Source organism: Sceloporus occidentalis, unplaced genomic scaffold (assembly GCF_023333645.1).
Source record: "Sceloporus occidentalis isolate IW3139 unplaced genomic scaffold, rSceOcc1.0.p SCAF_40, whole genome shotgun sequence".
NCBI lineage: Eukaryota > Metazoa > Chordata > Lepidosauria > Squamata > Phrynosomatidae > Sceloporus > Sceloporus occidentalis.
Genome location: NW_028317020.1, coordinates 231,376 through 303,464, shown reverse-complemented (window position 1 = coordinate 303,464; position 72,089 = coordinate 231,376). Strand labels below are relative to the sequence as shown.

Genomic DNA, 72,089 nt, shown 5'->3' with positions numbered 1-72,089 from the left:
ATAAAGTTAAAAAACAAACAAACAATGTTATAATCTAAGTCCCGGACGGCACCCCTGTTGCCATGGCGCCCTGTGCGGCCGCACAGGTCGCACACCCCTAAGGCCGGCCCTGACCCAACCCCATCTCCTACGACAAGTTAAATTCTAAAGCCATTGGCTGTAACATGCGTTTGGTCTTCAATACTACACACTGAAATATGAAATGAGGTGGTTGGGTATCTTGGCCAGATTTGTCCTGCCATCTTCACTTTCAAGGCATCGTGCAAGCACCAGTTCTTTCCAATAGTGGTTGCAGCAGGGTATTTTGTGTTGCCAGTTGATGCCACATTCCAAGATAGCTTCTGGGGGATTTGAAAATATTTTCAATTAAAGAGAGCTGACATAGTCCTATGATTGCCCATGACAGCTGCAACCCATCTTGAGAAAAGGGTTTGATATGAGCAGATTTTGCCCAGCCTCGATTTCTAGCAGAAAAATAATAAAGTTGCCCAATCGTGGCTGTGCTAAGGTATATAATAGATAAAGTAAGAGACCTGTGGAAGATACATCATGTACGTCCAGTGCTATAAGTGAGTTGTGCTATACTGTGAAATAAGCTTGCACAGAAAGTACCATTACAAATATTGTGTTAATTTGCAGGGACGTGATATATATATATATATATATATATATATATAATATATATAGTATTAATTGACATTTTCTCCATTTGTCTCTGCTCCCTACTCAGAATGTAAATGAGCTCAATCAGTGGCTTTCTGCCCTGAGAAAGGTCAGTCTCAGTAACCAGCGCCTACTGCCAACCTACCACCCCGGGGCTTATCGAAATGCACACTGGACATGCTGTCTGCAGCACGACCGTACAGGTAAAACATACCTAAATATAAGAGTCCTGTGCGTCATCAAATTTGGTTCTCCCCTTTATAATTTAATTTGTCTCCCTCAGTGCGTGGCTGCAGTCGGACACACTTGGCAGTGACTCTGGGTGACTGGAGTGACCCCCTGGATCCAGATGCTGAGGCACAAGTGCTTTATCGTCACTTGCTAATGGCAAAGGACATGCTCAGGTCTGCATTAGTTCCTCTGTCCATGTCATTATCCAGACACCTGCTCCTCCATGTGTGGGCTCTCCTGCATCTGAGATTCTGGCTGATGTGTTTCCCGTGTTATTAAGTTCACAAACTTCATTTAAAGTGGACACATCACTCTAAAACAAACTGGAGTTCCGTTTGTATAGATGCTTCTACATTTGATAGATCTCAAGAATCTTTCTTTTTTTCCATTTGCCCCTGATTTTATGCTCCTGAGATTGTATGTATCATTGCTCACAACCACCCAGCAATACCTTAAAAAAAAAAACACACTATCAAACCCCATCCTTATTCTTTTTCGTATTACCTCTCCATTTGTCTTATGCCGCCAATCACACGCACATTACATATCAGCCTTTTTTTTTTTAACACTATGAATAGTGAGACATTAGAAGGTCCTCTATAATGCCGACCACTCTAAGCCATTCATAATGGCCTTAAATTAGTCATGCACCATAGGCAGTAGCCTAGTTTCTACTCAGGCCCTGTTAATATGTTGCTCAAAAATTATGTAGCTTCTGCATCCAATAAACAACCACCAATGAGCCTAGCTTTTCTGGTTGTAACATGTTCACGTTAAAGGTGAAGTCTTATGGAAAAAATGTTCTTCTATTCCAGCATAAAATAGAGTACTGTATACAGAAATACATTGCATTAGGTTGGCATTGACAAAAAATGCTTTTTATCTCGTTTTACTCCAATATTTCCTTTATTGGCAGACCTGGAGGCCATCATTGTTGTCTGTCATGACTTTTTCTGCTGAAACACCACATTTAAGTTGATTCTTTATGACAAAGCTAAGTATGTTCCTCCATAGACCTTCATTAGTCAGAGCGTCAGGCCGGGTGATTAAAACTGAGCCATGCTGATGAGTACTACTAGGCAGTATGATAAGGAGTTATTGTGTTTGTCTAATAGATTGGGCTGATAGAACACATACAAATGGCTGATATGCAGCAGCCTAAAAACATTACATTATGCAGAAACTAAAACTTCAAGAATGACTTATCAACATGTAACATACTATTTGAGAAATTATGTTCTGTGTGGGGAGCACTGATCTAACATTTTGTTATAGGACTAAATACCTTGAAGGTACAGAGAGTGCAACTTCTGTGAAGCAAGATGCCAGAGGCCACAGTGAGAAGACACGTGAAGGTTTGATAATAGGACTAATACATGAACTAGTTTTATCTGGGAATGTTTCATTTATGATCTAACCATGTCATCTTTTTGTGGTTCTCAGGTGCCATAGTCTCATCCCAAGCAAGGCGTCTACTGTCTGCCATTGAGGAACTAGAAAGGGCTCATCAAGCATTTGAAAAGAGAGAGAGGGAAGAGAATCCTAACCACAGCCACTGCATCTAGTTACCTATGGGGCAGCTTCATCCTGTGCTTTAAACATTACCACTGTAGGGACTTGGAAATGTATTCCACTTCATTTTTGTATGGTTCTTCAGCATAAATTAAATAAAAAAGAAATGTAAGAAATGTCAGCTTCTAATATTACTCTTCATTATCTGCCTTTCAGTGGAAGCTCTTTTGCTAATTTATCCATAGTCTTTTTACATCAGAAAACAAATTAGTCAGCAGTTTGTCTTCTGCAATCTCTCCAGTGGGTCTGGCTGAGGCTTGTTTTAAATCCCCCTCATTAATCACTCACTGTCCTGCATTTTAACCTTTGCCAAGCTCAGAGGTAATTCTTGTCCTAGAGGTAATTCTACCCCATAATACACCTTAAGCCTGGTGTTTTCATATTGCTCCTTGGGAACACAAAATTAACTGCGCTTCAGCGATCATGTAGGTGAATGAATGCTTCATCAGCGATCCTTCTGGACAAGACCTGCAATGAGTCTGCACCATCGGAATTACCTTTGAGGTGCCTACAGGTACACGTCCTAGATGTATAGTTCTGTTTTGCTGTAGCCATTCTGATTTAAAAAAAAATCTTATGAGGTCCTAATTCAAAAATGCATGCCATGAATTACCTTTTGTTACACTTATTGAAAAGGCTATGTTTTCTGTGAACTTGCTTCTATAGCATGTTGGCACTGGCAGATAGTAACAGGTTCCATCCTGAACTTGCTTCTATAGCATGGAGGCACTGGCAGATAGTAACAGGTTCCATCCTGAACTTGCTGCTATAGCATGCAGGCACTGGCAGGTAGTAACAGGTTCCATCCTGAACTTGCTTCTATAGCATGGAGGCACTGGCAGGTAGTAACAGGTTCCATCCTGAACTTGCTTCTATAGCATGGAGGCACTGGCAGGTAGTAACAGGTTCCATCCTGAACTTGCTTCTCTAGCATGCAGGCACTGGCAGGTAGTAACAGGATCCATCCTGAACTTGCTTCTATAGCATGCAGGCACTGGCAGGTAGTAACAGGTTCCATCCTGAACTTGCTTCTATAGCATGGAGGCACTGGCAGGTAGTAACAGGTTCCATCCTGAACTTGCTTCTCTAGCATGCAGGCACTGGCAGGTAGTAACAGGTTCCATCCTGAACTTGCTTCTCTAGCATGCAGGCACTGGCAGGTAGTAACAGGATCCATTCTGAACTTGCTTCTATAGCATGCAGGCACTGGCAGGTAGTAACAGGTTCCATCCTGAACTTGCTTCTATAGCATGCAGGCACTGGCAGGTAGTAACAGGTTCCATCCTGAACTTGCTTCTGTAGCATGCTAGCACTGGCAGGTAGTAACAGGATCCATCCTGAACTTGCTTCTATAGCATGCAGGTAGTAACAGGTTCCATCTGCTAGGAAGTGGCATTGCTATGTGAAATTATTGTTTACCTTAAAAGACATAAGTGAAGGAAATATTTGTTTTACTTACACCCACTACCATTTTAAATAAGAAATTAACAAAAGTGGAAGGCAGCTTGTACAAGGCTGTTCCCTTTAATGTTGTTTCTCTTAAACAGAGGTACAGCTACATGCAATGCATGTTTCATGTCAATAACTGGACCAATCTCAGGGTGAATTGACAGACACCTGGGTAGCATTTTATTTGGAACCAGTTCCTTTGTTTTCTATTGACATTTAGATATGTCTGTGTCCATATTTTTCCGTTTTAATGTTAAATTAGCTTCTTGAATACAGGTGACTTATTTCAGGATATGTTTATCTTTTGACAAGTACTGGTTCCAGGAGGACCTACAATAACCATTTGGTTACCACCATTAGAGAGTCCATATTTGTGATGGACTATAGAAAAGTTAATATTTGAAGCATCTCAGTACTGGCATATGTTCAGTACAGGGTATGTTCTTATGGCATTGTCAGTTGCTTGACAGTTGCTTTACTGCCAAACTAGGGACACAAATTCTTGGAAACAAATTAATAAGAGGATATAGGTAATTACTACAAATTGAAGTCGTTTTTACAAAAAGGTTAAGCAACAACCATTATAGGGTCCAAACATGTTTTTTTCATAAAGTATATATGGACGAAGGTAAACATGAGCTTTCTGATAAAAGGAGAATGGACCGATTTAGGTGTGCTGCCTTATTCTTATTAGCTGACCAGACAGTTTGAGCTTTATGACAAAACCATACCAGGTACAACCAGGCAAGGTCTATGAGCTTTGAAGTAACTGATACTGCTTTCCAGGTATCTAGATGTCATATGTTGCTTACCACAGTCATATGCCTCATCGAAAGAATAGTGAGTGCCACTCTCATAACTGTTTAGGGATATTTTGACATATTACACAAAGATATGCTGCTTGCTGATTTCCATATGGATTTATTCACAAACGCAAGAACATGCTGAGCAAGGATTTCGGGACAAGGGTGTAGGTTGCTCCATACATTCCATGGGTACCCAGTGATGACAATGTCATCTGCGTTGTAGTCCTAATTTGCAGATAAGGGATTAGCTTTTCCCATTAAAAGACAAAAAAAACCAATCTCTGTTCTTTTGCAATCTGTGTGACCTCCTATTACTCATTCATACAAGGTGCCCTACACTGCCGCTCTGAACCACCATGGACATGCATTTCCTTAAGAACTAGACAAGGCAAAATTCTCCCTTGCTTCATTGATACCGGTAGAAACAAATCAGATTTTGCAGCAAGGTCTATAGGACATCTGTTTTCCAGTTGACCAGCAGCACATTTTTATCTGTTTGTTTGACAAGTTAATAGTTGGTATACATAGAATTTTTGGGGGGCTGTGGAACTATTTCCAGAAATACACGTAAAGTATAATTATAAAAATCATAATTTGGTTGTAATGTCTATAGTATGTGCTGGTAGCATGTGCGCATGTATACTATTTTGGGGAGATCATACATCAAACTCAAATAAGTCAATCTAGTACATAGGACCGGTTGCTGTTAGGGTACTTGTACTTGTCAGAATAGGAAGCCATAAGAGGTGCTGCTATAACTCAGTGGAACAGAGTGGGCATATAATTCCTTTGAAAAGAAGAGCTGTCTTGGGGTATAACGGGGTGCAGAAAGTGTTAATGTGTTTAAAGTCATGTGTGCACCATGTGTCTACAACGTGAGTGAAAGCCTGTGATGTATTTTACACTCCATCCTGTGTGCTGTGTCTGTCTCTGAGCTGTGTGCGTGTCTCGGCACCATGAGTTCATGGATGACTGCCTGTCCCTGAATGATTCTATCTGTTGTGAGCAATGTTGGTGTGTGTGGCTGTCTGTGGGTGCTGTGAATTCATGTGTGTATGTTGCCTGACTGTGAGTGCTTTGGGTTGTGTTCATGTCTATCCATGGGTTATGCATGTTTGAGAGCTATGAGTTGTGCCTGTCTCTGTTGAGTGCATGGCTGTGAGTCTTAGAGTGCTACAGTTTCTATACTTTTGAGTGTCTGTCTCTGATTGTTCAAGTTGTGAGAGTGCCTCTTTGTGAATCTTCTGTGCTGTTTGTCTCTGAGTAGTGTGTCTCTGTGATTGTGTTCTTGTGCAAGTGCCTGTAATCTGAATGTTGTGTTATTGTCTGAGTGCTATGGCTAGTGTGTCTGTGAGTTGTGCAAGGGCTGTGTGTTTTGTGAGTTCCTGTCAGCCTGAAAATGCTGTGTACTTATACATCATATAAATAAACATGGCTTTGGATGGATGGATTTATTTTACAGTGTACCAATTGCAATTACAAAAGTGTTGTATTCAATAGCCGTCTGTTAGTCCAGATGGAAGGAGTTTGACTTCTCTGATATATAATGCTTCAGCACAGGCATAATATTTGACCAGGTATCGCTTGAGGGTCCAGGAATTCCCCAGAATGACTTCTATGCACTAATAGTTAAGGGGATTCCTGGTAAACGTAACATAGTATGATGTCTATTGCCCAAGTCTTGGGTGGTACTCTAATGTATCAGTATTATTAAGAATCTCAGGGTCATGTCTTTTTCAGACTTCCCACGTAGAGGTGCAAAGTGAGTTTGGTTGAAAACATACTATTGTGTAACACTAGCGGTGGATAATTCTGAGCACTGTTATACAGAATAGGGGTCGGTGTAAACATTTCATCCACACCAGTGAACATCTAACACTGGAGACTTTCTCCTATAACAAGAACTTTGTTAGCCCTGCATAATGCATAGTTATCAGTCTGAGTTCTATGTTTTTGTTAAAAGTATGCATGCACCAGAAGCACATCAGGGAATGGTCTTCATAATACTTAGATTATGTGGTGAGAGGTTTTATCTTGCCTCAACTCATCTGTAAATTGAAGTTTACATCAAAATGAGGTTCTGGTGCAGTTTCCATAGTAACCTGTGGAACAGTCCAGTTGTTTGCTATGGTGATAGAGTGGATCATGGATGGTGTATGTCAGCCATTAGTTCATGTATAAGAAGAGTAGGATTCTGTTATAAAAGTAGCACATGCATTGTCTTCCATTGTTACAAGCCCAAGCCTTCTACGCAGGACAGATAAACCTAAAGTTTTGGTTTACAATGATTAAGAAAACAAGTGTATTAGGAGGGAGTTTTATAAGGTACAGAAGGAGGTTTGGTGAGGGTATTGTAATGATGTAAGGTATGTTATAGTAGTTAGGGGAGAAGATATCTGAGTAGATAGGGACCAGTAAGGGTGGAGTTGCAGAACAAGCTATAGAAGCATTAAGGAGTGGCACTTATTATTATCCATTTAGTGTTTAAGTGATATGTTGAACAGCCACAGTGAGCGTTGTAGGACAGCTAAAGCAAGACCTTATAAGTAGTAAAAGCATATAACATTTTTATACAAAATTTCCAATGTGATCTTCCTTAGGTTTTTCATTTTCCTGCTTTGTTGCTCAGAACCCCCCCCATGCATTTGCTGCAATGTGTGAAGGGTGGCTCACGTAGCTAGAGCAGCAGCGCAGAGGATACACCAATATCGCCGACACTATTCTCAGAACACACAAATTCCATCACACACTTGGTCATGTAGAGGACATGGTGGAGTTGGATCACCTGTGTCCATGCTTTGAAATGTGTGGGGGAGAGAGGGAGCAGGGACTGGTACAGTTTACTAGTGTAATGGGGACCAGTAGTGAGACTGCATTATGTCTCCTACCAGAAGTGTCAACATTCTGTTATTGAATATGTCACAGCTTTCCCAAAATAAAGGTTATTTTCAGTTACATCAGTTACCTTATAACATTTTGTTACAGTTCGCCTTCACGAACATGAATTGGGTAAATGCCACTAGTTGCATTCCATCTGTTTTGGGTGGCATAACGCTTTACAAATTTTCTGCAGTACACCCTGCCCCGTATCTTCCAACCCTTAGAGTAAAGCGTTCAGGCTTCTTTGGGCCTCTTACACTGTCCTTCAACTACTTCTCTGCTGTAACTTCAATCACATGTGTGCCCTTTAATTAACAGGCAATGTGACAGGCCCATCCTGTGTTTGAAAAAGTAAACCTCTATAAAAGCAGAAGGTTAACAGCCGGTAGCAAAAAGCCTTCGCAGGGTGTAATGTTTCTTGTCTTTCCAGCATTGGAATAGTCTTTGATCAATAGGGCAGTGCCCGCTCTTCACTTACTCCCTGCAGGGTTAGCTCAGCAAGCACATTGTCTAGATAGTTGTGATCTGGGTAACCATGGCCAGTAAGGTTAGATCCAAATTCAGTCTTGTGGTGGATTTCATTCCACACCACTGTATTGGACTCTCCTGTTGTACTAGATGTGCCAATGGCAAATATCAAACGTCTGTCCCATGCTGCCACAAGTAATCGCAGGACCTGCAAGAAAGAAAAAAAAAAAACACTTGAGAAGACTCAGACCGAAAGATGTACAAAGAAAAGACGTATACATGTATTTTTCCATGTAGTGTTACTATTTTAGAAGTATATTGTATAGTTCATCTACTTAGAAAAGAATAGTAATGAACAATATTTTCAAACCGGTAACAATGGTGACAGTGAATTAGTTGAGTGTCTAGCTCACTAGAAAAACTTTGGTATAACATTTTGCCAATTTTTCCAGTCATCGAATCCTACAAAACACTGTACTCAAGAGGCCCTGCGAACGCTATATATGAGGTCATCAGTTTTGTCACAGCACAACATTCTACCGTTCCATGTAGTGTACAACCAAATTCTAGGTGTTATACACCAGTGCATTTAACATTCTGACCACCTCCCTTGTGTCCACAGTGATAAAAATGTAGTTGGCCAAAATTATCATCAATGTCTATCTTAATTCAAGAATCTGTACAATACACATTTATTATTTGTTGATCTGTAAAAAAAATCACAGAATAGCAATTTTCTTAAATATGATTTATGTGAGGTGTTGGTTTTCTGTTGTGGCTGTTAGCCAGCTGCTGTCCCATTTTAAGATGCTCTATGTGGTTGAAATCTTCTCAGTATACTATATTAACTATAGGAATGGTTTTCTCTTACCTTCCTCCCTTTTTCGTTATCTGGTAAGTAGCAGTGCCGTGGGAATCCTCTAGCTGTAAACTTCCTCCCAGGGTTGGGATGCTCGGGCCCCTGGTAAGAAAAATATATTTATTAGCACACCAAAGTGAACTTGCCCGACATGCTACTCACAGAAATAAGACACATACACAGTGGTTCATACCTGCATGCCGCTGGGAATATCATATACAATGCGGATGGTCTTACACTCAGGATACCCAGGCAGGGAATGAGGGATCACATGGAATTCCATTTTCCCAGGGGGCTGTGTGCCTGTTTTCTCTCCATAAATTGCTTTACATGTAGGACACTGTAAGCTGCCATCCTGTCAAAGGAGAACATATGTACCGAACAATTCTAGTGGTGTGAAACTAATCAAACAACGACGTGCTTATACTGTGAGATATCAAACAGCCTTTAGCAATTTTATTGAATGAAAATTACCTAGAACATCTGCTTTTATGGCAATACGTGTGATGGTCTTTATATCTGCTTTATAGATAAGGGGCTATTTTACTTCAGGAAAGCTGAGGAGGCTGGCAAATAGTGGCAACCCCTCTAAAGGGTTTTCTTCTTCTCATGCCACCCATCTACTGCTACTAAAAACCATAAACATACACCGTAGGAAATAACATAATTGATTAGCATAATCATGCAAATCCAAGCATCACTGGCCCAGTGCTATATGTTTAAGGTGGTCTCGCTGACACTAATATAACGGTGTATTCGTTTTACGAACTTTTGAAAACAGAACCTGGAAAAGGGGCAGATTTCATTAAGGGTCACGCTTTGAGGTAAAACCTTGATCATATTCACTTTTTGTGAATAATCATATCGGATATTCTACAAGACTTATCGTGAGTTAATTTTTAGTTCAACCCATCCCTTTGTAAACAGTCCCCTTTGTGTGGCTGTGATCATTAAGACTGGAGTTTGAGTCGGTATAAACAATACAAATAGTATTCAGAAACCATCCCAAGCTGCTAGACAACAGTGTAATGGTTATTGTACAACAATCAGACCTGAGCCATTGAGGATATGTTATGTACGCAATACATTTAGTACATGGTTTTGTTCTTTCACGGTCAAATTTGAATATCCTCCACATATTGGGTTTATACAGACATATGGTCACCAAGTGGACCACCTCTCTTAAAAGATACTTTAATTTTTCTTCTTAAGGTACATTATATTCTTTTCTTCTATGCAAATATTTATATCTTTAACTGCTTACCTTATTGCCATTATTGTACATGGCCACCAAACACAATACGTGGTACATATGGGTACACTTTCCCAGTTTCCCCACTAGGTCGGCACGGACTCCTCTGTGGCTTAGAACCCCTTCATAGCCCGATGCAGTGACCAGACGCTCCATGCAGATGGTACAGTCCTAACGACAGCAGATAATGACACATTTTAATGGCTACCAAGACATAAATCCTTTCTATCCCCTAAAGTCATACAATTTGGGTGCCAGAGCTAAAAAAGTAACACGCAATGAATGTATGAATGGTTCCAGGTTTGGCTTAGAAGTGGAAATATGGATGTATTTCTGACCTGTCTTTACCCAGATCTGTTTCCCATATGATGCTTGAGATGTAAAGAGCTGTTAATGCCATGACCATTTGCTGTTTTTGGTCTGTTAAATGTGGTATGCAATTTACATTAAAAACCTGAATGAACAGTGATTTTACAAAATAATGTATGCATGATGTTCTATGTGAAGAGCTATGTGACTCCTGTGACGCTACTGCGTGGAATATATAGGAGTGTTGGCTGTGCAGCCATTGCTATATGTGATTTGTTGACAGGTCATGTACATGTAACAATGGCTTCCACCTTCATTCCCATTTAACTTCCTGAATCCACCCAACTGGTCCATTCCCAAGTTCATCGATTCACTCACCTCATCTGGAGGTGATTTAATTTTTTGTATGTACCGCCGTACAACCTCTTCTGGGTTCTTATCTGCGAAATAAAAAGGGACATACTACTTCATTTGAGCACTGGCAGACCCCTAACACGGATTCCCAACTCTTTTAAATAGATCTCCATTTAATTGTCCCTGCATTGCACCACGCTGATAATCCTTAGCATTATACTAGACAATGAGGAATAGCAATTAGTTCTAACCCCCTCTATGTTTATCTGGCTAAAGCTGCAGTGTATTCCATCTGTATTGCTCATCTCAACATTAACGTATTGACAAGTGTTCTTGTAACCCCACACAACAGCCAAGGGATAGCTCTACATACTCTTCTTCAAGTGCTTCTTCTTGGTCTTCCGACAGATACCACTAATGCCGCTGACAGGTTTGATGTCCTCTTTACTCACAGGAGGTGGGTGCAGGATGGGTTTGGGTGCTCTGGTAAGGCAGACAGGCAGCCCAGCAGCACACATCAAAATACCTGTCATTCCTGAGGAGAAAAAAGGATGGGATGCACTATGTTTCCATAAGTCAATGGGATCACTGTACTCATTCAACTCATATTTAATTGTTTCACTGCACCAATCCATTTCAGGGGCAGTTGACCTTATTACAAACCCTGGCTAGCCATACTTCACTGAACTGCTGTCACGAACCTTATAAGGGATAATTAGCATTCACTTTGCTCATAATTCATCTATGTTTATTTTACAGTACATAGTAATATATATATATATATATATATATATATATATATATATTATACGTTATGGAAGAAATGCAAAAAAAATTACTTAGTTTACTATATCTACTGATGCTTCCTTAAAGGATGCTTACACATTATACATATTAATGCATATATATAAAAGCATATGTTTTAGCAGATGGGATTTGTTTGAAAAAAATGTTGCCAATTCTATTATTCCTAAAGTTTGCAAAAACCACACCTTTTGATTTAACGATACCTATATAAAACTTACAAAATAATGTAAAATAAAGGCATATGTTGATGAAGATGATAAACACATTGCAATTCAGTGGGACCAGCCTTAAGGTTTCCAGCACCCTAAGTGAAGTAGACACCTTCTTCATGCTTAGAATCTAGGACACCTTATCACTTTAATTTCTGTTAGTGCTAACATGGGGTGTACTTGAGTGGCGAGCTGTCCAGCTGTCCATGGACCTACCTCTAGAAAGGTCTCCTCTACCACAGAGAGGACCAAGCCTGTGCTGGCAGACTCCAATAGTAAAAAATCTATCATTTAAAATGCCTGCTTGAGGAAGGTTTACATTGAAACTAGAACATGTTGCATTTAGTTGTTATTTATTTTGAGTGTTCTATGGTGTTCCTGGCTGGGACCATAATACCTTCAGAAGTGTAAGTCAGTTTGTTTGCTTATTCCTTTTTTATGTCTATGCAATTTATTCCTATATGATTGTGCAGTTTCCTGCCATTAATTTCCTGTCTATATATTTGTTGTTTTTACTTTTTTTAGTATAATAAAAGATTTTTACAGTAATCCCAAATTATGTCTTGTAATTTCTTATTTTTTTTTAAATCAAAGTGCTGTCCACTTTTTCATAGACTTTAATAGTGTAAATATCTCCAGTAGAAGGGAGATACCTGATCTCTCCGGCCAGTCAATTAAGCAGCGGTCCACCCCAACAGGGCAATCTGCCCCACTAATGTAGCATAGAACCTGCTGTACTTTGGCCAGGCCAGAATATGCCGGTGTTTATAACCATGTAAGGTTTTTGTATTCAGAGCTCACTGCTCACTTAATTTACTCTACTCAGAAATAATACTACTGCATTTTTAAAGTGCTGCTACAAGGGAAAAAGAAGGGTGATATATTCCGATATTAATATCCTCCACACTAACAAGCTTACCAGTGTTCTTCTTAACATCTTATGTTAATAGTGAATTGTAGCTTGATTTTATTTGCACAAAACCTGGGAGGTTTGCAGAACCCCGACTAAAACTAAACCAATAGTTGTTAATAAGCAGTTATAAAACAATCTTTAATACAAAGGTGGCCTGTGATACAACAAAGAAATGGGTGCCACTGACCTGCCAAGGCTGGATGTACTGGGCCTGTCCCATTGAGGTTCTTTACGGGAAGTGCTGGGACCCTGAAGGAAAAATATAGTGAGTAAACATCACATAATATCCATGCAGAAATGAACTTATATAATTTAAACTAATGAGAAAAAAAAAGTAGTCTACATTGTTCTTTTCCATAATTAGGCCATAAAGAAAGGGGTCTATGTCATCAACTATATGGACAAAAGTATTAGGACACCTGACCATTACACCAAGAGGGACTTTGATGACATTGCATTCTAAATACAAAGACATTAATATGTATTAGTTCCCCCCTGTTAAAGCTTCCATTCTTCTGGGAAAACAATAAGATTTCCACAAGATTTTGGAGTGTTTCTGTGGTGTTTGATGGGGTGGAGGTCAGGCCTCTGTGTGGGTCAGTCAAGTTCTTCCACATCAAACTCACCCAACCATGTGTTTATGGATCTTGCTTTGAGCACTGAGGCACAGTCATGCTGGAATAGAAAAGGGCCTTCCCCAAACTGCTCCAACAAAGTTGGAAGCATAGCATTGTCCAAAATGTCTTGGTATACTGAAGGGGAAATACCAAGACATTTTGAACAATGCTATGCTTTCAACTTTGTGAGAACAGTTTGGGGTAGGCCCTTTTCCATTCCACCATGATTGTGCCTCACTGCACAAAGCAAGGTCCCTAACATCATCAGTGCCCAATCTCACAAATGTTCTACTAGATGAATGGGCAAAAATTCCTACAGAAACAATCTTGTGAAAAGCCTTCGAAGAGTGGAAGCTGTTGTAGCTACAAAAGGAGGACCAACTTGATATTAATGTCTATGTATTTAAGATCACATTGGTATTTTTGTCCATATAGTGTAACTTCAATTAACTTGTCTCAGTACATAATGTGGCCAGTGCTATAATGTAAGCTGTATCCAGAGCTGTCTTTAACATGGGGGAAAAGAACACTTGGCAGCTGTCCTCTGGGCCCCCAAACTGCAGCCATAGTCCTGATATGGAGGTCTATGCTGCTACCTAATGCTTCCTCCCTTGAGTGCTGCATACCACCTGCAGTTGGATATGATGTCATATTCCAGCACCAGTAGCAGGCAGACCAGTTACTGGAGATATCCCATCATGTACATGTGTCATAACTTCTGTACAACATGAACAATATTATGATACCACAATTGTGTGCACTTAATATCAATCATTTCATTCAATTAATCAAAATCAAACTATTGTAATAAATAAAGGATCCTTATCTGGACAACTAGTTCAACCAGTAAAAACATCCTGTCTGTCAGATTAGCTCTTACCTCCCAGGCATAGTTATTGTCATCCTTCCTGATCTGCACGTATATATCTGTATACGGGTTATGTGTGTATGGCAGCAAGCAGGTAGATCTGCTTCTTAGGGATTTGCAAGTGATGAATTTATACCTGTTTGTGAACCCCTCGCCCCCTCGTTGTGACATCACACACTGCGTAAAGGGAGCTTCCGAACAAAAACACCACCTGCTCGACCCATTGATAAACGTGGATTATGGAAGATTAAAGGCTGAAGGCTGGATCCAAGACACGTAAGGAAACAAACAGCTATTTATATACTATTACATAAAGACAAATAAGGAAGCTGGCACTGCAGGTCAGAAGTCACTTGACCCCACAGAGTGTTCAGCACTGTTTAATGGTTTCAATGAATTTATCTATCCATCATCAACTTTTTCCGCACCACCTTTTAACCCACTGAGACTCTCCTGTGATTTCGGAAGAAATCCAAATTGCAACAAAAATGTATTAAATGTCGATACTAGTTAATTCTAACTTTTTAAAGGGGCCGCCATTACACTCACACTTAAATTGAATATTATAGTTGAGAAGTCCCTTTAATTTCTGTTGTGTCCCTTTTGCGAATACATGTGGGGATTCTCACAGAGTACTTTAACCTGTATTCTCTTTCAGTGGGTCTATCAGGGACAAGAATCATAAAAAAATGTCATTATACTTTTTTAACCAATAGTTTAGTATATCTTTATTTCATCACAATTTTTGGTCACAATATTGCAACATTAAAATGTATTTTACTTAAGCAAACTGTTGTAAGGGATTTTTAACTGAAAGTCTTCACAGAACATTAGTGCAAATAGTGGGGCTATGAAAGCAGATCTAAGTGGCAATAAATCGAAATGTAGTATTTCACTAAAAATGCACACCCGCTGAGCTACATGCTCTGTATCGTCCCTGAGCATTACCGCGAAGGCTCTGTACATGGAGTTATCACCCCCAAGAACTTCAATAAAGCCAACAGGATGGCTAAAGTGTTAGAGGAATGATCAATGCTTCCTAATCCATAAGAAGGAAATGGATGGAAAAAAATAAATGCTTGGCAGAAATATATAAAATAAGAACAGGAAGCACAGATCCTGCCAGTATCAATGCCAGGTCCATAGAGAGATACAGGGTCACTACTGAAGATAAAGGAGATCTAACCCAACTAGTATAATATAATATAACACAACACCAATTTTGTGATGCTAAGGAATTGAGCATTTTGAATTTCCCACATGATTGGCTTGTATTATTTATAATATCAGAATACAGCTAGCATAGTGTTGTTAGATTGGTCGTATTGTGCGGCATAGGGTTACAGTATGAATGTAGGGAATTGTGTGTACTACATAATCTGTGTAGAGATTATGTGATTTATATATTGGGCTCCCAGACTGGCACACACATCCGCGAGATCTCGTCTCCCAATTCATCCCTGTGTTGTCCCCATGGGCACACAATGTAGACATATAGCTCTGGGATCTGGCAGGCGTCTCACTTTACTGCCCTCGTTAACCATTTCAGCGCATGGCCATGTGTGGCTAAGCCCCTGACGCTGAGTGGGTTAGATGTAATTGGACCTTACAGAAACCTGTACAGATTGTGTCTTGTATTATGTTTAGACATCAGAACACGCTGCAACCTCCCAAGCAGATATAGTTTACGTTATACAGTTCTGTAGAATGACACTAAAGGGAGGGACCTTTGTGGCTGCGGCATGAGTGTAGGGTCTGTTGCTATGAGCAGCACCTGGGCTCTGTTACCATGGCAACAAGCAGCAACCCTTCAACACTGCAGCATCCACTTATGTACTTATTGTGCGTGTATACCTGGCAGATCACATCAACTGACTGACCACATCGCATACATTTAAATAAATACATATATAGAAATGTAACTATTGTTTGATACATAACAATAGCCATGCCGCTTCTTACACAAATGCAAAGAATATTCATTATGGCAGACCTCCCTGCGACCGGAACGAGGAATTAAGATAAGAAGGTTTATAAACTAAGGATTGATACTCAGAATACCTTGAGTATCAATGAGCAAACTGTTATTATCAGTGGAAATGATGCAGTACTCATATGAGGCAATAAGCTGATTACATTTTCAGAATCTACTCAGAGGGCATTTTTTTAGAGACAGATGGAGGTGTGAATACAGATGGCAAAAGAAAATTCAATAAGGGTAATACCTAGTTGTTTATTTGCACATTGACGCTGGAGTTTTAATTAGTAAACTGCAAACTGGGTCAAATAACCTGGATATTATTACTAAGTTAATAAATGGGAGGTAATCTTACGAAAGTAACTTAAATCACAAAGATATCTGAACAGTTAAATTAAATTTTAGTGCCTCATCTTCTTGAAAAATGGGATCAGTTTCAGAAATATGTTGAGAAAACCATCCAGTTTCTCGATGGAATATGGGGCTACATGGCATGACATCATAACTCATGCAAGAGTTGTGTAGGGAGAATGTGATTAGGTTTGTACCAATGGACAACTGAGCCACAGAATGCCTCTTACATTATAGCTAAACCATAATTCAGCATTAAATCTTTATTTAACACTATTTGAAATGACCATGTTAATGTTACTAAAACTATTTTAACTTTGACTTTGAAAGCCAAGGGCAGAAGCAAAACTCTCCAGCAACCCAAAGCCTCTGCAATTCAATTTTTTAGGACTTAGACTAAAAGAAGATCAATTTTTTCTTGTATATACAAATTAGTGTATATTCCATGGAGGGTACTGGTTCTTAATAACCTTTGAAATGTTGTAAAGAACAAAGAAGAAGCCTGTCTCTGAAAATCAAGAGAAACATGTAAATTTCCTGTTGTTTTTCCACACCATTATTTCTTTATTACATATTCCCCAAGCTGTGTAGAAAATGTATAATACTGGGCCAAATATAAGCCACTTTTTTACGTGTATTTGGAAATCAGAAAATCTCACTAAATTCTAGTTTCTCAGTCGTTTGGTGACTATAGGCATTTTGGAGGCACATATAGTACAGTGTACACTCACCCTGGTGGTATAGAGGCTCTGCTGCTGCTTCCACTAGTTCTTGGCACTCCTGGCCTGTTGAGATTATTCTGTCCTGGGTACGGAGCCGTGCCTGGAACACTCTGACTACGGGAAAATCCAGAGCCATTTCTGATACTTATGGTAGAACGCCCTCCTTCCCCAACCCTGCCCCACCCTGCTGCTCCACCACTGAATGTATTGCTCTGCCTTAACCCTGCTTGGTGTAATAGTGGAGGAGGTGGCAGGGCAGGTGGTGGACCAGGTGGAACCTTAACTTTCTGGGATGCCAAGATAGCATTTGAAGCTGCTCTAGTACTGTTGACCAGAAGGCACTGAGGGCAAGAGCATGGTAAACCTGAGCCTGATCCCACAGGCCAGGATTGGGATTTGGGTATAGAACCCATGGTAAGAGGGTATGCCAGGTCCATGCGTCTCCTCAGCCGACGTTTGCGGTGCGTTTGACGGTTGACCTGGCACATGCTTTGGAAATGCACCAGATAGCAAAAACCAAGAGTAGTAAGGTCCAGCCAAGGATGCTGTTTCTCATAAGCATTCTGGATAGCAATGCAGATCTCTGTATCATAAGGAGTCCAAGAACCTGCATCATTTTCCCACTCCCAAACAATGCCTTTCCCAGGGGCAGAGGATGGCTCGAAGAAACTGCGTCTTACTGGGCGGACAGTCCCTGACGGAGGAAGAGAAAAGTGAGAGACTACAGTCGATTAAATTTGTAATTCACTTACAGATAAGTCAATGATACACAAATATCAAGAATTTTGGCTATTCTGAAATGGGGAAAATACCCATTACACCCTTGTCAATATCCAATACTATGGTGTGGTGGCAACTCTTCTGCACAGTGTTATATGTTATCATGCAACGTGCATTCAGATGAACAGATTCAGAATGCTGTAAGGAGATAACTACTCAGATACTGTTATAAGCAAATATATACTTGTAAGGAAATATGTGCTTTTATTTTGTTGCATTTACTGTATATTACTCCCTACTACTTACTACTGCCATTTAATGATGTGACCTATATCTGCCTCTTCTATAATTGCAGCATGATTTCATGGCGGTCATTTATGAATACATACATATTCCTGAGGCTTTAGGATTCTCCTTAACTATTAAAGGATCTTTAAATTGCTTTTGGCTGAATTATAAGATGAGGAGAAGGGAGAGAACGGTGCAGACTGCCGCCAGTAAAGCACCCCATTTGACCCACATGTCCTACTCCCACGGCCATCATACTCTCTGCTGCAAACTATACCCTAGTACACCTGAGGAGCTGGGTAAGAATACATTTGAAGCTGTGTTGATTAGGTATAGACCTCCATGTCGTAGTTACAATGAAGTTACAATGAAGTACGCACCAGGAAGGTGGGCCAATAGGACATCCTGTCCCTGGTTTTGCGGAAGAGGATCTTGCTCCATTCAAACCTGACACTCTAGATGCAGGTCTGGATCAGTATACAGTGTATATACATTGCTTGTAAGGAAATACATGCTTTTATTTTGTTGCATTCATGCTATGCCCTACTACTTGTCTGCCATTTAATGATGTGACCTATATCTGCCTCCCCTATAATAATTACAGCATGAGTTTATTGGGGTCATATATGTAAGCCAAATCTGGTGCCGAGAGCTAAATATAAGAAATCTGGAACATTCCATTGGTTTACAGACCATAAAACAATTTGCAAAGAAACAATAAGTTGATATCAAATCTGATATCTAGATTGACCTAAACAATATTGCAATATAAGTTAGGCTGTGCATAAAGCTAAAGTAGAATAATAAAAAATGTCATGATTGTGTCCCTTAAGAAATATTTTTTAAATATCATTTTGTAACTGGAAAACAATACCGTTATATGCTTTGATGTAGTTGTGCAACTGATGAAGCATTTAGAATAATTTAATTTAAAAACAGAGTGGTGTCTGTCAGTGGTGTCTAAATGAAGACATATGTTTTTTACCTCTACCTGTGAACAAACAAAGGGATTGGATAAATTATGGTTAATGGATGAAAGATAATCTGACAAGAATTTTTTTTCACTAATTTCTTCTCTATTGAGAGTAATATGTTGGATATTTACCATGCCCAACTAACTATGTGCAACATAGTGATACTGATTAATGTTGATGTCAGTCTCTGCAAGTGCATGGAGAAGAATCTATACAATAACAACCACTCAACCAGAAGTTTTCCTTGCCGTGGCACAGATCTTTCTTTCCCTGCTCCCTTGTGTGGCGATGAGAATTATTGAATATGTGTCCTAATTGACCACTGCAATATGTCAGAGAACACAGGAAAGAGCTGTTCCACTGGAAGTCTATATTCCTGCAGCTTTACTGGACAACCATTACGACGAGTACAGTGGGTGATTTCCATGAATTCTTCATGGAATGGTGACAGTATTGCTTTGTCTGTTACTGTCCATTTATACATCAGAACACAAACTTAAACTTGCACATTTCAGGACAAGGTTCGAAAACAGGGAAGCTCAGGAAGGTGCGTTATATTAGACAGGATCCGAGGGCACGTTCACAAAACCAATGGAACGTAGTACGACATCGGAACTGAGTGGCCAGGCACGGTGACAGTGCGGTTACAACTAGAGCTCCCTGTATGCAACTGTCACACCTACAACGCTTATTTTTGTCTCTGGTTAGCACGTTCAGATACTGATTTTGATGCAAACAAGTAGATATACCAACCCTAACCATTCCGAAGACTTAGCAACACAAAAACGTAACGCACATAATATTAACTTTTACCCCTAATTCAAGTTGTGCTTTTTTACTGGTATAGAGTTGTATTATGTGACCCACAGAAAGAGAGAAAGCTAATTTGGTAAAGATGATACCTTTGTTGACACATGATTATATTATTATCATACTTGGGAACTCTCCCTGTTTCGCCCAGAGACTACTAGAGAAGCGCAGCCCCAATCTTCGGTGGATACCCAAATCCTCTGGGTCCCGGGAGAGGGATCCTGACAAGCCTCACTCCCCGTCCACTTCCCCTTAAAATGGGGGTACTTCCCGCGACATCAGCAGGCAACGTCCTACAAGGGTAAGCTACAGGTAGCTGGAGCCCACACGTTCCCAGGTATGATTATTATAATATACCATATAATATGCCTGAAGAAGATACCTAGATAGTTTTGAAAGCTTGCAATCCATTATAGTCAATAAAGGTATCAACGTTACTGAGTATTGAAAACAGAACATGGTACAAACTCAATTAAATCTCCTCAGCTTTGTGTCTAAATCAATTATATGTATTACGCTCAGAATGTACCAGTGCATAGCAGGACAAATTGCATTTCCAGCTTTCACAAGCACATATGATGCATCTCCATTACCTACTTTACCCTGCGTACGATTTATCAGTCGTTGAATCTATAGACATACAATCAAATGTAGCTATTAATGGACCGTTATTGTACAACTGGTCGGGTGACATCAATAAGCCATGTTCCTCTCTTACCATGGTTTCTTACCATGTAATAATTCTCTAGTAAGGGCCTGATTTCTGGAATCTGGAATTCTGGAATTACTCTTAATACCTCATGGAAATACCAACAAAACTCCGGAAGCTAATCGCATGTAGGCATATATCCCTACGAGAAATTATATATGTATATAGAGAAGCGCAAGGACTCTTAACCCACTATTTGCCAAGAACCAGTAACAAATGTCTCTATATTGTGTTATTCTCAAAAGCACGTTATTATGAAAGGAAGTCCTGGAAAACGCCAGCATCCATAACCCTGCCGCTCTTCCTCTCCCCACAGACTGCCTCCCTCTCCTCCGTGTCTGCAGGTCTGCGGCCACACAAACAATCAGATAATTAATAATCCAGTTAGGAGCTATGTGTGCTGTGTACAAGATGGATCTATCCCCAAGGGCCAGCTGGGTTTAAGCAGTCCCTGGGCAGGAAAGTCTTCATCAACAGGCTGTTGCAGCTGCATTGTATTACTGTGTACCGCTGCATCTTATATAGGCATTCCTGGGATGTCTTAATGCAGTAGATGCTGTTGCCTGCTGAATCCCTGATCATTGAGCGGTTTTATATGAAATATATATATATATATATATATATATATATATATATATAGTGAAGAACTACATAAGCAGCATAGCTGTGCTTGCTTCTTTGATTAATGTTAAAAGCTGCAATAAAAAAAAATAGTGGCATTAAGTGGTATCCCTGCTGAACGTGGTTGATATGTGTGTATATATACATTTCTCAAACTGTGATTATAAGCCCCAAAACCATATTTAAATAGTCATGTAAAATGTTATTTCTCACATCTGTTCCTTTTAATTAAAAATTGAAGTCCCTGCAGCCTCAGTTTGTCCTGCCAATCTATCAGGCTAGTGTGCCAATGGCACGGAAGGATCATAGCTGGTTTCAATCGTGAACCCAGCCAGTAGGGGAGAACGCATTGGGAGGATGCACACAGAGAGCCAACAGGGCTGCCTCCAGTTACAAAGCTGCTGCTGCTGCTGGGATAGCGAATGAGCAGCTTTACGGATCCTTGGAGAAAATTTTGGGCAGTGCTTCCCCTTTAAATAGAAATTTTTACAACATGTTGCTGCATTCAACTCATAGAAACAAAATGTTCTGAAGGGAAGGGGAATAAACAACAATAAACACTCTGTACTGAATATGCGGCCTAAAGTGACAGCCTCACTAAAGAAGAATGAAGATTATTAAAGTACTTTAATCTGCAGTCTTTAAACGGTTAAAATAAGTAAATAACAGCATGTACCTTAAGGAGATGCTGCAGCTCCGCTCCAGAGCTGCAGCTTACCTCCCCCTCCATGTTCTGGAGATTCTTGCCACTTCTTGGTTGCATCTACACTGAAGCTGAGTGAGGGTAACTAAACCGCATGTCAGGAGATGTGTTCGGCCAAACATGCCAAACAATAGCATGCGTAGGGAGTGGGGCATGAAAGGGACATATGCATTTGAAGAGATTCCACAGAATCCCACCATGCATTTGCAATAAGGACACCATGTAAATTTGAAGGGACCTCTCAACTATCATAGGCATTAAAGTTCACAGGAAGAGACAGAGGTACTTTGGCTGCAGACACATGGGCTATGTATTAGGCTTCAAAAAATAAAAAAATTCGACTACAATTGAAAACAGTCTATTCAACTAGAAAGTAAAGGACTGCAAGTAAAGGAAATCAAAAGACTGAATTAAAAGGTCAACTAAATTACCTTCCAATAAACTCACTTCGCAAAGCTTACCTTCTCGCTGAGTGGACAGAGCCGGTTGCCAACAGTGTCCATAATGCGCTGAAGGATGCTCACTGGTGGAAATGAGTATCTGACACCTCATTATGTACACTGCTGGTACCTGTATTTTTTTTAATTAAACCTCTTTACATATTTAGAACATTTCAACATGTTTAAGAATTACAGTGCTTATATTTAAAAAAGTAGGCATTAGTCTATGCAATTTTCAACTGCTAAAATATATGAAGCATATACCCCCTGGTTTAAAACACTGGAGTAACAGTTCCAAGGCAGGTCTGAGCAGAAATAGCTTCTGATGGTCACTGACTAAGTGTTTGGGTTCTTTGGGACCAAAATACCCCTGTCCCTCTTCCCTGTCCCTGAGGACACAGGCAGGCTGTTGGAGGGCAGAAATGGCATGGGCAGGCTGTTTGGGGCAAAAATGGCACAGACAAGCTGCTTGGGAGGCAAAGATAGCACAAACAAGTTGCTTGGGGGAACAGATAGCACATACATGCTGTTTAGGGGCAAAGATGCACTGTGGGACATGTTGCTTGTGAAGTCTTTTCCCCAGGTACTAATTTGGGCTTTTTAACACTTTTGGTTCCAGGGATTTTGTTACCATAAAGGAGCAATGTAACATTATTTTAAAAACAATGATTTAAAGCTATTTAGATGGCAAATAGTGTGACTCAAATAGGTGCATATAAGGGGTATGGCATGTGGGCACAAGGGCTTGGCCAAGTGATAAAATATATGGGACTGGTGTCCAAATATAAATAGGGCTGCTTTTCATTCCCATTCTGGCCCTGTTTCTATGACATGGGTGTTTATCAAGACTGATTGATGTGTGCTCAATCAAAGTACTAGCACCTTACGTTGGCATACATTCATGAGGCAGTTGATGCTTAGCATTGTTCTAGTTTATATTCCCCTTAGGCCACTTAACATGTTGTGAGGTATGCCTAATGATAAACGCTAATTTATGAAGACCAGCCAATGTCAATAAGCTGGGTGATACAGTGTTGGAAATGGGTGCGTTTCTGTGATTGTCTCAGTCCCGCTGGATCTGGTTCACTTGACTCGACTGATATATACACTTATTAATGACTGTTATTTAAAGAACTAATAGAGCAAATGCTCTAGGGCCCCAATGTGATGAACCTACATATCATAATCTCAATGAGGCTCCAAGGTGGACTGATTTTAAAGAACTGTACCAGGGCCTGGAAGTCCCTTAACAAAATCACGAGTAACATTGATTTGTGGTGCTGTAGGTAAGTACTTGGGATACACATCTTTTATGATTATTTAATGAACTAATGTGTGACACCCCTTCCTGTTCTTCTATTTTATACATAAGTTAGTTTCTTAAGTCAATGTTCTAAACTACATATAGCAGTACATGTCGATTGAATTTAAGCAAGACGAATATTCCTTCCATGGTTGCAAATATATCTGCCAACCTGGCTACCCCATCACTCATGCAGTCTTGAAAAAATGTTTTACTCAACCAATTAAAAAATATACGCGGACAAACCAAATAAAAATGGGGAATTTTTTTTTTTACATTTCAAAATAAATTAAATTGCTGCTTTACGTAAAACCTGGAATCCCTTTCTGTAAATCGGTGACCTAAGCAAGAAAGATCTGTTCATTCTGGTTAGATTCCAGTTTGCCATGAATGGTCCTGGTAATCTGCCTGAATTCATACTAGTTGCTTCATTCTTACAACTCCTTTACATTGCTTTCTGAAACCATACAGGAAGCATTTATGAGAACTCTGTGCATACTGCATGAAATGTTAAGTGAATGTAAGTCATACATTCATACGCCCATATCCCCCCATTACCTGTGTCTTGGCGATACTGGTGCATGGTTTGCAGATCGATGACATAAGGTGTAAGCTGTGTGTCAATCTGGCCTAAAGCTACTCGTCCCCGGCCATCCTCTCTTAAGGCATTTTCAATATGATGACAGACAGTAGCTGTGTATGGTCTCCAGCGCCCATGCTCATTCAACCACTCCCAGACTACAACACGAAGTGGAGCCCCTTGACCTCCAAAATTCTGTCCGCTGACTGGTAATAGAGTGCCTGGGCGCGACATGGTAAGAGGAATGTAGTTAAGGTATTCACCCAAATCTTGAATGCTAATATCAGCCTGGCATGGAAAACAGATGACACAAAGTTAATGGAGGACAGTCCATGCAGAGCTTCGGGTGGGGAGTATGAATGGGCAACTCCACAGAAGCATTAAATCTGATGGAAAAATGAGGAGGTCAAGGGGAAACTTCAACCTTTAATGAAAAATAGTATCAGAGCCGCTCCCGTTCTTTGAGTGATATCATAACAGGATGCTAAATTGAGTTGTTCACAGTGGGGTATTCTCTTCTCTGGCAAGTATCAAGTCAAATTACATGCTGGTATACAAAGGGCCCAGCTAACGTCAATAGTTGGGCCCATCAGGGTGTACAAGAATGATTCATGGAGGTTGGTCTGCTTTATCTTCTGTGCAAGGAATATTAGTTGGAGCAGCACAAAGAATGAAAAGGGACAATGCTTCTGGCAATCAAAGACACTGGTCCTGAACTATCAGCTCTCAAGGCAAACCATCAGTCTTAGGACACTGGACCTGAAGATGTTCTCTCCTGTAAAAGACATTAGATAAGCACATTCATTCGGATTCATCAAACCTGCTGTTCTGAAATTTGTTGCTACATTTATTTGTGTCGCTACTGTGTATTCTGTTAGTTCTTAACAAAATAAACACAATGGAAATTGTCCAGGTCTGCTAAGATGTATGAAAACACAAAAAGAGCTGCAATTCTATAGTATACCATCTTCCTCTCCTTAAATCAACTAAAGGGTTAAAATCAGCTATGTGCCTACACCGAAATCTACAGAACCCCCAAATACATAAATATAGCTTCACCCACACATGCAGAACTGGATTTAGCTTGTCGTCTACCGAAGGCCATGCATTCAGTCTTGTATACTCACAATTAGAGGATTTTGTGCAACAGTATGGCAATGATGAGCTTATTATGACCACTACAGTTATATGGATACCATTTTATGCATGCAGATATGGGACTATATATGCAGATTACATATAAAACATGATAGATGGATAAATAGATAGATAGATAGATAGATAGATAGATAGATAGATAGATAGATAGATAGATAGATAGATACCGGTAGATAGATAGACAGATTAGATAGATAGTGAATAGATAGGTAGATAGATAATGGATAGATAGATAGATAGATAGATAGATAGATAGATAGATAGATAGATAATGGATGGATAGATAGATAGATAGATAGATAGACAGATAGATGGAGAGAGAGATAGATAGAGAGATAGATAGATACATAGATAGATAATGGATGATAGATAGATAGATAGATAGATAGATAGATAGATAATGGATGATAGATAGATAGATAGATAGATAGATAGATAGATAGATAGATAGATAATGGATGGATAGATAGATAGATAGATAGATAGATAGATAGATAGATAGATAGATAGATAGACAGATAGATGGATAGATAAATGGATAGGCAGACTCACAGTTCTTTGCCCCATGCATATTTGGCAGCAACATTTCTGCATTTTGGGGTCTAATCACCCTGTGTGCTCTCCCAGTGGCTGAGCACAGCGTCCTCTGGTATTTCCCAATGGATGGAGGGGGTATCTTGGTGTCTTCCAGTGGATGGAGGGGGTATCTTGGTGTCTTCCAGTGGATGGAGGGGGTATCTTGGTGTCTTCCAATGGACGGAGGGGTATCTTGGTGTCTCCCAATGGACGGAGGGGTATCTTGGTGTCTCCCAGTGGATGGAGGGGGTATCTTGGTGTCTCCCAATAGATGGAGGGGGTATCTTGGTGTCTCACAGTGGATAATGGGGGTTTCTTGGTGTCTCCCTGTGGATGGAGGGGGTAGGTATCTTAGAGTCTCCCAGTGGATGGAGGGGGTATCTTGGAGTCTCCCAGTGGATGGAGGGGGTATCTTGGAGTCTGCCAGTGGATGGAGGGGGTTATCTTGGTGTTTCCCACTGGATGCTGGGCAAGTGTGTCCTAGTGGTCCCTAGCCTGGTTTCTCCGGCTGGGTGGGAGTCCTGTACCTCCCAGCATACTGGAGGTTTGAGGCTCCTAGGGGAATGTTGCTTGCGGTTTCCAGGTGGATGGGTGATCAGTATGCTGATGGGGGAGGGGGCTTTATGTCCCCGGTGGTCGGTATAATCCTGTACAAGGCTATTTCATGGAGATTTCGCAAATTCTGGGGCGTACACAGTTAATGGGGTGCAATTTTCGAATGAGCGCAGCTGCAGAGATTGCTTTGCTTAGGGGTATGAGAATCAGGAAATTACCGAGATCTCCTTGTCTCCCAGTTTTGGTGACTATAACTGTCATTTCCTCTCCGTCTCATGTCTTCCCCAGTGACAGCCTGTCTCATTCCTGCTCTCTCTCTCCCATCTCCAGCATCACGAATGCCTCTTCTCACTCTCTCTGCCCTCTCGCCAGTGGCAGTCTCTGCACTCCCGGTGCCCCGGTCTCCCCCATCCAGCCCTCTGTCATTGCCCCTGCTTCTCGGTGTCTCCGAGCAGTGCAGCCTCTGCAGTCACTCCAGGGACATATTACCGGTGTGTGTGAGGGAGGGAGACTGAAATCTGCCCATATTATATATAAGTATATACCCATATGTGCATTACATATAAATATATACCCATATGTGTATTATATATAAATAAATACCCATATGTGAATTATATATAAATATATACCCATATGTGCATTACATATAAATATATACCTGCATGTACATTTTATATAAATATATACCTATATGTGCATTATATATAAACATATAGCTATGTGTGCATTACATATAAATATATACCCATATGTGCATTACATATAAATATATACCTATATGTGCATTACATATAAATATATACCTATATGTGCATTATATATATATATATATATATATATGTAATGCTCATATATATATATATATTTATATATATATACCTATATGAGCATTACATATAAATATATACCCATGTGTGCATTACATATAAATGTATACCTAAATGTGCATTATATATAAATATATACCTAAATGTGCATTATATATAAAAATATACCTATATGTGCATTATATATAAATATTTACCCATATGTGCATTATATATAAATATATATACCTATATGTGCATTACATATAAATATATTCTCATATGTGCACTATACAAAGCCTTAGTGCGGTTTCAATTTGCATTAACCAATTGCCAGAGCAAAGCTGCCCTCCAATGCACTACTCATCCTCACAGCACTGAAAGGGTCTACACGTTCACCATGCACCACTTGAGTTCAATGAGACCCAGATCTAATAAGACAGACACAGAAATAGACTTGATAATCAGATAATACTCACATTCTTTGCGCCTCTGATATCTGCTGGTTAATAAGCTGTTCTTTGGCTCATAAGTGCAAACACACACACACACGTGATATTAATGTATACCCCCACATACATTAACATGAAGACCCGCAGTGGTGTCTGCATTATCTCAATGGATGTAACAGCAATTAAAACACGGCTGCAGAGGAAAAATGCATAGAACATGACTGCGATTTGATCTCACACCTGTCTGGAACCCAAGGGGTTAAGTATGCACCTGTCCATCATCCTGCTCACCCTTTTGTAAATGCATATTTTTATTAATCTTATTCCTGATACTATGTAATCCATACGTGCGTGTTCTGTTCTATGTAACAAGTGTTTTATGTTATTATATATTATATATTATTATATAGGTATAGAGCTGTGATTCAGAAATACACTAATTATGATGCAATCCTGCCCACAGCAAATGCTGGAAGTGATCTGCCTCTATTGTCCATGACCTGTGCTCTAGAATCAGGGGAGGGGCATGTATTTGTCATGTATATTGTACAGGAGGGAGAGGGCTAGTTGGGCTATTAGTGCTTAATAGAATGGAGAGGGGGGTGTAGAGTCCATTAGAATCAGAAAGCATGAACAGATGTATTTATAATGCTGGTATTTCAATATATATTTAATTATATATATATTACATATATATCATAATTTATATAGGAACAAAATTTGGATTTTGTATTCCGCAGACTTGTTTTTAGCGCATTTGGTTTTTCATCTTATTTTTATGTGCTTTTTGACCTATTCGTATATATTGTTGTAAGGGAGTAGGGGGTTTACGGAGAAGTTTAGTTTATATATCTGATGTTTGGGTACACATTCTGCACACTTTAAGGGATGTCGAACACCGTGAGACCCTGGTGCTTCATAAAGCAACCTTATGAGTCTCCTGCTTTAGGGGAACAAAAAGTCTTGCCCTATTTCCCCAGAATGCCCCACTCGTCATTACATTTTGGAAATGCCCTAAAAGTGTTTATCCCATCACCACCACAGGCGTTAGGGCCTTGCTGATTCCCCTTCTTTTAGTTACCAATAGATTGTAAGCTCACAAGAGCAGGGCACTCTTCTCCTTCTGTACCAATATGTCCTGATGTGTGTTAACGTGAATATTAAATTCTCTTTGTTAAATATTTTCATTGTCCCCTATTGTAGCAGCGCTATGGAATCTGCTGGTGCTATATAGATAAAGGTAACGTACAGAACACACGTGCCTGTATATGTGTGGCCAGGGCTGAGCTAGGATTTTGAATTCATAGGGAATTACAAAATGAGGCTTCCTATATCAGCAAGGTAATGCATGTAGGAGAGGGGTCACCAGAGACAAAGGTTATGTATGGCCAGCCACACATATACATAGTATATAGGTACCCTGTACCCGGCATGACGCCTGTTAAGACACCCTGGGGGCACTGAGTTGGTCAAGTAGAGGGGTTTAGCAGCCCTGCAGAGAGCTTCTCATAGAAGAGCATTGTAGGGAACAAGGGATGTGCAGGCAGACTATAACTTTAATAAAATAATATCGTCATGTTCTTGTAGTCTGCAATATGCACTCACTGGGGTTATTCACCAATGCAGAAGGTGTGGTCTTAACTTCCCAAATTGACTTTGGATTATAAAGGGCCAACCGTGCAAGAAGGGATGAGCAGGTCCTTTATAATATATAGTTAAGTAAGACTTGCCACTGATATAAACATACTTTTTACAGGGCTGTCCAAGTTATTTTTGGAGCAGAAACTCACTGGGGTTGGCCATTAATGATGTAAAGTGAAGCCAGAGTCATAAAAACTGCAACTTTCCCCAAAGCCATTATGAGAGAGCGGGACAGCAATCAGGACAGTGTCCTAGTCACGCATTGCCATTATATGGAGTCCCCTTTTAACCAAATTTAAGGCATAATGGGGGTTTCTATAATTGGCGAAAAAGCGCATTGGGATCTTTTCATGTTCTATATGTTGGATAATGTGATGTACATTGCGAGGCTGTGCTTAAAAATGGATTAAAAGGTTCAACGTTGAACGTTGATGGACAGAAATGGCCACCGACGCAGGTTGCATTGTCTATGCATTGAACTTGCCTGTGTTTTATTTCAGTTTTTCTGTATCTGCTTTGTATTCCTGCTTCGTTAAGTCAGTACAGGGATATTTTGAACTCAAACAGATGTGTGATTTGGACACCAAGCGCCATTGTAAATCGAGGTCATCCCATCAGTGTTATAGATGACCATCGGGTGGCAGCACTTAGTCATGGTCCTTGTTAATAGAGACACATACTGTACGTACAATATATATATATATATATATGTGTGTGTGTGTGTTTAACATTATAAGAAGCTGTTTTTAATTAGGATTAAGATTTTCGTATATTATTTATGATGCGGCATACCACACATACAGCCTTTAATTATGTTCTGCTTTCCTTCACATTTCGGTAAGGCGTTCCTGGCTACAAAGAATGATGGATGGCTGGGTGAGTGGAGTTATGTCCCCGTGGATGCAGTTAGAAAAGACGAGTTTTAAACACTGACAGGCGAGTCTTATGTTAGCGACAAGATGTCCATGCAGCCGCTTACCAGAGATGTGCCGGTAAAATGAAGGTGTTTTATGTGTGCGTTACATTATGGAGGGTATGGATTCTGCACCCCTTTTAACAGTATCTCACAAGTAGCTGGCACCTCATAAATAATGTATATATTAATGCTGTAACAAATAGTCTTTTAGCTTGAAACACCTTGGCTGTGAGAGCTGCTGTTGCATATGTAGTTGAGCCATCGTTCATGAATATGAAGACTGGATGTTTTTATTTGTCTTGTGTGGTTACTCTGTAATCGTGTACATCATATAGATCATATAGAGGCAAATCCTTGTTTATAAGTCACAAAAACAATACGGCTTGCACAGCGTTCCAGAAGGGGACAATTGTCCTTGTGTACCCTCAAAATCCACCTCCCACCAATATATTGGCCATTTCCACTGGACAGATCTGCAGTCATCTTTATTCTGTGGCATGCCGTAAAATTACTTCTTGTCTTATAACACCCTGCCATAAACACTTAACAATACATAACAATCTAGTCCTGTGGTGTGTGTGGTGGTGGTGTGTGTGTTAAAACAAACGTATATAAAAGCTCTTGTGCACATACGTGACACGTACCGAGTTGATTTCTGAACTGAATACCAGAGTATGTCCCCATCTGAAAAGAATGCGCCAAAAATAATTTTTGATTTTTCTTCTGCATTTATTTGTGTCTTTCTAGTTACCAACCTTTCCTCCATTAATTGGCTGTAGTCTCTTTCTCGTTTTCACCTTTAGTCTATAGTATCTCTGGACAGATTTTCAGCTTATCACCTCTTGTTTTCCATGCCAAGTGATATCCCACCATCAGACCTCTGATTCCGAGCAGGACATGCAGCAGACATACACATGGGATATCACTGTGGCAATAGCACATCGGTCTGATCGTACTCCAACAACTGCACTATGATTGGACTCCCAACGTGACCGCCATGTCCCACGTACATACGCTTTGTATGTATAGAGATGATGGCACCTGCCGGACTATGAGATTTATTGAAAGGGAGCGGGAGCCTCTTCTTCCATAGTCTAAAACAGACAGATCAAGGGAGTCTCTGAGCCTCTTCTGCATGTGACAGCCAGACTAAGGCTAATCTGTGTGCATGCAACAGTTACAGTTTAATTGAAGTTATTCTGTGTGTGTGTGACGGTGATAGTCTTATTCTACACGAGTGTGACAATGATAGCCTTATTCCGCATGTTATTCCACATGGGTGATGTGCATTCTGCATGCGAGTGACACTGGAGGAATAATCAAGCCTTTTCTGCATGCGTGTTGCATTGACATGAGCGAAATCATTCCCTGTGTGTTCAGACTATGTCTGTTCTTTTGTGGCTTTTTGGGTATTTTTAACATTTTATTTTGAGACACAACTTTTGACTGAAACCACAGTCTCCTTGAAAGCAGATTTTTAGAGTTCTGTGAAAAAAAATAAAATAATTACAGGTCCTGGAATTAAACATATGGAGAGGGAGGCCATGAAGAACATGAGAAAGGAGGGATAAAGAATGAGAGGTACTGAGGGAAACATTTAGTGTGGGGTGGGGGGAGACAGTCAAAAAGGGGAAAAAAAGAGACAGACCGATCCTGTGCATTTTAAAACAGCCCACAAAGGACATGAATTGTCTCACTGAGGAATAAAAAGGGACAAGGGTGGAGGGGTGAAGAAGGAAAAGAGAGAAAAGGGGAGGAGAACAGAAGAAAGCAAAGAAGAAGAAAAGAGTGAGGGAGCTAGGAAGTGAAAAGAGGAGGGGAAGGAAAGGAGGGTAGGTAAGAGAAGGAGGAGAGAGGGTAAGGAGGGGGATGTTATCCCAGAGTTTTAAAAACACTCAATTGTTTGGGGTTTCTAAGCTGATCCAAGAAGAGTAGGCAAAGTCTGTGCTGATTTCTTTCTTCGTTCTCTGCAGCGTGGGGGGCAGATCCTGAGAAAGGCAGGGGGTAGGGGGTGAGACTCTTCACTTAGGAGGCTGGCTGGAGGCCGGATTTGTCCTCAGTGACTTTGAGAGACTTTATTGAAGATCATCAAGTGGTTTCCTCACGAAAGAGTTGGATGCACATCGCTTGTTACCTGTGTCTATGGAGGGGGGAACGCTAGTGGACTTTTAACTCCTTCCCGTCCTAAGCAGCTTTAACACTGGCAGATCAGGATCACATAAGGGAAGAGTGGGATTAGCCGTGTAACTGAACCATGAACGTGTGGGTGCCCGGCTCCTGTTGGCATGTCCTGCTGTGCCTCTGGGCGCTTCTGGACAAAGGGTATAGCACGTGGACATCAGGAGCTCAGTACCGATATGCACCAGCACTGCAGCTAAAGCCCAGAGAGTCACCCACCAGCCCCAAAAGGTAACTAAAACAATGTTGGCTGTAGGCTGCTGTATGATGTGCCTGTACCTGCGCATGCGTATCATTGACTTGGGCAGGTATACTAAATTGTTTCTAATACCCTATTAATGCAGGGGCTGTTGCATCGGATCCACAGGGGGAATGCCGAATCTCCGACCCCAGGACCCTGCGATCTTAATTAGGCTCAAAGGGCTGCCTTAGTTATTGTACGGCTGGAGCAGCTATTTTTGTGACAATTTTTTTTGCAACTATGTCGCTGCAGCGAACACAAGCAGTGGCTTAGAAAGCACTCTTTAGTGGGAATCAGCTGGAATCTTTTCAGCTCATAATTCAGATGTCTGCAAGGCTATGAACGCAGCTGCGGTGACCCCCCCCCCCCATACAGATATGATGTCTTCTGCTCCTGGAGGAACATAATAAGTTATGTCCAGGATGAGCTGACTGGCTGGATATTTGTGGCCTGAGGATGTTGAAGTGGGAACAATAACAATTTATATGGGAAGATCAACAAAGGAAGGAGAGAGATAAACAAGCTGTCCACAAAACCTGCCCTGTCACAGCAAAATGCAGGACAAAACTTGGTCCCTCTTAGTGCTCCCTCTCCTCCAAAAACTCTGAGATCTTATTCTCTTGCTGGGGTCATCTTGTGGTGTCGCTTTTATTTGTGGTATTCGTTGCTCATTCATATAATTATGTTAAATGTCCTACCCGCATTTTTTTATAGTGTCGTTTTAATTAATTTGGCAGATGTGTTGCCCCCAGGCAAGTACACAAGCTGGCCTGAGTATGGATGTGACTCTTGTGCTGTCTGCATAGCGTGTTACTGTTTACCCGCAGATCAGCTACACCTTGTGCATGCACACTGTAAATAAAGGGGTCTCTGGCACACAGGTAGTGGGTGCAGCCTTCTGTTTACCCCTGGAGCAGTCTTAGAGTGTCTGGCACTCCCTCCACTTGTGAGAGCTATCCCGCTCCCCTAAGGCAAATTCAGCAGAAGATTCACATAGGCTTTCTCTATGGTGTAGTATTTTTGTATCACAATATATTTAAAGGCATACGTGTAAATATATGTTATCCATTGTGTCTCTTTCTGTATTGCAGGAACTGGTGCTCCGTGCCTGTCAGCCGGACGGTCTCTTGCCAGGTTCAGAATGGCACCTTCTTGCAGAGGGTCTACCAGAACTGTCATTGGGCAGCAGGCTGCTCCGGGGGGAGGTGAGCATTAAAGCACATGCTGTCTTCAGGTGTCTTCTTTGTATCCTCTCTCTTTTCATGTCTGCTACTATATGATTTTATTTGCTCCTTTTGCCCACCACATTCCATTCATATCTCTATGTTGCATGCTATATTTTTGACTTTGCTCACTCATACTGTCTCTGCCAGAGCCTTGACTTTGCTCACTCATACTGTCTCTGCCAGAGCCTTGACTTCTCTCACTCATACTGTCTCTGCCAGAGCCTTGACTTCGCTCACTCATACTGCCTGTGCCAGAGCCTTGACTTTGCTCACTCATACTGCCTGTGCCAGAGCCTTGACTTCGCTTGCTCACACTGTATGTGCCTGAGCATCAGCCTCTCTATACATTACACTGCATGAATCTGAGCTCTAGCCTCTCCCTTACACATTGTTCTTCATGGCTTTTTTAGTTACAGAACAGTTGTCAGACCAACCTACAGACTCAGTTATAAGACAGTAACATCTCTGGAATGGAGGTGCTGCCCAGGATACAGGGGTCTTAATTGTGAAGAGGGTAAGAAACTGTCATTTTTATCTGCCTTAATGCTAATATCCTTGGCATTTATATCAAGAAATGCATGACAGGAATGTTACAAATGGAGTAACATTGTCTGTAAGAATGGTGTTTATATATGGGGAATTAATGAATCCAAAATGTCTGGAACAGACAGAGTGCTTTCCTGTGGTTGGGTAGTTGGCAGACTAGGTTGGCCGGACCACTGGGTTTCTATAAGAAGTGTAGATTATACACAGCCCTTCCTCCAAAACTCCTCAGCTCAGAGATGTAAACTGGCCACTGTTCCTCATTGATGTGCCTCTGTCAATGACTGGATGAGCTCTTGCTAAGCAGCTTGCACTAGGGCTCATCAGTTTCTAATTACGCGCTTGCCTTCCTGATGTAATGAAAGAAATGTATAAAAGATACTGTTACTGGCACAGTCATTATGGGCAATGTTTTTGGACTGATTGCAGATAATGCTGTGGATATGCTGGTGTAACACTGTATAGTGATATAAATATGTTGCACTTTTGTTTTTTAAGTTCAGTTGCCCTATTTTGGTTGGAGTTGCAATCTAAGATATTATATATATATATATATATATATATATATATATATTATAGTCTGTTTTAGTAAGTATTGTGGAAAAACAATCGCCATATCTGGGTATTATGACACAGTACAATGATTTTCAATAGATGGAAAATGAGCCATAAAACTTGCACACATGGAGCCAAGAACCACTGATTTACATAAACTGGACCTTCACTCATGTTTTGTTACCTCAAATATCGTTTGTCTTTAACTCATCAACCATTTATTTGTGTACACGTTGCACAGTATCACAGATCACATATTTGTTTGTTTTGGAACCAGTCATATATCTGTTGGACAAAAAAAACAACTAATTATTTGGTTTGTGAGAAACCAGAATACTCCAGAGAAAGGGGCCTGTCCAGCGCATTGGGGCGTTGTACGCTTACCCAGAGCATCTGCATCTCTTCCTGTTCCTGACAGAAGGAAGATGTAAATCTGCAATGGTTATAGAACTAATATAGTCTTTGACCTGTGCCCTTTCCTTGGATCCTTGGATCTCACTTCCTAACGAACATAATACACAACAATAATATCTCCTGGAGAGGAACGAGGTGCTAGATAAATAAGTTAAGTAGTGGACCAATTTTCAATTTTTAGTGATAATATACATTTGAAGAATTATGATGAGAGGGGGAAAAAAAGCTAATAAAGACTTATTGAAGGATCTTGTGAAAATGCAAATTCAGGTAACTGTATATATTTATTCACACTATATGGACAAAAGTATTGGGACAACTAACCATTACACCAACAGAGACTTTTATGGCATCACATTCTAAATACATAGACATTAATATGTAGTTGGTCCCCCTTTCCAGCTATAACAGCTTCCACTCTCCTGGAAAGGCTTTCCACAAGATTTTGGAGTGTTTCTATGGGAATTTTAGCCCGTTCATCCAGTAGAGCATTTGTGAGGTCAGACACTGATGTTGGGCGAGAAGGCCTGGCTCGCAATCTCCTTTCCAGTTAATCTCAAAAGGGGTTGAGGTCAGGGCTCTGTGGGGGCCAATCAAGTTCTTCCTCACCAAACTCATCCAACCATGTGTTTATGGACCTTGTTTTGTGCACTGGGGCACAGCCATGCTGTTATAGAAAATGGCCTTAGCATAGCATTGTCCAAAATGTCTTGATATGCTGACAAACCAAGACATTTTGGATGAAAGGGCAAAAGTTCCCACAGAAACACTCCAAAATCTTTTGGAAAGCCTTCCCAGAAGAGTGAAGTTGTAAAACCTGCAAATGGGGAACCAACTTCATATTAATGTCTTTATGTCTAGGATGTAATATCATCAAAGTCCCTGTTGGTCTAATGGTCAGGTGTCCCAATACTTTTGTCCATTTAGTGTATGTATAATGATACAGTCGTGTGAAAAAGACCCTCTTTGAATTGTATGGTTTTACATATCAGGACATCAGGGTCTAAAAATTAGGTAATACAACCTCAGATGAACAACACATGACATATTACTTTGTGTCATGATATATTCAACAAAAATAGAGTCAGATGATTGTTATTATGTCCTGATATGTAATACAATATAATTCAAAGAGGGTGTACTTTCTTTTTAACACAACTGTATGTACACTATATTACCAGAAGTATTTAGACACCCCTCCTAAGTATTGAGTTTAGGGTGTTTCAGCCACACATTTTGGTAACAGGTGTATAAAAATCAAGCACATAGACAGCCATCACCATCATGACTTTATACGTGGCACTAACATAGGATGCCGCAAGTCAATTCTTCAAATTTGATCTTGATAAATGTGCCCAGGTCCACTGTGAGTGTGATTGTTGTGAGGAAGAAGCATCTTGGAGTAACAACTGCTCAGCTATGAAGCAGTAGACTATGCTAACTCACACAGTCTTGCTGCTAAGTGCTGAAGTGCATATACAACTAAAAAAAAAGAAAACGTCATCTGTAGCATCACTGATTACAGGGTTCTAAACTGCCTCTAGAAGCATCATCAGCACAAACGTTGTGGACTTGGAACGCCAAATGCAAGCGAGGCCTTCTCATCCAACTTTGACGCAACTCCATATAAATGCCCATGGTTTTGGAATGGGATGTCCAACAAGCTCATATACGTGTGATGGTCACGTGTCCACATACTTTTGGTCATATAGTGTTTATATACATGCAAGGATTTCCATTTAAAGTCAGCGCTTTCTTGATTTTTTTAGCCTTTTCCCAAGGGACTTCAATTGGGAATCGGGGGGAACTCGTTAAAATTCAGGCAAGTCTTGGATTGAACTTTCTGGGTTTTAAGAGGGACCATAGCATATTGAAGCTGAGATCTAGGAGGCCCTGAATAGCCTTGTGTGAATACCTCAAGAAAACCCCCAGGCTTTCCGACTTATTCGCCTGTGCTAATTTAAGGGCCATAATTGCTTTGGATAGAAATTGTGGTATGATAGCAACACATCCCAAATTTTAAACTTTTTAATTCTTAATTGCAACTACATTCTAAAAGGTTTTCTACATAACTGTATTTTTTGATGACATTACAACTTAGAGTAAACATACTGTAAACCCAATTTTTGTCTAGTTGCAAGGGATCAAGTTGGCCCAAGAGAATAGAAATTCATCTTCGGATATTCATTGCTCCTTAAGTAATGGGTGTTTCACCCTGAGAGGCTTTCATACTGTAGCTTCCCAGAATTCCCCGAACTCTGGGAAACTTCCCTCAAGCTGAGCACAGTGAGTTCAAATTAACAAATATACAAGTTAAAAAAATACAAGAGTTGTTTGACAGATAGAAAGTAAGCTAATTTCCCCAATGAGCTCTTTGTTTCTCTCATTTGAGAAATACGTTTTGAAAGTTTTCGTTTCTAGAGAACAGGAGAAATGGAAAAGCTTTGAGTGTAAGAAAAAGCAAACCCGGATAGAAAGATATACAGAATAAGATATATATGATAATGCACACGGAAAGACAACAAACAAGAAGCTTGGAAAGTCGTATAGAATAAGAAGCAGAAATATACAGGGACAGCTAAAAGAACTGTACAATGTTCAACCAAGTATCACAGGACTCATGCAACTAATGGGTTAATCAAAAGGCAGAAGGGGAAGCCTGCAATAAAATGTTGCTTGGGGTGCTGTTCTCTCAGATGGGTGAGGCAAGGGGTTGGTGTGGAATATGATATATGTAATATGTATTATGGGCTCCGCTAAGCTTGCTCAGGAGGCTTAGTTTCTATAGGAGAAGATTACAGAGTATTTTGAGCGATTTAATAAGATTAAAGATCTGTACCTTTCTCCCAGTAACACAGTGAGGCAGCCATTACCATATGCTGGGGTGGGGGGCTCCCTCGCAGGCTCCCTCCCATCTGATTTGACCTATAGGAAGGCTATTCCGAGCACTGGGAGACAGATACATAAACAGTGGCTCTTTTTGTACTTGGGTAGCCATGCTTGTATGGAAGTAATAAGTGTTTTATGAAAAGCGTGGGAAATAGCTGGAATAGCTTCCCGCTATAACATGAACATAGGGGATTTTAAAAGGCCAGCTATATGAATGACGGCATCCTAAAGAATAAATACACAGTTGGCAGTACAATTTAATCAGATTAAGCAGCTGATCCGTGGGGCCCCATTCCATGTTGGGTGGAGAGACATATGAATGACAGTGAAGACTAACAACATTACTCTAATGTATGGTTTTTAAACATATAGGTGTGATGGTCAGGTGTCCACATACTTTTGGTCACATAGTGTATCTACGGTAGTTTGTGTTAGCAGGGCAGTGGATGAAATAGTGTATTTGTTTATAGAGTATTACCCAAGGTGGAATGAAAGATGATCAATGAGGACTTCTCTGTCTAAAAGACAAAATAAATTCCATAAACAAGTTGATTTAGAATAATGGTACAGTTTGTGTCTAAAGGGTGTAGGTATATTTCATATGGGTTTAGCGTGACTAGTATGTGCAAAGCTGCAAAGTAACATGTAGTAGTGGAAGACAAAGAAACGCAAGATGTTCCAAAATGCTGTATATATTATGTATCTTAGTATTATTGTTGTATTATTATGTATTGATTTATATAGCACCGTCATATTCTGCAGTGATGTACAATAGGTAAACAGGACATAAGCAGTAGTGCATAACATAATTTAACAATTCTGACTTACAGAAATAAACGTTAAGGAGGGTCTCGGTGAAATGAGTTGTGTGTCTTTCCTTTTGTTCCAGAGACTGGATCCTTGGCGGAAGTACAGGAAGCTCCCCGGGTCAGTGCCCCGCTTCGGAAATTGCCCGCTAAGGCAAGGGGTAGCTTCTCAGGTAACCTAGACAAATTCAGGTGCCTAATTGCTTATCTAGGTCTCAATAGCAGAAAGTGCACGTTTCATTGGGCCAGTGGACATGAAGAAGATCCTGTGCTTCCAAAGCTTTGCTTCTACAGATGAAAATAAGTAACTGCAATTTTTGGTGAACGGGGACTTTATCATCACACAGAATATTTGGGTGATTACAGGTCCAGAATATATGAAGGCATGTACAGCGATACAGTTGGCCTTGGCGGCTCACAATCTGTGTACTTTTTGTACATGTGTGTTTGCACTCGTGGGTTATGGGACTGTGTCCTCCTTTCACCCTTCCATGCTTCAGTTTTTCTTAGATCAGGGGGTTAAACGCAGAGATCACAAACTGTGCCAAGCCAGCTGGGAAAAAGCGGGCAGCTGTGTGGGAATCAGCTGCTATACTGAATAACCCTTTCACTGCTGCAGGCAAGTCTTAAAATAACCCTTTATGTGTCAGGATGACCTTTTTCTGTTAGTGGTAGGTTGAGCGTTTTTGTTAGACTCTGCTTTCCATTTTTTAAAGAAACCAGCCCAAAAAAAAAAGTGACTACAAGACATGCTTCACGACATCACTATATAAAATAGGTCTTGGGTTTTGGCTCTTACCCATAACGCTCTAGGGCCTGGCGTATGAAGACACCCTCCCCAGTGCTATTACTGCACAGAGTGATCCACTTGTTACCATGGCAATCACTGCAATGTGGCCTGCGAAAGAGATGAGGAAAATAGGAAAGGTTGAAAGATAATGGGAGTGAGTTATGCAATAAGATATAATAATAAATTCAGCGGAGGAGAAGATAAAATACACAAAATGTGTTGTGCGATAATCAAAATAACAAGTCTAATAACTAGGGGCAGTATACAAATATTTAAAAGCATATGAAAATATAAAATTACATTTAAAATACAGAGTTGTGTGCTAATTAAAATATAGAATAATGTAAAATGAAGAAAGGAAATCAGATAAAAAGAATGCTGAGTGAAAAAAGAGATTAAAGGGAAGAGTCATAGCTGTGAGGGGGGAATAGAATGTGAAGAAATGCAAATCCCGCACTCCAAAGTAAGTTGTTAAGTTATACATTTTATTATTTATATAACGGGCCAGTGAATCAGAAGGAAAGGTTTAATCGCTTAACGCGTTTCGCGCTTAACTACATATATGCTACTAATAAAAGAGAGCCTGGGCTGTGCACGGCTCTGTAACTGTCTGTGTACCCACAGTCAATATTAACACCCTTGGTAGATACGGAGACATTTACACTTACTGTGCCGGTAGGATATTCACATGCTAGGACAGCTATACTAAGGTCAAATGTTAACAAGACACTGCAGAAATTAGTACTTGAGGTCAAAGGTCACAGCTCAGGGTTAACTGCTCTGAGTTTTCTTTATAGGGGTAAGATAGAGATTCACTGGAGTATATGATTTTAGAAACGGTGTAGTTAAAATGCGTTGATTTTAATGCTAGGCTGTTTGGCCATCCCTCAGTTGCATCATGAAATTAAAATACATTTTTATAAGTTGCACTGCTTTGTTGCATTACTCTTTTTTGCCGATAGATAGATAGATCGATAGATAGATAGATAATCCCATGTGATTAGAGGTGTAGTGCAGGGGTTCATTTTATTGCTCTGTTTTATATTGTATGAGTGCTAATGTCAGGTTACATAGTGGATTACCTTATTATCTCTGATTCTCTGTTTTGATTAAGGATGTCTGAACTGCAGTCACATCCCAGAGATGAATGAGCGCCTGAGCTCCCTGGAAGCCAAGGTGATATGTCACAGTGGAACACGTTTACCATTTTAGAAACAGAGGTGTATGCGTTCTTTGGTCTAACTGTTCTCTTTTTTAGGTGGCAATGATCTTACAATCTGATTCGACTTTATCGGAGAAGCTTGGGTCTTTTTCTGATACCTCCCATCTATGGGGAAGCCAACAAGCCCGAGGTAGCCCTGGAGAGGTGGGAATAAAGGGTAAGGGGAGGATATGTGATCTACCTTTCTGAATGTCTGCCTCCTGCAGTTTTGCACAGCACCTTCGTCAGTCTACTGGTACTTTTTTAACCCCCCCCCCCCTGTACAGAATGCTATATCTGCTGTATTCATTATTTTGAATGCCCAATGCCATCTTGGTCTGCTTTTATATGTTCAGGTTTAACTTCATTGTCCACCCTCCCTTCTTCTCCTTACTGGAATCCTGGCCTGGGTCCTCTGACTTCCATTTTTGGAGGATATGTGTCACAGGACATTGCACATGTGTGAGAGAGGAAGGAACTGGGGACACGAGAGGCCTTTGCCCATCCTGTGACGCCACTCAGAAGTCATTGGACCTCACCCTTACCTCTTAACCCTTTCAGTGGCAGTGTTCTTCACCACATGGTTCTGTTTAATCTGCACTCATCTATTTGGGTGTATTCACTAAATAATCATTACCTCTGCATTCCATGACATAACATGTTCCTCATCTTTTTCTGTAGGGTCGTCCATGACACAGCATGCAAAGGGATCTCACCTTGCCCGAGATGGTATGTGATTTTCCTTTTGGTTGTTTGTTTTTATCTCGAAATACAGCCCTACTTATCATTATCTTAACTTTGAATCTTGTTCCAGGTATTCTTCCAAGGAATGTCCCTCATGGGCCAGTAGGGGATCCTGGAAGCCACGGATCACCAGGAATTAAAGGTCCATCTGGACCTCCAGGTGAGATAGTATTAGGTTTGCTTCTCTCTGTCTACTTTTTTCCATCATGCGTTTTTTTTTAAATTTTGTAGCACTTTATGTTCTGTAATTAGAGTCATAACAATTTAAATGGTTTCCCCCAGACCACAGATTACCATGTACCAATTTTAATCTTTAAAACTGTAACCTTTTGAATAATAGAGGAAGATAATGGTGTATTACTCTCTAATTTCATCAAAACTCATTCCTTACACTGTATCATATCATATGCAGAACATCATGTTGTTTATTCATCACACCCCTTCCTACTTGTTTCACATATCATTATCCAGCTATTTTTATTTAACTCTTTGAATGTCAGTGGTTAACAGGTTCTCATGGTAAATTGATGTGCATTTGCTTTTAGAGCTTTTACACTAAACAATCATGTGTGTGTTATCACTTTTATAATGTTTAAATATATCTCTAAGGTGTCACTGTTAAAGCCACAAGTTAAAGCTTATGTTTCCAGCTTTCTTATTAAAGTTTAACTGAGGCCGCTAACCCCAGTCCTAACTTTTTTTAAACAAATTAAATCATTTAAAGAGGAAGTATAAGATATCCCTAAAAGTTCAGATTTAGACTGGTAGATTACTGGTAAAGTCCCCAGTGTATAAAAAAATACATTTTCCCCTACAAATTCACGCTTGCAATACCTACAAAGGCTAGGGAGACTCATATCTATCTACTATGCTTGGCACTCAGTGAGTGTGAATATACCATGTTTACTAGCCTCACTGAGTGCCCCACATCCAATATATGAGCTTTTCCCCTCCATATCGTTCTGTGCTATTTTCTCTCACTTTCTCAACCTTGTGACAGTGATGGAACGGTCTACTTAATGTTTCTTCACACAGGTCCACCTGGATCACCAGGTCCACCAGGACGAGATGGTGCAGTGGGACCCCCTGGTGAAAGAGGCCCTCCTGGTCCTTCAGGTCCTCCTGCTCCAGTAGTGCAGAGACTAATGGATCAAGGTGAGCTTGTCTTGTACATGTTGTTCTTATAGAAAAAGAAGAGTCTAAATCACATCAATATTTGTGTGAACACTCTTTGCCTTCAAAACAGCATCAATTCTGCTAGGTACACTTGCACATAGTTTTCCGAAGGAACTCGGCGGGGAGGTTATTCCAGACATCTTGGAACATCTTGCCTCTCTCCATGTAATACCAGTCAAACTCGATGATGTTGAGATCAAGGCTCTGTGGGGGCCAAACTATCTTTTCCAGGACTGATAAAGAATAAACTATTAATGTGTCTATTTTTTCAAAGCATTCTTACCGTACAGCCTTTTTCCCACACCTACCAAAAACGTTTGCACAGTACTGTATATATGTTCAATATATTGGCAGGTGCTTAAAAAAGCATCAGCGTATATTTTCTGGAAGTTATTCCCTTTGCACAGTGGCACCCCGGCTGATAAAATGTGACCAAAAAAAACTTTCTGGGCAGGATATTGGTGAGACATGGGCAGAACACGGCCAAATGTGGATTGAACATGCTTGGAAATTGGTGGAACATGGCCAACAGTGGGTGGAGCTTAAATAAAGCCACCTTCTTTTACGCCTCATAGGACATTCCTATAAAAAAGGTGCTCCAGTCGCATGCCAGATCTACCTCCCGCAGAGCCTTGGCCTGTGCCCAGGAATTGAGAAACTATGACATTTTATTCAGTTAAAGAACAGTTATTGTAAACAAATAATTTTTCTACTTGAATAAAACAGTTAAAAGAAAAATTGTGCCAAGCAGTACAAATGCAAATAGGAAGCAAAATTCCCAAGCAAAAATGCTGGAATTGAATGTGGATCTTCTTGAGTGTACACATGCGAGCAGCACCCTCTTTAACTAACGTATCAGTTTGTCTTAGTCTGCCAATTCAAGTTTTGTCATATACTCTGAATATATGTATTGTATGAAGCGCTGTGTATATTGTTGGTGCTATTTAAATAAAAGTTAATAATACTTTGACTGCTGGAGCAAGATCTGTTCTGGAATGAATATCTGACAGTACTGTGTGCATCGTGTAGTGGTGGCCTTGTGTGCAGACCACTTTTGGGGAGACACCAGTGGCAAACAGGACATCTGCAAATAAATAGATTTTTTGTTTGCTATATAGAAATATATAATCAGTCTTGTATTCTTTTTACCCCTCTCAAGCAATAGTGTCAGAAAGTAAATTTTTGTCAAATTCTGTAAAATTTGCTAAATAAAATGTGTTTTTTTGTAGACATATTTAATTCCAACCGTTTTACAGAAACTGGGAGCCCCCCAGTTCAAGGGCCAAGGGGACCTCCAGGACCTGTAGGCAAGTATTGTATGGTTTCTTTATCATTGCATGATTGTTTTTTTTATGTTTTTAATTTTAATCTACCCCATTTCTATTTTATACTCTTTAGGGCCACGAGGACCCCAAGGGCTAATTGGACCCCCGGGGCAAGAGGTACTAGATTTGTAACCACATAGTCCATAGTCCCGTTATATAACATAGACAAATGTGATTCCAACCAGTGTTTTATAATTGTTGTTAATATTTTGTAGATTGTGTTGCTAAGTATTGTTGTGTTAGTATATGTTGATTGTTGATGTCTTTACCATTCTGTCGCCAGTAGCACCTAATGGCAAGTACAACAATTATGCAATAATTATATTGTTCAGGTTGTTGAAGACATAGAAATACTATCAAAACCTGAACCTATGAGCTACAACTATCTTATGGTAGCTCTGGGGGAGATAACCACTACTATTCGTTACTGCAGACTGACTGGATATAATATGCTCTACATATTGTTATTTATTGCCATTCATTGTATTGCTGTTGTCATTTTATAGGGATTACCTGGCCCACCAGGTAAAGATGGACACAGAGGAGAAAAGGGAGACATTGTAAGTGATATATCCAGTGAAAATGCTGCACTGCTTACTGTTTAATAAAATCCAAAGACACCAAGGTTGTATCTAAGACAAAGTTACTTAGTATGACCTAGTGACTGTATCTTGCACTGTATAACATTACTCAGTATAGCTCACATGCTGGATCTTGCACTGTATAACATTACTCAGTATAGCTCACATGCTGGATCTTGCACTGTATAACATTACTCAGTATAGCTCACATGCTGGATCTTGCACTGTGTAACATTACTCAGTATAGCTCACATGCTGGATCTTGCACTGTATAACGTTACTCAGTATAGCTCACATGCTGGATCTTGCACTGTATAACATTACTCAGTATAGCTCACATGCTGGATCTTGCACTGTATAACGTTACTCAGTATAGCTCACATGCTGTATCTTGCACTGTGTAACATTACTCAGTATAGCTCACATGCTCAGTATAGCTCACATAGTTCACATGCTGGATCTTGCACTGTATAACATTACTCAGTATAGCTCACATGCTGTATCTTGCACTGTGTAACATTACTCAGTATAGCTCACATGCTGGATCTTGCACTGCATAACATTACTCAGTATAGCTCACATGCTGGATCTTGCACTGTATAACATTACTCAGTATAGCTCACATGCTGTATCTTGCACTGTATAACATTACTCAGTATAACCTACTGACTGTATCTTGCACTGTATAACATTACTCAGTATAGCTCACATGCTGGATCTTGCACTGTATAACATAACTCAGTATAGCTCACATGCTGGATCTTGCACTGCATAACATTACTCAGTATAGCTCACATGCTCAGTATAGCTCACATAGTTCACATGCTGGATCTTGCACTGTATAACATAACTCAGTATAGCTCACATGCTGTATCTTGCACTGTATAACATTACTCAGTATAGCTCACATGCTGTATCTTGCACTGTATAACATTACTCAGTATAGCTCACATGCTGGATCTTGCACTGTATAACATTACTCAGTATAGCTCACATGCTGTATCTTGCACTGTATAACATTACTCAGTATAGCTCACATGCTCAGTATAGCTCACATAGTTCACATGCTGGATCTTGCACTGTATAACATTACTCAGTATAGCTCACATGCTGGATCTTGCACTGTAAACATTACTCAGTATAGTTCACATGCTGTATCTTGCACTGTATAACATTACTCAGTATAGCTCACATGCTGGATCTTGCACTGTATAACGTTACTCAGTATAGCTCACATGCTGGATCTTGCACTGTATAACGTTACTCAGTATAGCTCACATGCTGGATCTTGCACTGTATAACATTACTCAGTATAGCTCACATGCTGTATCTTGCACTGTGTAACATTACTCAGTATAGCTCACATGCTGGATCTTGCACTGCATAACATTACTCAGTATAGCTCACATGCTGGATCTTGCACTGTATAACATTACTCAGTATAGCTCACATGCTGGATCTTGCACTGTATAACATTACTCAGTATAACCTACTGACTGTATCTTGCACTGTATAACATTACTCAGTATAGCTCACATGCTGGATCTTGCACTGTATAACATAACTCAGTATAGCTCACATGCTGGATCTTGCACTGCATAACATTACTCAGTATAGCTCACATGCTGTATCTTGCACTGTATAACATTACTCAGTATAGCTCACATGCTCAGTATAGCTCACATAGTTCACATGCTGGATCTTGCACTGTATAACATAACTCAGTATAGCTCACATGCTGGATCTTGCACTGTAAACATTACTCAGTATAGTTCACATGCTGTATCTTGCACTGTATAACATTACTCAGTATAGCTCACATGCTGGATCTTGCACTGTATAACATTACTCAGTATAGCTCACATGCTGGATCTTGCACTGTATAACGTTACTCAGTATAGCTCACATGCTGGATCTTGCACTGTATAACATTACTCAGTATAGTTCACATGCTGTATCTTGCACTGTGTAACATTACTCAGTATAGCTCACATGCTGGATCTTGCACTGTATAACATTACTCAGTATAGCTCACATGCTGTATCTTGCACTGTATAACATTACTCAGTATAACCTACTGACTGTATCTTGCACTGTATAACATTACTCAGTATAGCTCACATGCTGGATCTTGCACTGTATAACATAACTCAGTATAGCTCACATGCTGGATCTTGCACTGCATAACATTACTCAGTATAGCTCACATGCTGTATCTTGCACTGTATAACATTACTCAGTATAGCTCACATGCTCAGTATAGCTCACATAGTTCACATGCTGGATCTTGCACTGTATAACATAACTCAGTATAGCTCACATGCTGTATCTTGCACTGTATAACATTACTCAGTATAGCTCACATGCTGGATCTTGCACTGTATAACATTACTCAGTATAACCTACTGACTGTATCTTGCACTGTATAACATTACTCAGTATAGCTCACATGCTGGATCTTGCACTGTATAACATAACTCAGTATAGCTCACATGCTGGATCTTGCACTGCATAACATTACTCAGTATAGCTCACATGCTGTATCTTGCACTGTATAACATTACTCAGTATAGCTCACATGCTCAGTATAGCTCACATAGTTCACATGCTGGATCTTGCACTGTATAACATAACTCAGTATAGCTCACATGCTGGATCTTGCACTGTAAACATTACTCAGTATAGTTCACATGCTGTATCTTGCACTGTATAACATTACTCAGTATAGCTCACATGCTGGATCTTGCACTGTATAACATTACTCAGTATAGCTCACATGCTGGATCTTGCACTGTATAACGTTACTCAGTATAGCTCACATGCTGGATCTTGCACTGTATAACATTACTCAGTATAGCTCACATGCTGTATCTTGCACTGTGTAACATTACTCAGTATAGCTCACATGCTGGATCTTGCACTGCATAACATTACTCAGTATAGCTCACATGCTGGATCTTGCACTGTATAACATTACTCAGTATAGCTCACATGCTGTATCTTGCACTGTATAACATTACTCAGTATAACCTACTGACTGTATCTTGCACTGTATAACATTACTCAGTATAGCTCACATGCTGGATCTTGCACTGTATAACATAACTCAGTATAGCTCACATGCTGGATCTTGCACTGCATAACATTACTCAGTATAGCTCACATGCTGTATCTTGCACTGTATAACATTACTCAGTATAACCTACTGACTGTATCTTGCACTGTATAACATTACTCAGTATAGCTCACATGCTGGATCTTGCACTGTATAACATAACTCAGTATAGCTCACATGCTGGATCTTGCACTGCATAACATTACTCAGTATAGCTCACATGCTGTATCTTGCACTGTATAACATTACTCAGTATAGCTCACATGCTGGATCTTGCACTGCATAACATTACTCAGTATAGCTCACATGCTGTATCTTGCACTGTATAACATTACTCAGTATAACCTACTGACTGTATCTTGCACTGTATAACATTACTCAGTATAGCTCACATGCTGGATCTTGCACTGTATAACATAACTCAGTATAGCTCACATGCTGTATCTTGCACTGTATAACATTACTCAGTATAGCTCACATGCTCAGTATAGCTCACATAGTTCACATGCTGGATCTTGCACTGTATAACATAACTCAGTATAGCTCACATGCTGTATCTTGCACTGTATAACATTACTCAGTATAGCTCACATGCTGTATCTTGCACTGTATAACATTACTCAGTATAACCTACTGACTGTATCTTGCACTGTATAACATTACTCAGTATAGCTCACATGCTGGATCTTGCACTGTATAACATTACTCAGTATAGCTCACATGCTGTATCTTGCACTGTATAACATTACTCAGTATAGCTCACATGCTCAGTATAGCTCACATAGTTCACATGCTGGATCTTGCACTGTATAACATAACTCAGTATAGCTCACATGCTGTATCTTGCACTGTATAACATTACTCAGTATAGCTCACATGCTGGATCTTGCACTGTATAACATTACTCAGTATAGCTCACATGCTGTATCTTGCACTGTATAACATTACTCAGTATAGCTCACATGCTGGATCTTGCACTGTATAACATTACTCAGTATAGCTCACATGCTGTATCTTGCACTGTATAACATTACTCAGTATAGCTCACATGCTCAGTATAGCTCACATAGTTCACATGCTGGATCTTGCACTGTATAACATTACTCAGTATAGCTCACATGCTGTATCTTGCACTGTATAACATTACTCAGTATAGCTCACATGCTCAGTATAGCTCACATAGTTCACATGCTGGATCTTGCACTGTATAACATTACGCAGTATAGCTCACATGCTGCATCTTGCACTGTGTAACAATTCTATGATAAACTCACACACATTATATCATACCATAGGGCCCAGCTGGCCAGCCAGGAGACCCTGGGACCAAAGGTGAAATGGTAGGTTAGTCTTAGACTCACATATTTCTCTCTCTCTTTTTTCTCTCCCTCCCCCCCCCCTTTATTTCCCCTCTGTCTCTGCTCTTTTCCTTTCCTCATCTTATTCTAATAACTTTTTTATATTTTTTTTCTTATCTTTCCCTCCACAACTTCATTTTCTTTTGTAACTGTTCTTGTATGCCAGGGTCCTCCCGGACAGAAAGGTGAACCAGGAGAAAGAGGGGAACCTGTAAGTATGGAAACAAGCAAAATATTATCCTCTGATATCACCACTTCCAATTCGCTAACCCCTCTGGAGATCCTCAACCTATGTGAAGTATCTATAAACTCAGTTACTCCAGTGTATTTTGTCATGTCATGCAATATTATGTGAAAGTATTATATCTGTCTATACTATATTTGTCTTTTTACATATTATATCTACCCATACCTCAAGCTACCCATAAACTCAGAACATTACTTTTTACTTCTTATTAGTGTTGTTACTTCTTAATGGTGTTTCTTTAATATCTGCTCTTCATCTAGTTCTATGATATCATCATTATTGCCAATGTGTCTTTAACTTCTGGTCCCTGCTTACCTATCTTATTCTTCCAACTCATATCAGTTTCCCATCTTGTTGACAAACACTTTTTCCTATAAAGACGCCCAATAAAGTCTTAGTAAGCAATAGTACCTATTGATCTTATTGTTTATTATTTAAGGGACTCCTAGAACTCTAATTTAGGAATTAGGTGTTACAATGAGTTTGGTGGGTCTTTGCAGTACAGAGTGATACAGCTGTGGGGATTCCCTCTGTCTCACCCTCTTCTTTCTCCCCACGGCCTCTTTTTTTAACACTTTCTATGTTCTTCAAAACCTGCCATGTAACCCTTTCCCTGATGCATTGTGTCTTTTTAAGCAACATAATGGTTAATTGTATTAACTCATAGAAATCCAGCATGTAACAGCCAATCTTAACATTAAACGTTCTTCTGGACAATTCATTATTTGTAGGTTATCATTCATATAAGACCGTGTAGTGCTAAATTAGATTTCAGTCCTATTCCATAAGGCCTATGTAATGGAATGGGTTAGCGCAATAATGCCTTAAAGATCATATGAAACTATATTTTTAAAAGTGCAATCCTACAGGAATGTTCTTTTGTAGCTCGGTCAAGGGGACTATAACCTGTAAGAAATAGACTTCCAATGTAATCTTGTTACACCTCAAAATTTCGATCACTTACTTTAAAATCCAGGATATCTGGGGAGAATTGCCACTATATAGGAAAACATGACCCTATAGTTATTTAATTGAAACCTCATCAAGTACTTTTATTATTGAAAATATGTTTAGGATAAGTGGCGGTATTAAAATATTTTTTTTGTAATAAAATTATGAAGGCTGACATGCTAGAAGGACTAACATTTTATTTGTAATTTGAATAGTGCAATAAATTGTGATTGCGCTCTTTTCCTACCAGGCTTATGCATGAGTCTTGTTAACTGTTAGTGTGCCAGCATTGTAGTTGCAGCTTAAAGATGTCTTAACCTTTGAATGGTGCAATATGGGTGGGAGGGGGTTAATCCCTCACAGCTGTGTCTGTCTCTTGCTCGCACAGGGAGAGAGAATGCTGCAGATCAGAGAAGCACTGAAGATTTTAGCAGAGAGAGTATTAATATTGGAGACAATGATTGGAATACATGGTGAGTATTTGGGTAATGTTTGAGAAGAAGCGAGAGGCAGTCATACAGTACTTCAAAATGGAGAGATCAAAGATCTGATGGTAGGAGGCAAATGCAGCAGACAACAGGAGCACAGGGTTTTGAGGAACAGGGCGAGTGTGTAGGAATTCAACAAACGTTTTAGATAAAGAAGAAATAATGAAAAAAACGGGTCCTGTAGGTGTGCATTTTGTTTATTTTCCACTTAAAAATATGGGATGTCTGCACAATAGTGTGATCTCCTGGCTACATAGCATCTGGGCAGATACACACAGGCTTCAGCTTCTAGTTAACACAGTAGTTAGTCTCTGGACAGCCAATCCCTCCAGCCTTACATTAAGGTAATAGGTGGTCTTTACTGACATATTATGTGAATGTGGACAACAGCATACTGTTTGTTACTTAAAAAACTAATGGCTAATTGGTAAAGCTACAAGGTATACTTGTATTGGTTGCAGTTTATGTAACAGGATATGTTTACTGCTGCCATTATTAGAAGCAGTAGATTCCTTCGTACTTCATACTGTGATGTAAAGGTTGTATGTGAAATCACAAATTACACTCAAGAGTCCCAAATTCTTTAGAGTGTCTAGATGTCTGAAATCTGTCACATAATTATCTCAATCATTGGATTAATGGTGTTATTTTTATGATATTTTCTGCTTCAAAGTGTGTTTTGAAAACTGCATACATCTGGAATAACTGAATGCGCCTTTGATGCCCTCTGGCTGGAAGTGACATCAGACTCCAGCCACTGTTTAACTATGCTGGAATGTACGCTTCATACTTCTGAATCTGTAAAATCCCTGTGTTCCCGCATGGAGGAAGCGCAGGCTGAGCAAAGTACTACTTCCCATCTGTCAGGGTCGAACGGACAAGGTTTTTTTTCAGTTTAGTGACCACGTCTGCCATTTTTCCCATGAAACAACATTTTACATGTCGCTAACCAACACGTGTGTTGCCCTGACTACTGTCCTGCATTATGTGGGATGCTCCAACACGCAGAAGGGATTTCGGTCTTAAATTTTATATCCAACATACTGCACGGTAGTCGTCACCATGCCCTCATAAAACCCAGCGCAACAATAGTTGTTTGCTTGCTTTGGTAAATTAATTACAGCATGCAAAGGATACAAAACGTATGTATATATATATATATATATACGTGAATTATGAGAGAAGGTGGTTAAACTTGGTAGTAGAAGTATTATTAAACACTCATCTACAGACACCAGGCAAGCCAGAAGGCTTGTTTTTCCCTCAGAAATCTCATGGTGCTGCTACAACCACAAGGGATTCTGGGTAGGCGCATGCAAATAAGGTCAACAATTACATAGTTACATAGTTCATAAGGTTGAAAAAAGACCTAAGTCCATCAAGTTCAACCCTTCTACCTTACCTTTCTATTCTTGATCCAAAAGAAGGCAAAAAAACCCTAATTAAGCTACTTCGAATTCTGCAATCAGGGGAAAAAATTCCTTCTTGACTCCAAGAGGCAATCGGATTTCTCCTTGGATCAAGAAGCTCTAAAATATTAATATTATTCTATTTATATGCCTGTATATCATGCCTTTCTAAGAAAATATCGAGGCCCCTTTTGAAGGTATCTAATGTATTGGATAACACCACCTCCCTTGGAAGTGAATTCCATACCTTAATTGTCCTCACTGTGAAGAATCCCTTCCTTTGTCGTATATGAAACCTGCGCTCTTCCAGTCTCAGAGGGTGACCTCTTGTTCTTTGTATATTTCTGTTAATGAAAAGGTCACTGAAGAGCTCTTTATATTGGCCCTGCATATATATTTATATAATGTTATCATATCCCCTCTGAGACGCCTTCCTTTTTTAGTCTCTCTTCATAACTAGTATCTCCCAATCCCCTTATTAATTTCGTAGCCCTCCTTTGCACTTTTTCTAATTCCATAATGTCCTTTTTAAGGACCGGTGCCCAGAATTGTACCGCATATTCAAGGTGAGGTCTTACCAATGACCTGTAAAGAGGCAAGATAATATCCTCCTCCCTTGAATCAATACCTCTTTTTATGCATGCCAAAACCTTATTGGCCCTCGCAGCTGCTTGCTGGCATTGCGCACTGTTGTCAAGTCTGTTGTCAACCGTTATTCCTAAATCCTTCTCATTGGTAGTTTCCCCCAAGGATATTCCATTTAAAGAATAGGTTGCATTTTTATTATTTTTACCATAATGCATAACTTTGCATTTCTCTATATTGAACCTCATCTGCCTCTTGCACGCCCAGTCCCCAACTCTGTCTAGATCTTCCTGCAATGAAGAAACATCAAGATTAGTCTGAATTACCCGGCCTAATTTTGTGTCATCAGCAAAAACTGTGACATGGCTCTTAATGCAGCTTGGGAGATCATTTACAAATAAACTAAGAAAAAGAGGGCCGAGGACAGACCCCTGAGGCACTCCACTCAATACCTGCGTACAGGCTGAGAAACATCCATTCACAACAACCATCTGCATTCTATCTTTTAGCCAATTTCTGATCCACATACAGACATTTGCCCCTAAGCCTATTTCTGTTAATTTATAGAGTAGCCTTTTATGCGGAACCGTATCAAACGCCTTGGCAAAGTTCAGATAAAGCACATCTACAGCCAACCCCAGGTCTATATTTTTACTAACTTCTTCATAGAATGCTAATAGGTTGGTTTGACAAGACCGGTCTTTCACAAATCCATGTTGACTTCTACTAATTGGATTATGGATCAAGATATGATCTTGAATGTATACCTTTAGCAACCCTTCAAATAATTTCCCCACTACCGATGTTAAGCTTACTGGCCTGTAATTGCCCAGTTGAGATTTTGAGCCTTTTTTAAATATGGGCACAACATCTGCCTTGCACCAATCTAATGAACTATGCCCGAGCTGAAAGAATCCCTAAAGATTAGCAATAGTGGCTGGGCCAGAATTAGGCTTAGTTCCTTCAGTATCCTTGGGTGTATACCATCTGGTCCAGGGGCCTTAACAGTATTTAATTGCTTGAGCACTTTTTCTGTCAGCCAATCCCATGTTTGTTGCAACGGTTCCTTAAAATTAGCCAGCAGGGGCTCCGTCATTGGTTCTTCCTTGGTATAAACAGAAGAAAAAAAAGCATTTAAGATGTCGGCTTTCTCTCTGTCTTCACTAACCAAATTTCCAGTTTCAGATAATAACGTACCAACATTCTCTACCTTTAACTTTTTTCCATTCACATACTTGAAAAATTTCTTGGGATTGGTTTTACTTTCCTTGGCAATAAATTTCTCATTTTCTAGTTTAGCCATTTTAATCTCCTTTTTGCAGGCTTTGTTGGCATCTTTGTATGCCATAAATGATACTACCGACCCCTCGCTTTTATAATGCTTAAATGCCAATTGTTTACTTAAAGGTATTCCATTTGTCCTCTGTGTTTAACCCAGAGAACAATCCATCCCAGTCTATACATTCCATGGTGGACCTTAGCCTGTCAAAGTTTGCCCTTCTGAAATTAAGAGTTTTGGTAGAGCAGTTACTCATTTGCTTTTTGGAATTAATCTCAAATGAAACCATGTTATGGTCACTATTTCCCAAGTGTTCTCTTACTTTAATGAGATCACCTTTTGCCTCTATATCCACTTCATACATGGATCCCTTGAAAGTAATTGCCCGCTGTACAAGACAGCCTTTAGACAAAACTTGGGAAGAGGTGCAGTAGCCAGATCACCACTCATGGACAGCTGTTTTGTCCTTAATGGGACTCATCAGCATGAGGTTGGGATACTGGCTTAATACTTGAGGCTTGGGGTAGTACGAGAAATACCATTACATGTGTTATGGTGGGTAAAGGTGATGGAAAACCCTTCCACTTAAAATTAAGGGGAGTAGAAGCATTATTAAACACTCTTCTACAGACACAGATGATGTGGTGGTTAAACTTGTCAGAGAAGTCAGCAAAATGTATGATAAGCAATGGAATCTATGTGCTCATTAGGCTCTGTTTTTCTGGAAATGCCACCAAGTTAAGAAAGACTTTGACATTTGGTCTGAGCTACAATGAAAGCTGTGATACTTGATAAATAGGATGTAGAATTAAAGGGCTTGGTAGTTGTATTGCGATACACTAAGCTCTTTTTCTTTGTTGCAGTGCCCTCTGGTGGAATAAGTGCACAATTCTGTGGGTCATAATTAAAGCAAACCGGAGACAATTATGGAGTAGAGTGCTATTTAAGATGAAACATTACAGGTTTCTCTGGTGTTTTTACATATTTAGTACTTTACCTAAGAATTAATTTATCGTAATTCTTGATGGGGATGTTCTCCCCTTGGTCTGACAGTATTTTAGCTTTTCTTTAGATCACTTCTTATCCTCTTCTGTTCTTCATTGATCCAGTTGTCTATTCGTGTGTTCTTTGTTTTTGCACACTTGTCACTCCAGAACTTCCCATCACACACCTTTCCTGCCATTTAAATATCATGTTCATTCCTCTTCATTTCACTGCCTTTACCCATCCTTCACACGAGTCCATGTGCTTCAGTGTCCCATTGTGCTATTTTCGGTCTGACAGGTGGTCAGCTTAGCCTCCTTTCTCCAGCTTCAAGAACAGCTGGAACTGCTGGTTAGAAGGGTCACTCTGCTTGAGTACATTATGTGGCCAGGTAACAATAGCCTTGCACTGCTTGTACCGTCAGTAAGCTTCCCACCCCTGCATTTCTCCAATGGTCCCGCAACCGCTCTCAGTACTCACGGGGCTGTGAAGGTATCATGTTCCGAACTGCTGACAGTAACCTCATATACCAATTTTTATGTTGCTGTGCAAACTATATTTTATGAGAATTTAGTAGCTACTGGTCATCATATGAGTGATAACAATTGTAATTACAATTCCTAGGATACATTTAATCTCATTTCTAATATGCATTGTAAATGAAGAATGTGCTATCATTACAGCCCTTGTGATCGTCCAACTAGAAGTTAGGTCAAAGTGCGCATGTTACCTCTGCGTTCCTGGTGCATGAAGCTGCAAATGTGCACGAGGCATGTTATTGTAGAAAGAAATGCACGTTGTTTGTGTCTGTATCTGTGTTTAAAGAAGCTACATTGAGTGGTTCATTTGTTCCCCCTTACCTGTTACATGCTATGTGGCCTCACCATACTTCAAATTATTATTACAAATCCAGCTAAGGCAGTCTGATGCTAGTGAACATGGGCAGCAATACCATCATGCATGTTTAGACTAGAATGTTATGATGTGATGCTTCAGTATGGAAACTTTAAGCTGTCCCCTTAAGTACGTTGGGTTAAAACACAATTGTTCTATAGAGGCATCATGGTGATGAGACCTTTGATAAATTATGATCTGGAAAAAGAAAACCAGACAATAGTTTAATTTTTAACACTGAGAATAGCCTTTGCCTGTTCTTTATATGGTTACATAGTATTCTAGAGGCTCTGGTGTGTACACTGTTGCTGTCTAAATGGAAGCTTCATATAATGTCTTACAGTGGAGTTGTAGAGAGTCATGATATAGTGTTTTGCATCTGGTTAACTTCACTACATCTCAGACTCAGACAAGCTCACTCAAAGCAGCTCAGAAACTGTGGTGGTGTTTAAAAGAATAGGAAAAAAAGAGACTTGCTGGAATGCCATAATGTCCATTGGGAGAATAATGATAGCCAGGCTTTAGGTTTTGTAGCATTATTACTAGAAATTAAATTAAAGAGGGAAGAATTGAGCGGGTTTGTGAGCCAACCATGAAATGAGATGGGAAGATATATTGGGTAGTACCGGTATCCATTATTTGTGATTATTGATGTCAGCAAGGAAGCAGTTCATGTGCTTCATGTAGGATATCTGGGAGTGAAGTCAGTGTTAGCACTGTGGCTTCTTTTTTTGCCAATGTCTGGACTTGATTAAAGCGGTCCATTTAACTTTTATCTTTTAATTTGTTGTATACAGATATTACTAGGTTCTTAAATCACTATGATTAGTACTGTGGATAGTCTGTTTAGGTGTAAAACTCTAGATTGTTGACTGAGGTAAAACAGCAGAGGGTAGTTTGTCATTGTGGAGCTGTTTGGGGTAGTGGTTGAGGTGGTCCAATTAAGTAGTGCAGTAACAGAGTAGGTATTTAGGGTCCGTGTCATTTCTTTTAATATTGTTACCCCCATTTTTCTTTCAGAAACAGATGCTGGCTCAGGGAGAGAACCTTCCCCAACAGGCACTACTGGCTTCTATAGGGGCAGGCGCAACGGGCCCTCGCCATACAGAATTTTATCAACACAGCATAATGAGGACGAGGAGGATGAGACTTACTGATGGTTCCAAACATTCTGCTTTTATACAAACAACCTTGGATATATCCCTAACCCACCTTCACATCTTAGTGCCTTTTTACCCTAACATCCAGGATGCAACAATTGGAAGATGGTTTCTTGGAATAGATTAATACTTATGCAGCAACATTTCCATGGAACATATTACAAGATTGCTCTTGCAGAAAAGTGGGTTATACATTTTTGTTGTATTATTAATGTCGCCTGTTTCCTTTTAGCACTGAGATAAAACACAATTTGCATATTCCATTCCTACATTCATTGAAGGCAATGCTAATACGTATTATAGTACAGTGCTGCAATATTACATTCAACTCAGACCATATTTATTTTTAGTGGGCATCCATACAGTACTTGTTGGCCCCATACTTTTAATGGTTCCTTTCTCTAAGAAGACACATTGGCCTTTATGTTAGCACTTAAAATGGCAGCAAGAGTTGCCAGCACAAGGGGGTGCTGCTATGTGAATGCCACAACATGATAATGATAGATCGGTTGTCATGGTTATTATAAGAAGATACGTACTTTGTTATATGTTCTTTACACGTTTTATTATTTTAATCCTCCATGGAAGGGGAGCACATTGTATAAATAAAATGATTTTTTAAATTGAAATCCAGGTTGTTTTGTTATGTTTCATAGGTGGAAACTGTGTATATCAAGTCAGTCCTGAAAGTGATTTTGGTGGATTGGAGACACTAAGGTTTATCAGATACAAAGTTTAGTAAACACCCGAAGAGGCTAAATGTTACTCCACCAACATCGTGATAGCAAAGATATCTATTGACTCTTTTGGCATATCTTCTTGGATATGAAGATATGATAGCACAGTGAGGCTATGTGAAGCGTTTGCACATATTTTCCTTGGTTATAGTACTCCTTATCTTTCACTGGTCACATTAATGTCTTCGCCAACCTGTCCCTCCACAAGCAGGGACACCGCTCTGTCCACCTTCCCAGTAGCTGCTAATGCTACCACCGCAGGTCCTGTAGGGAATCCCATCTGTTCAAGCTGCTGGAGCCTGGAATCATAAGAAAGGAAATGAGGGTAGGTGTTGTTAAATGTGATTAGAAATTAAGCTGGTCCGAGTGAGAGATACAGATTTGCCTCCAACAAGATAGCTGCTGCCCTTCCCTCTTCTTGTCACACAATGCTTGCCGTCCCTTGAATGGAGGGGTATTTCTGCTGCCCTCTCCCACTGCACAGGCAGAGTAAGTCATAGGTTGATGGTGTGCATGTACTGTGAGTGGAAGGGTGCTCCTGGGAAAAAGTACTGGCAAGGGACAGCAATGCTTCTTCCCTCTACAGCAGGGGTGGGCAATTAATTTTCCCATGGGGCCACATGAGAAATTGGAATGGTTTTAGAGGGCCAGACCTCTACAAACTACAAACTCCGAAGCCTTGTCCATTTTGTTAACTTATGTGCTGTTTAATAAAGTTATTCAAGCCTACGTCATTGGTAGAGGTGCTTGAATAAGTAAGGCCTGAATAACTATTAGCACAGCACAGAAGTGAACAAAATGAACAAGGCTTCGGAGTGCATACCGTATTTTTCGCTCTATAAGACGCACCTGCTGATAAGACGCACCTAGATTTTAGAGGAGAAAAAAAAGGAAAAAATATTTTGAGCTAAAAAATGGGCTAAAATATTTATTACAATAACTGAATAAGCTATGAACACAGTAAGACACACGCAGTAAGACACACACAGACACAGTAAGACACACACAGACAGTAAGACACACACAGACACAGTGAGACACACACAGACACAGTAAGACACACACAGACACAGTGAGACACACACAGACACAGTAAGATACACACAGACACAGTGAGACACACACAGACACAGTAAGACACACACAGACACAGTAAGACACACACAGACACAGTAAGACACACACAGACACACACAGACACAGTGAGACACACACAGACACAGTAAGACACACACAGACACAGTGAGACACACACAGACACAGTAAGATACACACACACACAGTAAGACACACACACACAAACACAGTAAGACACACACACACAGTAAGACCTCCCTCCCTAACCCCCCTTCTCAGTATCTCCCCTCTAACTCCCTAACCCCCCCTTCTCAGTATCTCCCCTCTAACTCCCTAACCCCCCCTTCTCAGGATCTCCCCCCCCCCGCCCCGGTCACTTACCTTAAACTCCTGTGTTGGAAGCGTGAGGCGTTTGTCTCGGGTGCCGGCGCTTCACTGCTGATCGCCGGCGTCTGACGTCATATGCCGGCGCCCAGCGTAAAGCGCCGGCACCCGAGACAAACGCTTCCAACACAGGAGTTTAAGGTAAGTGACCGGGGCGGGGGGGGGACACCGGACTCATTGGTGAGTCACCAGGACACTCTTTGCGGGCCGGTCCGAGCTATTCAGCGGGCCGGATGTGGCCCGCGGGCCGTGCTTTGCCCAGGTCTGCTCTACAGTCTATCCACCTATTACCCACTCTGTATGAGAAGGTTGTGCAAGGCTGTTCAGATTTTTTTACATCCGGTTAATGTAATTTGTGGAACCTAACAACTTTATCTAGGTGTGCAAATAAAGGGGTGTACTATTATTTTTATATATGATCTCCTAAGTGGCCCTCTCCAAATACAGTTTTCTGGAGATGCCATCGAAACGAAGAAGATACACATAAATAGTACTTTTAACTCAGGTCTCCAACAGGCAACTCTCAAGCTACTAGTGGCTGGAGAATGGAGACGGCAACTGTATATATTCTAGCACCTCCAAATGAAAGAATAAATATCAGCATCTCAGTAATAACAGTGTTCTCTATTTCAAAGGCCTTTGAAAGTTAGCAATGTAAAATGTCAGGCCGTCTAGGTGTAAAACATTTACTGAACCGTGGCTAAATAGACAGTACCACTCCATATGGCAGTTCCTCCCATGCCAACAAATGAAATGTCATGTATTTCTATCAAAGTGTAATTGCCTATACCTAGGCATTTGTTTCGTATACCTAGACGTTAAAACACAGCCCAAGCAGATTATGACAAAGTACGGAAAGAAAAAGAGGATCTGAAAATAAGAAATGGATAAACAGCAGTGGATAAAACATTAGTGCCCCAAATGTTATGAAAGAGGAGAGTTCTTTCACGGATAATCCATAACTCGGAACTGTCCCGCTTTGACCCAGACTCAAAGCCCTGCTTGTCTGGGTCAATTTTTTTCTCCCAACAGGAGAGGGGCATGCTGCCTTATTTTGCCTACCACTTGTCCAGTTCAATTCCATTAAAGCAATACTTCTTAATACAACATATATTTGATATATACTGATATGACTTCACAAAAGAAGAGATGATCTAGAGCAGACCTGGGCAAAGCACGGCCCGCGGGCCACATCCGGCCCGCTGAATAGCTCGGACCGGCCCGCAAAGAGTGTCCTGGTGACTCACCAATGAGTCCGGTGTCCCCCCCCGCCCCGGTCACTTACCTTAAACTCCTGTGTTGGAAGCGTTTGTCTCGGGTGCCGGCGCTTTACGCTGGGCGCCGGCATATGACGTCAGACGCCGGCGATCAGCAGTGAAGCGCCGGCACCCGAGACAAACGCCTCACGCTTCCAACACAGGAGTTTAAGGTAAGTGACCGGGGCGGGGGGGGAGATCCTGAGAAGGGGGGGTTAGGGAGTTAGAGGGGAGATACTGAGAAGGGGGGGTTAGGGAGTTAGAGGGGAGATACTGAGAAGGGGGGTTAGGGAGGGAGGTCTTACTGTGTGTGTGTCTTACTGTGTTTGTGTGTGTGTCTTACTGTGTGTGTGTGTATCTTACTGTGTCTGTGTGTGTCTTACTGTGTCTGTGTGTGTCTTACTGTGTCTGTGTGTGTCTCACTGTGTCTGTGTGTGTCTTACTGTGTCTGTGTGTGTCTTACTGTGTCTGTGTGTGTCTCACTGTGTCTGTGTGTGTCTCACTGTGTCTGTGTGTGTCTCACTGTGTCTGTGTGTGTCTTACTGTGTCTGTGTGTCTTACTGTGTCTGTGTGTATCTTACTGTGTCTGTGTGTGTCTCACTGTGTCTGTGTGTGTCTTACTGTGTCTGTGTGTGTCTTACTGTGTCTGTGTGTGTCTCACTGTGTCTGTGTGTGTCTTACTGTGTCTGTGTGTGTCTTACTGTGTCTGTGTGTGTCTTACTGCGTGTGTCTTACTGTGTTCATAGCTTATTCAGTTATTGTAATAAATATTTTAGCCCATTTTTTAGCTCAAAATATTTTTTCCTTTTTTTTCTCCTCTAAAATCTAGGTGCGTCTTATCAGCAGGTGCGTCTTATAGAGCGAAAAATACGGTATGCACTCCGAAGCCTTGTTCATTTTGTTCACTTCTGTGCTGTGCTAATAGTTATTCAGGCCTTACTTATTCAAGCACCTCTACCAATGACGTAGGCTTGAATAACTTTATTAAACAGCACATAAGTTAACAAAATGGACAAGGCTTCGGAGTTTGTAGTTTGTAGAGGTCTGGCCCTCTAAAACCATTCCAATTTCTCATGTGGCCCCATGGGAAAATTAATTGCCCACCCCTGATCTAGAGCATCAATAGTACTAAACAATGTTTCAGCTCCGCCACTGGAGATCTTGATAAGAGTCCCCAAGAGGTAATGAAAGATCAAGTTTCATTACAATTGTCACTATTAAGATATTTCTGGTGTGCCCACTTTATTCCTTCATATGTTTCATTTGGCTAGAAGAAGCACCCAGGTTATGTCTATATTAATTTATTTGACCAAAATCAGTTGGCACCTGACCAACACATCTATAAGATCTTGTTGGACATCCCATTCCAAAACCATGGGCATTAATATGGAGCTTACATCACAAAAGCTCGGATTGATGAGACACAGACAGAGATTTCTACGCCTAAGAAGATGGATATTAATGAAAAGGTTGCAGAGAATAAGGAAAATTCACAGGATAGCGAACATCAACCTGTAACCTTATATGAAGTTATGTTAACTGGAGCAAATTACCCAGAGCTTGCTACTCAAAGAGATGCCTACAAAGGGGGGAAAAAAAGTAAATTAGAGGAATTAGATCTGAAGATTATTGAAACTGAAGATAGATCAAGATGCAATAATGTGAGGATTAGATTTATTCCAGAGGAAATATAACAAATGAATTTGGGGGCTGGGGGTCCTCAGAGATTACCTTAAAGAACTAGGTGTTGTTACTGATTTTATAACTAATTTTTTTTAGAAAGCTCACAGGGCTACAAAATCCAAAGCTCTGCCTGAAAAAGTCATTCATAAATTCTGAGATATTCTTAAAGCATTCAGAGAATCAAGTATTAAGGATGGAACCTATGCGGATAGAAAACTATTTACAGACTTGTCTTACCGCACTAGGGCGAAGAGAAAGTCCCTTTTCCGGTCACTAACTTCCTGAGGAAACATCAGATACAAATGGGGACCTCATACGAGGCTCATAGTCATGAAGATAAGATAGAGCCTTTTGGTTCAATGATTGACTCAAATGACTGGCTTAATTTAATAAGGTTTAGAAAAGAGGCCTAATTGAAAGGGAAAAGTCATTTTCGCATAGCGCTTTTTAGACCTTTGTAATGACACAATGCGGATGACTGATGATTTTGATTAATGCTAGAGAATTTCGATTTAAAGCACTGTACCTTGATTATTCATTTATAGGTATTTACATAATATGTTCACATGGAAGATATTTTTTCCCTTTTTTTCCTCCTGCACATAATCTTAGGACTCTATGATAATACAAGCGGATGATCCAAATGATTTTGGTGTAAACTTAGTCAATTTGGAACAAAGTTTTATATTCTGGCCTAGTAATTTATAGATATTGATTTATAGACAATGTTCACAGAAAAGACACTTTTTAAAACAAGCATGCAATTTATGTGTATTTGTATTCCTTAACGCTCTGTATTGTGTGTAACAATCTATGGGGATTGGTGTATGAAAAATAGGTACACAGAGTTCACTCGGAAGCTGTGGCATTTTTTTATTATTATTATACCCTCAGGGAAGATAATTTTTTTTCTAAAGAACCATATTTTTGTGTATCTGTAATCTTTATGGCACTCTTATGCTCATAATAATTTATGGGATTGTGTTATTATTTTTCTCTTTCTTGAAGTACAGCACTTTTTTAGGTCTTTGCAATAAAATAAGTAAATGACCCACGTGATCTTACACACACATTTCTAGTTACTGATTTATAGAACGTTTGAGGCACTGTATGGCACATTTTCTTCTAATGCATTATACCTTGCCTATCTGTATCGTTTAATGCACTGTTTCACAGAGCCGTAGCTGCTTCTTTTGCCCCCAAAGCAAGAACAAAATTCCCCTCCACCACTACATTTTCACAGTTTTTTTGTTTTTTTTTAGGAAACTAGATAAATAAATAACAGGGAAAATGATGATACACTACATGGACAAAAGTATTGGGACACCTGATCATTACACCATCAGGGACTTTTATTATGACATTGCACTCTAAATAGATAGACATTAATATGTAGTTTGTCCCTCCTTTGCAGCTATAACAGCTTCCACTCTTCTGGGAAGGTTTTCCAGAATATTTTGGGCCATTTCTATGGGAATTTTTGTCCATTCACCCAGTAGAGCATTCTGGTATGTCTCCTCCAGCAAACCGAGACATTTTGGACAATGCTATGCTTCCAACAGCATGACTTTGCCCTAGTACACAAAACAAGGTCCATAAACACATGGTTGGATTAGTTTGGTGTGGAAGAACTTGACTGACCCGCACAGAGGCCTGACCTCAACCCCATCCAATACCTTTGGGATGAAATAGAGCGGAGATTGTGGCCAGGCTTTCACGTCCAACATCAGTGCCTGACCTCACAAATGCTCTACTGGATGAATGGGCAAAAAAAACAGACACACTCACAAAATCTTGTGGAAAGCCTTCCCAGAATAGTGCAAGCTGTGAAAAGGGGGACCAACTACATATTAATGTCTATGTATTAAAAATGTGATGTTATAAAAGTCCCCATTGGTTTAATGGTCAGGTGTCCCAATACTTTTGTCCATATAGTGTATTAAAACTGCAGAGAATTATAAAAAAATTATAGAAAAGCAAATGTATTCACATTTTGTGGTTTTCAGGGCCTGAGCAAGTGCTTCTCATGAGCTTCATGGGACATAAGGGACAAAGGGGCAGTAAAGTAACCACTCTAGAGGTTGTGTACTATAATCCCCATTATGCACATGCATGTGTCACAGCATAACCCTCATCAACGTATAGTGAGCCAGACATGGATATGATACAGTGCAGCTCATAGTGAGCATAAGCACATAGTGAACCTGATATATTAGTATATATTGAGCCAGACACTGATGGTTGTACTGTATAACTCCCATCATGATATATTAAGCCAGATACTGATGATGGTACAGCATAACTCCCATAATCATATACTAAGTCTGATAGTTGCACAGTATAACTCCCATCAAATATACTGACCCTGACAGTGGTGCAGCATAACTCCCATCACTATATTCTGAGTCAGACACAGATGGTGGTACAGCATAACTTCCATCACTATATACTGAGCCTCATATTGACGGTGGTACACCATAACTTCAATTACTATATACTTAGCCAGACATTGATGGTGGAACTAAAAAATGAGCCAGTCAAATAGTTGTGCAGCATAGCTTTCATTGTATACTCTTGCTGAGAACTACCTATGATGCTCAGCAGGTATCATAAAAGACATTTGGCTGGTTGGGACGCTCTCTCATATTCAGCGTCTCCCTACGTTCTCTGCTGACCGATTTCACCTCCCTGTCTTCCTTTTCCGCAGCACTAAATGCTTTCTTCTTCTGGGGAGCAGAAAGCAAGTCCTCAAATTGGCAGAGCCTCCACGCAACCCTCTTCCCTGTTTCTCCAATTGGGGAAGAGAGAGATGTGCAGAGGCTCTGCCTTGTTGAGGACTTGCTTCCTGCGCCACATCACAACTATGCCGGAGGCTCTTCCTACAGCTTTCCTGTTTTCCACGTAATAATTTATTGTGGTATAGAAAAATTCACATACGCTATGTTGTAAGTTACCCTTTTTTTGTAAACACATATATATGTGGTGTAAGATTCCACAATAATACAAAGATAAGAACTACAGAACTTTTTACAATACAATCAATACAATCTTATGTTTCTTACCAATTCCAATTTAGCCACATTTTCTATATATATTTTTTGCAATACGCCCTCCTTTATTGTTAGCACTTGCTTACCTGAGTGCTGAAACACTAGACTTGTGTAGAGTTGGTTCCTTTATTCTTTCTTGTTGCTTATATTCCCTCAGAGATGCTTGGATCCCAGCCTTTAGCATTTCATTTTCCAGTGCCTCTGGATCTCCAAATGGAATGGAAACAGGAGACTCTGTGAATCTGGCAAGGAGGGCATCTGGGATAAACACTTCTGCCAGCTGCTCATCCGTAAGGAGGACAGATTGGTGCACATCTCTAAAAGACAAGAGTCTGAGAGAAACACATATTTAACAAGCATTTTCTTTTACTATCTTCCACAGACTTTGAATGGAGAGTTTGCATTAGAATTCCCCTTAACCAGCAATGTCACAAGTTTTGAAACACAAAGTTACATTAAACTGTCACAGACAGGACCTTCAGTTCGAGAGTGGTTCTGAAGCACCCAACCTACACAATAATTACTGTTCACCAGAGCCCGAGTCTAATTTGTAAGCAACATGAAGGTTGCAGCAATGTATGAACATTTTTAAGGATGTGAATACTTTCGTGAATTATTGAATTAGATTGGAAATGCTATTTACATGATGTTCTCGAAGGTGAGTTTAATAATACGCACCTCTCTTCTGCCCTCTCTTCATCTCTATCAGGGTTCACTGACCCTTTATTCCTTGAAGGTATGAAATGTGCAAGGGGCAATAATGCAAGACTTTGAAATATTTGGATTCTGTCCAGTGTCACTCTCCATGACTCTGACTTCTGAAGACATGAGAGCGATGCTGAGCGGACTGTAAGAAAATGTAAGGAAAACGCTGACCGTGCAAAAAAAAAAAGAGTAATCCACTCCCCAAATACACACTGTACATTAGAGCCCTGTGCGGGACTGTTTTTTTTAATCCCACCTGCTCCTGCTGAATTTCTGACCATTACTGCCCGCTACCGCGTGTGTGCTTGCTGGACTAAATAATAAAATGTCACTTGGGAATATTGCAGAAAATTGTAGTTATGTATAAAAATATTAAAAGCATGATGGTTACAGTAAGTAAAATTTTGCCTGTGGCCTTAATGTAGAATACCTGGCCTTTATACATAAGGACGCAATTCTGCCACTTAGGACACGGCAGTTAATTATGTCTAAAAGCAGCACTTTACCTCTTATGTAACTATATTATAACACAATTCTTATGTTTTGCAATACTTGTTATGTCTTGTTTACCCAGCACCGTAGAATATCATGGCACTACATAAATCAATAAATAAAAATAATGATTTATTTGTTATATTTTGGCACACAAAACCTCAATCAATATTTATACATTAGATACACTACATTTCATAGCATGATTTTGTACTTCTTCATTCACATTCACACTTCACTTATTTTTGAAATAGAAGGATACACACCAGACCAGCAATGACCCCACACACATGGAGAAGCAGGGAAGATTGTGGGCACAGGATAAATATAGTAACCAAGACGCACCAGGGTAGTAACATCATCATCCTTCTGCCCAGTCGTCGTTGCAGTGTTGGGCGTTCTGCCGTCAGTATAGCCAACTGGGAGCCCACGTAGCCAGAGGCAGGGGCAATAGAAGAAGGCAAGAGCCAGGAAAATAGGAGATAGAGGGCAGCACAGCCCACAGTGTACAGGCAAGAAAGTTGTAAGTAATACAGGGTGCCCAGACATTCCTCCAGCTCGCCACAAATAATGAGGAGGAGAAGCAGGGAGATGAGCAAGAGAATGATATCAGGTGCACACAACACATGGGTGAGCAGACGATGGCCTAATATAAAAAAAAATAAACACTTTAATAGCACTATACAGTGTAGCATATGTATACAGTGTAGCATATGTATACAGTGAAATACATTCATAGTATGGAAGATGTTTTGTATGTAAAGATAAAACTTTTAGTAATATGTTTTGTGATGTGTTAACAAACAAAATAAATACAATTTATACAGAGAGGGAAGGCACATTCTATAATTGTACTAGTTTGCGGTAGCTCCACACCGTCTTCTTTCATAAGCTTAGTCTAATGACCAGTAACACAGTAGGAGATTCTGCTCTCTCTAGCAAAATGTGATCATATGGAGTAGACACATCTCATAGCGCAAACTGAATAAAAAATAAAAAAAAGTTGTACACTTTGGTCACGATAATCTTCTGGGAATAGTTTATATAATAAAGGCTGTCCTTTTAATGCATATAGCTCATAGCATTTGAATTTGGCCCTTTCGAAAATGCATAGAGGGGGGGGTGCGGAGAAGTTAATTGCCATGCAGGAGATGAGCTGAACGTCTGACCATAAAGGAGGTCACATGACGTGACATCAGGTGACCCTAAAGCAGTATTACGGCAGTTCCTGCGTTTTGTTGGCTGGCTGCTACAGATGCAAGAAATTTCACGATTCCTGGTATTGACGATGTCCCCTGTACACTAAATTGCCCTTAAATGAATTAAAGATAAGGATGTTATACGGCTGTATGCAACTCACCATCCCAAACCTCTCTTAGGGTTTCTAGGTGTAATCCCAGTTGTTTGCAGTTTGACAGCAGTCCTCCACATGTCATCACAGTCAACAAAAAGCAGCAGCCTAAAGGAGGCACTCGTGCCAGCAGCAATCCTTTCAGCATCTCCACAGATGGGACATGAGACCAATGTGAAGAAGACAAAATAGACCTTTATAGAGAAATGATCTTTTCGTCACTACAAAATCTGAATACAGTAGCGTCATATCCATTTAACAAGTTTGCAGCCTCAGTGAACATTTCTTGCACGAAGGGCTTGCCAATTGAAGCAACGTCCAAGAAATCTCTCCACATTAACAATGCGTTATTCTTGCAGAAGACACTCAGGCCGGCTGTTAATTCATAAGTAAAATCGGTAGGTTGAAATGTTTAACTCACCTGGCATCTCCAGGTTTATTGGCTATACCTTACAATCTTTGTTTAACAATACAATTATAGTAACTGTAACAACATACAACAATAACGGCATATGAACTGTATACGAAACACCTCTAGAGGGCACTTAGTGCTTATTTTTCAGGCACCGGTATAACAAACTGTTTGCTTTAAGCAATCCAATTTCTCAGGCATGAACTACATCTCTCCCAAATTGCTAATCATTTGATGTGGTTATTTCGGAAGATTTTTTTCAGGTGATTTATGTCAGTATACTGACAAAACATGCTGGTCGTGGGTTGTGTACTTCTTGGAATATGTGGGTTTTAAGTGAGCAAGAGGGAGAAAGTATACAAAATGGGGTAGAAAATTCCAGAGAAGTGGTGCAGCATGTGTGAAAACCTGAATAAACAAGTGGAAAGCGGTAATAACGGTAGAAGAGAGGCGCAGGTCACAGGAGGATCGAAGAGGGCGAATAGTAGCATTTTAATTGGATATTAGAGATAAAGGGGTTACAGAGCTTTTAAAGGCGCTATAGTTCAGGGTATGTTTGAATTTAATTTTGGAGAGTATGAAGAGCCAATAGAGCAACTGGCATAGAAGGGGAGCAGATAAAGAGCGGTGGGAAAGGAAACTTGGTCTGGCAGCAGTGCTCATATTGGCTGGGGGGGTGGGGGCCGGTTAGTAGGGAGTTGCAATAGTCCAGATGGTATATCACTGCAGGAACATAACTGCACTGCGGAGTAACTTTATATTCTGGATTTTTCTGTTTGATTTTCACTTTGTATTGTAAGGGCATCCGGATGTTTGGTATCTGTTAGAGCCCTTCATAGCACTGAAATGTCAGATCCCAAGCTGGTCATTGCTCTATCTCCTATATCCCTTGTTTAGAAGTCTTTACACATATCTAAAGAAATTCCATGCACTGCAGGAAACAGTGGAAACAATTCAGTTAAAATACTGCATAGCAGGGACAATTTAACCATTTCAATAACGAATGGTGCTGAACCGCTATAAAAACCTCACATAAAAAGGCGTGTCACTGTGGGAATTGTTGGGGGTGCTGGGCAGGTATTAGGCTAGGTTTCCACTTGGTTTTTTTTTTTGCTAAAAACGCCCATAAAAACGCCAATTCAGCCATACGGCGTATTTTTTGTGAAAAAACGCTGCAGCCAGATGTTAGCTGTTCTTCAATAGGAAATCGCACAATGCCATATCCACTTGGCGTTTTTCTGTTTGGCGTTTTTTCAGTCCTCTTTGGCGTTTTTCTGCTTTTTTGGGCTCTGTGGCAGTTTTTCAGAATCGCAGCATGTTGACACTCTGGCGTTTTTTGCAAGGAAATCTTGGTGTTTTTCTCCAATAGAAGTCTATGGGAGAGAAAAACGCCATGAAAAAGCCATGTGGGTTTATTGCCTTGGCGTTTTTTATGGTGTTTTTTTCCCACAGTTACAATGCAGAGGACGGACCCAGTATCTGTGTGTCCTACGAGAAATAGGCTGGAAACAAACAGTTTCACACAAAACAAAGCTCATATTGAATTTTACACCATTTTTAACAAACATGCCATTACAAACAAACCAACTGGATCCTGCGTGCCAAAAGCAACAGCAAACAATTTGCACCATCATTGGGGGCCAATCTTCCTAGAGGAGCTGACATTCGGAATAAAGCATGCCTTACAAACCACAGAAAAGAGACAAAAGGGTCCGCCGGGGCGTTTAAGTAGAACTCTACCAAGGACATGACATCAGGAGTGGGCAGATACTCGCCATTTATCCTAATCCCTTTTAGCCGGGTGAAAAGTCTAACTTGTAAAGGCTGGAAAAACTGCCTAAGGTCAAAAAAGCAATTTCCACAGAAAGGCTAAAACGCCAGAAAAAACGCCAAAACGCAGTGGCAGTTTTCTTGGCGTTTTTCATCAAGAAAAAAACGCAGGACAAAAACCCAAGTGGAAACCTAGCCTTAAATTGATGGTTCAGGGTGGATTAGATGTTTGCTTTATGCCCGCCTAGCGTGATTGGCAAATGTCACAATGATCTGCCCTCAAAATGAGAAAGAGCATTTGAGGTGATGCAATATCGTTAGAGAAAATAAGAAAGGGTTTGTACCGAAAGTTATGGTGTGTGTACTGTGGTAAAGTTTAGGATGTAAGTGTGGTTCAGCAATCGAGTGAGATGTAATAAGAAAAAGGAAGAGAAGATGAAAAAGAAAAAGGGTTCACATAAACCTTTTTATGGCTATAATGCGTACATTTGTAGAGACTATTGTAAATGAAAGTCTTACATATAAATAATGATGGGCAATATTTAGGTAGCGCATAGGAAGGGTTAACCCCTTTGCATGTACAGGTAAATTCATAAAAGATGAGGCAAGATTTCCCTTAGCATGTTCCTCGTCACAGGTATAACGGTGTTATAATATGAATGCCCAGACATTCCCTTCTGGTAGGCGTCATTGCTGACTACCGCCAGAACCACTCTAGAGGACAGAAGAGACCCTGCAGGGTCCGTATTAATCCTGCTGGGATCTCAGATTGCTCCCCCTGCTGGCTGAGCGCACACATTGAGAGCGAGAAACAACATTTCTCGAACTTGCAAGAAATGGGGGAAAAGTATGTATTTTTTAATGACAAATTTACTGAGGGTTATTTGCTTAACATAAAGTACTAGAGAATACAAATAAAATTTGACGGAGACAATTAATAAACATGTGGTTCACATGCTTCCATTTACAAATCCACGCAAAGTATTATCTTAGATGTATGCGGTTTTTCCATATTGCTGACAATATTCCTTGATAAGTGAATAAACCAACCTTTAGTAAATATGTGCTTTTGGGCAGTAACAGATAACAAGGGTGTGTAGCTATAAATGGTATATGGCTAGTTTGCAAGTTGCAGTTGATCTCCAAAAACCAAATGCACAGCAACTTTTACTGTGTCGTACTAGCCTATTGTAGTTTGCATTTCAATAGGACAGCGTGTTTCACGTGCATAATTCTGCTTCAGCAATTCATGTGGCCTCAATAAGGGAGTGGAGGGGGGGTTAGGTGTTATGTATTGTTTTATATAGCACCATCATATTCTGCAGCGCTGTACAATGGGTAAACAGGACATGACAAGTCGTAAAAGGCAGACTTACAGAAACAACAGGTGAAGAGGGCCCTGCTGAAAAGGGGGGTTTTCCTAAACAAAAGTAATTTGTAACAGGGATGTACACTAATCAGCAGCACACA

General features: G+C 40.2%; 4 protein-coding genes across 4 annotated transcripts in view; 2 read left to right on the top strand and 2 right to left on the bottom strand.

Moving 5' to 3' along the window:
* RASAL1 (RAS protein activator like 1) overlaps positions 1 to 2,459 on the top strand; it is a 55,599-nt gene extending 53,140 nt beyond the window's left edge. Inside the window, exons 18-21 of the mRNA XM_089489420.1 lie at positions 731 to 866; positions 947 to 1,067; positions 2,170 to 2,249; positions 2,338 to 2,459. Coding sequence (XP_089345546.1) covers positions 731 to 866; positions 947 to 1,067; positions 2,170 to 2,249; positions 2,338 to 2,459 — 459 coding nt within the window. The remainder of the gene's footprint in view (positions 1 to 730; positions 867 to 946; positions 1,068 to 2,169; positions 2,250 to 2,337) is intronic.
* Positions 2,460 to 8,049: 5,590 nt separating this feature from the next.
* On the bottom strand, positions 8,050 to 24,690 carry DTX1 (deltex E3 ubiquitin ligase 1). The gene is made up of 9 exons (XM_089489576.1): positions 24,435 to 24,690; positions 17,318 to 18,002; positions 12,960 to 13,021; positions 11,217 to 11,378; positions 10,868 to 10,929; positions 10,193 to 10,351; positions 9,122 to 9,283; positions 8,941 to 9,030; positions 8,050 to 8,277 (listed from the first exon to the last, which is right to left on the bottom strand). The coding sequence occupies exons 1-9, from the start codon at positions 24,688 to 24,690 to the stop codon at positions 8,050 to 8,052; spliced, it is 1,866 nt and encodes a 621-aa protein (XP_089345702.1).
* Positions 24,691 to 32,817: 8,127 nt separating this feature from the next.
* EMID1 (EMI domain containing 1) lies at positions 32,818 to 57,699 on the top strand. The gene is made up of 15 exons (XM_089489419.1): positions 32,818 to 32,972; positions 34,074 to 34,187; positions 34,619 to 34,722; positions 39,499 to 39,588; positions 41,320 to 41,381; positions 41,464 to 41,584; positions 42,221 to 42,310; positions 43,186 to 43,305; positions 44,556 to 44,633; positions 44,725 to 44,768; positions 45,158 to 45,211; positions 49,643 to 49,687; positions 49,872 to 49,916; positions 51,292 to 51,376; positions 57,563 to 57,699. Exons 1-15 carry the CDS (start codon positions 32,818 to 32,820, stop codon positions 57,697 to 57,699), a joined length of 1,344 nt encoding a protein of 447 aa, XP_089345545.1.
* An 897-nt stretch (positions 57,700 to 58,596) lies between these two features.
* RHBDD3 (rhomboid domain containing 3) lies at positions 58,597 to 68,585 on the bottom strand. Its single transcript, XM_089489418.1, has 4 exons — positions 68,447 to 68,585; positions 67,353 to 67,732; positions 65,976 to 66,169; positions 58,597 to 58,738 (listed from the first exon to the last, which is right to left on the bottom strand). Exons 1-4 carry the CDS (start codon positions 68,583 to 68,585, stop codon positions 58,597 to 58,599), a joined length of 855 nt encoding a protein of 284 aa, XP_089345544.1.
* Positions 68,586 to 72,089: the final 3,504 nt, after the last annotated feature.

What these genes read in the sequence shown, in the direction of transcription:
- DTX1 (XM_089489576.1), bottom strand. Translation starts at nt 24,690, where the DNA reads ATGTCGCGCCCAGGCACTCTATTACCAGTCAGCGGACAGAATTTTGGA. An exon ending in CCAGTATCGCCAAGACACAG is followed by an intron (nt 18,003 to 24,434) that starts GTAATGGGGGGA and finishes TTCCTCCGTCAG; the next exon opens with GGACTGTCCGCCCAGTAAGA. An exon ending in AGAGCCTCTATACCACCAGG is followed by an intron (nt 13,022 to 17,317) that starts GTGAGTGTACAC and finishes TTTTTCCTTCAG; the next exon opens with GGTCCCAGCACTTCCCGTAA.
- EMID1 (XM_089489419.1), top strand. Translation starts at nt 32,818, where the DNA reads ATGAACGTGTGGGTGCCCGGCTCCTGTTGGCATGTCCTGCTGTGCCTC. An exon ending in AGGTCCATCTGGACCTCCAG is followed by an intron (nt 42,311 to 43,185) that starts GTGAGATAGTAT and finishes TTCTTCACACAG; the next exon opens with GTCCACCTGGATCACCAGGT. An exon ending in GAGGAGAAAAGGGAGACATT is followed by an intron (nt 45,212 to 49,642) that starts GTAAGTGATATA and finishes ATCATACCATAG; the next exon opens with GGCCCAGCTGGCCAGCCAGG.
- RHBDD3 (XM_089489418.1), bottom strand. Translation starts at nt 68,585, where the DNA reads ATGCTGAAAGGATTGCTGCTGGCACGAGTGCCTCCTTTAGGCTGCTGC. An exon ending in GTGGGGTCATTGCTGGTCTG is followed by an intron (nt 66,170 to 67,352) that starts GTGTGTATCCTT and finishes ACGGATGAGCAG; the next exon opens with CTGGCAGAAGTGTTTATCCC. An exon ending in TCTAGTGTTTCAGCACTCAG is followed by an intron (nt 58,739 to 65,975) that starts GTAAGCAAGTGC and finishes TTATGATTCCAG; the next exon opens with GCTCCAGCAGCTTGAACAGA.